The sequence below is a fragment of the Chiloscyllium punctatum genome, chromosome 6 (genome assembly GCF_047496795.1).
Source record: "Chiloscyllium punctatum isolate Juve2018m chromosome 6, sChiPun1.3, whole genome shotgun sequence".
Lineage (NCBI taxonomy): Eukaryota > Metazoa > Chordata > Chondrichthyes > Orectolobiformes > Hemiscylliidae > Chiloscyllium > Chiloscyllium punctatum.
In genome coordinates, this window is record NC_092744.1 from 110,484,794 (window position 1) to 110,556,882 (window position 72,089).

Sequence of the window (72,089 nt, forward strand, 5' to 3'; positions counted from 1 at the left end):
ACAGGCTGTGAGAACAAGGCCTGGTGTGTGGGGTAGGGGGCCAGGGCATGGGGTTGCTAAACTATGGTTAGCCACTATCTGCCTCTGTTGTAAGCTGTTCTCTACAGACATCACTCCATGACTGGAGCTGCAGAGGACACAGCGGCAGAAGGACGGCACGGTGGCATAGTGGTTAGCACTGCCGTCTCTCAGCGCCAGAGACCCGGGTTCTATTCCCACCTCAGGCAACTGTCTGTGTGGAGTTTGCATATTCTCCCAGTGTCTGCGTGGGTTTCCTCCCACAGTCCAAAAATGTGCCGGTTAGGTGAATTGGCCATGCTAAATTGCCCGTAGTGTTAGATGTAGGGGAATGGGTCTGGGTGGTTTGCATCTTTAGATGGTTTGTCTGATGTAAAAACCTCTTCAATATCCTTCCCAACCCCCTCTGTCCTCCTCAAAGATGTATCTTAAAGTTGTTCTCCTTTAATCAATGTTTCCAGCATTCGTGAAGCACTTTAGGAGATTTGTCAGTGTGAAAGGCTCCATACAATGCAGGTCGTTGTTGTTAATGTCTGACATTAAGAGAAACAGGAATGAACACTCTCTCTTATACCTGATGAACAGCAGCAAAAGCAGGAAGCACTGAGCATGCTCCAGCCCACAAAGGGCCTCTGGTGATTGATCTCAGAGCAGGACCAATAAGAGGATGGGGACGGGGCTGGAAGACAAGGTAGTCGGGGTCGTTAGGGCCGACTGCCTGCCCCTCTTCCGGGGTTACGTTAGAGCCCGGGTGTCCTTGGAGAAGGAGCACGCGGTGTCCACCTACACCCTGGAGTCGTTCAGGGAGAGGTGGGCGCCGCAGGGAGTGGAGTGCATCATTTCTCCCTCCAACTCTATTTTGATTTAGTCCCTACCCTCCCCTTCACTGTTTTGATCACACAGCATTGCCCTGTGGTTTGAAGGGCAGTGCTTGTCACTGGCCACTCGGGTGTCTTTCCTATCTTCCTGGTGGTGGAAATTGAATAAGATTCGTGCTCTTTGTGTCTTTTCACTGTGTCTCACACCTGCACACACACACACACCATGGGTGCTGGGGAATAAAAATAAGCACTACCGCACTTAGGCGGCAGTGTGGGGGTTTTAAAAAAAAAGTAACAGGGGAATAGTGGAGTGTATTATTTCCCTCTCCAACTCTATTTTGATTTAGTCTCTACCCTCCGCTTCACTGTTTTGCTCACACAGCATTGCCCTGTGGTTGGAAGGGCAGTGCTTGTCACTGGCCACGCGGGTATTTTTCATATCTTCCTGGTGGTGGAAATTGAATAAAGATTCGTGCACCTTGTGTCTCTCACAGTGTCTCACACCTGCACACACACACCATGAGTACTGGGGGAAATAATAAGTACTACCGCAGTTAAGCGGGAGTGTGGGGGTAAAAAAGAGAAAAAAAAAGAAGAAAAAAAAAGAAAAAAAAAGACAAGGTAGTCGGGGTCGTTAGGGCCGACTGCCTGCCCCTCTTCCGGGGTTACGTTAGAACCCGGGTGTCCTTGGAGAAGGAGCACGCGGTGTCCACCTACACCCTGGAGTCGTTCAGGGAGAGGTGGGCGCCGCAGGGAGTGGAGTGCATCATTTCTCCCTCCAACTCTATTTTGATTTAGTCCCTACCCTCCCCTTCACTGTTTTGCTCACACAGCATTGCCCTGTGGTTTGAAGGGCAGTGCTTGTCACTGGCCACTTGGGTGTTTTTCCTATCTTCCTGGTGGTGGAAATTGAATAAAGATTTGTGCACTTTGTGTCTTTTCACTGTGTCTCACACCTGCGCACACACACCATGGGTGCTGGGGGAAAAAATAAGCACTACCGCACTTAGGCGGTAGTGTGGGGGTTAAATATAAAAAGAAAAAAAAAGAAAAAAGAAAAAAAAAGAAAAGAATATAAAAAAGAAAAAAAAAGACAAGGTAGTCGGGGTCGTTAGGGCCGACTGCCTGCCCCTCTTCCGGGGTTACGTTAGAGCCCGGGTGTCCTTGGAGAAGGAGCACACGGTGTCCACCAACACCCTGGAGTCGTTCAGGGAGAGGTGGGCGCCGCAGGGAGTGGAGTGCATCATTTCTCCCTCCAACTCTATTTTGATTTAGTCCCTACCCTCCCCTTCACAGCATTGCCCTGTGGTTTGAAGGGCAGTGCTCGTCACTGGCCACCCGGGTGTTATTCCTATCTTCCTGGTGGTGGAAATTGAATAAAGATTCGTGCACTTTGTGTCCTTCACTGTGTTTTACACCTGCGCACACACACCATGGGTGCTGGGGAAAAAATAAGCACTACCGCACTTAGGCGGTAGTGTGGGGGTTAAGAAAAAAAAAGAAAAATTAAAAATAAACAGGAAGTTTCTCCCCATAAATAAAAAGACAAGGTAGTCGGCGTCTTCCGCCAGGATCAACTGGGCCAAATGTTCCGGACTACTGGTCGGTCCGTGGAGGGTGGACGCTCTGCCGGAGGAGTTACGGGGTTCAGCTGGAGTACCACCCATCTCCTCTACCTGGGGGTCTACCTCAGCCCGGCTGAGGAATCCTGGCCGGCCAACTGGCAGGAGCTGGAGGCCAAAGTCTCGGCTCGCCTAGGCCGCTGGACAGGACTGCTCCGAGTGCTATCTTACAGGAGCCGAGTGCTGGTCATAAACCAGCTGGTGGCCGCCATGCTGTGGTACCGGCTGGTCACTTTGGTCCCTCCTCCTGGCTTTGTCGCTGACATCCAGAGAACGTTGGTCGACTTCTTCTGGGACAAAAAGATGCACTGGGTAGCCGCGCAGGTTCTGAGTCTCCCTATTGAGGAGGGCGGTCAGTCGCTGGTGTGCGTCCGCACCCAGGTCGCGACGTTCCGCCTTCAGACCTTGCGGCGATACCTTTACGTCGAGCCTCCTCCTAGGTGGTGCGCCCTGGCGACGTATTTTTTCCGCCAGGTGCGTAACCTCAACTACGACACGCAGCTCCTGTTCGTCGACCGTGACGGTTTGGAGGTCTCCCTCAAGGTGCTGCCTGTCTTTTACCAGGACCTGATCACTGTCTGGAACATGGTCGAATCGCGTCGCGCCTACCTCCGGCTGGAGTAGCGGCTGTCGTCAGGGAGCCGTTGCTCAGGAATCCGCACCTCCGTACTCGCGGGTTCGAGTGGCTGTCGGAGGGGAGGGCCGTGGCGGCGAGGGCGACCAGGGTCGAGGACGTGCTGGGTGCCGGGGGCCTGGGCTGGACGCTGCCGCAGAACATAGCGAGCAGGGCAGCGGTAGACGTCCGGTACGTGGCCACCGCCATCTGACACCTTAAAACGGCGGTGCTCGGACCCGACGTAGTGCACCAGTTGGAGGACGCTCAGGTGTGCGGTGGGATCCCGTCCGCGCTCACCCCGGCCCGGACGGAATTTCACATTGGCCCCAAGGTCCCGTACTTCCCGCGAGAGCCTGTGCCCCACAACCTGAGCCGCCTCCGGAATTTTAATTTTGTCCCCTTAAGGGATATAAAAAGGAAGACCGTATATCGACTGCTGCTGCACACCGTCCACCTCTTCTCCCTCATCCACCGTCCGGACACGCCTTGGCGTGCCCATTTGCCACCGGGCGGTGGGGATCCCCAGTGGAGGGCTCTCTACGTGGGAGTCCTCCCTCTCTCTCTCGGGGATCTGGGGAAAAGGGTGCTGCACGCAGCAGTCCCCTGCAACCGCAGATTGCGGTGGTTCACGGACTCCCAGCCCAACTGCTTGTTCTGTGGCGCTGTGGAGTCCGTGGACCATGTATATATTGGGGGTGGGCGTTTGCACTCCCTTTTTAATTTTCTTAAGAACCTTCTCCTCTGTTTCTGGCTGCACATCAGTCCCACGCTCCTGATCTTCGGGCACCCGGTACGGAGGAGGGAGGGCAGGTCCGAGGACCTCCTCGTGGGTCTGCTCCTGGGCCTGGCCAAACTGGCCATCAACAGGTCGAGGCAGCGGGCCGTGGAGGGGGTCGTTAGGGCCGACTGCCTGCCCCTCTTCCGGGGTTGCGTTAGAGCCCGGGGGGCCTTGGAGAAGGAGCACGCGTGTCCACCAACACCCTGGAGTCGTTCAGGGAGAGGTGGGCGCCGCAGGGAGTGGAGTGCATCATTTCTCCCTCCAACTCTATTTTGATTTAGTCCCTACCCTCCCCTTCACTGTTTTTTGATCACACAGCATTGCCCTTTTGATGTGGAGGGCAGTGCTTGTCACTGGCCACTCGGGTGTTTTTCCTATCTTCCTGTTGGTGGAAATTGAATAAAGATTCGTGCACTTTGTGAGCTTCACTGTGTCTCACACCTACACACACACACACCACAAAACACAAAGAATAAAAAAAAAGGATCAACTGGGCCAGATGTTCTGGACTACTGATCGGTCCGTGGCGGGTGGACTCTCTGCCGGAGGAGTTACGGGGTTCAGCTGGAGTACCACCCATCTCCTCTACCTGGGGGTCTACCTCAGCCCGGCTGAGGAATCCTGGCTGACCAACTGGCAGGAGCTGGAGGCCAAAGTCTCGGCTCGCCTAGGCCGCTGGACAGGACTGCTCCGAGTGCTATCTTACAGGAGTCGAGTGCTGGTCATAAACCAGCTGGTGGCCGCCATGCTGTGGTACCGGCTGGTCACTTTGGTCCCTCCTCCTGGCTTTGTCGCTGACATCCAGAGAACGTTGGTCGACTTCTTCTGGGACAAAAAGATGCACTGGGTCGCCGCGCAGGTTCTGAGTCTCCCTGTTGAGGAGGGCGGTCAGTCGCTGGTGTGTGTCCGCACCCAGGTCGCGACGCTCCGCCTTCAGACCTTGCGGCGATACCTTTACGTCGAGCCTCCTCCTAGGTGGTGCGCCCTGGCAATGTATTTTTTTCACCAGGTGCGTAACCTCAACTACGACACGCAGCTCTTGTTCGTCGACCGTGACGGTTTGGAGGTCTCCCTCAAGGTGCTGCCTGTCTTTTACCAGGACCTGATCACTGTCTGGAACATGGTCGAATCGCGTTGCGCCTACCCTCCAGCTGGAGTAGCGGCTGTCGTCAGGGAGCCGTTGCTCAGGAATCCGCACCTCTGTACTCGCGCGTTCGAGTGGCTGTCGGAGGGGAGGGCCGTGGCGGCGAGGGCGACCAGGGTCGGGGACGTGCTGCGTGCCGGGGGCATGGGCTGGACGTTGCCGCAGGACATAGCGAGCAGGGCAGCGGTAGACGTCCGGTACGTGGCCACCGCCATCTGACACCTTAAAACGGCGGTGCTCGGACCCGACGTAGTGCACCAGTTGGAGGACGCTCAGGTGTGCGGTGGGATCCCGTCCGCGCTCACCCCGGCCCGGACGGAATTTCACATTGGCCCCAAGGTCCCGTACTTCCCGCGGGAGCCTGTGCCCCACAACCTGAGCCGCCTCTGGAATTTTAATTTTGTTGCTTTCAGGGACGTAAAAAGAAATGCCCTGTATCGACTGCTGCTGCACACCGTCCACCTCTTCTCCCTCATCCACCGTCCGGACACGCCTTGGCGTGCCCATTTGCCACCGGGCGGTGGAGATCCCCAGTGGAGGGCTCTCTACGCGGGAGTCCTCCCCCTTTCTCTCGGGGATCTGTGGTGGAGGGTGCTGCACGCAGCAGTCCCCTGCAGTAGTTCACGGACTCCCAGCCCAACTGCTTGTTCTGTGGCGCTGTAGAGTCCGTGAACCATGTATATATTGGGTGTGGACGTTTGCACTCCCTTTTTGATTTTCTCAAAAACCTTCTCCTCTGCTTTTGGCTGCACTTCAGTCCCACACTCCTGATCTTCGGGCACCCGATACGGAGGATGGAGGGCAGGTCCGTAGACCTCCTCATGGGTCTGCTCCTGGGCCTGGCCAAACTGGCCATCAACCGGTCGAGGCAGCGGGCCATGGAGGGGGTCGTTAGGGCCGACTGCCTGCCCCTCTTCCGGGGTTACGTTAGAGCCCGGGTGTCCTTGGAGAAGGAGCACACGGTGTCCACCAACACCCTGGAGTTGTTCATGGAGAGGTGGGCGCCGCAGGGAGTGGAGTGCATTATTTCTCCCTCCAACTCTATTTTGATTTAGTCCCTACCCTCCCCTTCACTGTTTTGATCACACAGCATTGCCCTGTGGTTTGAAGGGCAGTGCTTGTCACTGGCCACTCGGGTGTTTTTTCGTATCTTCCAGGTGGTGGCAATTAAATAAAGATTCGTGCACTTTGTGTCTTTCACTGTGTTTCACAGCTGCACACACACACACCATGTGTGCTGGGGAAAAAATAAGCACTACCGCACTTAGGCGGTAGTGTGTGGGTGTAACAAAAAAAAGAAGAAAAGAAAAAAATATATAAACAAAAAAAAAGAAAAGAAAAAATAGAAAAAGAAGGAAAAAAAGGAAAAAAAAAGAAGACAATGTAGTGCCAGTTGGTCTGAGTGAATGAGAGCGTGGCTACACTCAACCACGTGATAAGCTTCTCGATTAGTGGTGCTGGAAGAGCACAGCAGTTTAGGCAGCATCCAAGGAGCAGCGAAATCGACGTTTCGGGCAAAAGCCCTTCATTAGGAATAAAGTGATACCACGTGATAAGCTTCACTGGCAGCACTGTGATGTTGTGACCAAGCCATTGGAAATGTGTGAAGGTGCAGGGCATGGTTAAGGAAAGACATATTGACCAGGAAGAGAAGGAAATTTTAATGGAACAGGCTGAAACGTTTTACAGAACTTAGTGCACATTGGAAAACACAAATTAGAAAATCCCACGCCTGTATTGTGGCAAACGGGAAAATGCTTCAAATGGTGAAAGGTGTGAGTGATCACCGCCATCTTTATTGGGGGCAGTGATCCACGGGACACGTGTGTGGCCGCCAACTTTGAGAGGGGCAAGCTGCAGGGGGACGCATGCACAGCCTTCCTTGGCAGGGAGTCATAGGGCAGGATTTACACAGTGACAGAGTCAGGATGTTTTCAATGTCAAAGAGTGTGATGCTGGAAAAGCACAGCAGGTCAGGCAGCAGCTGATTGGTGGGAAGGAAGATGGAAACGTAGGACAGGTCAAAAGGGCAGTGCCGAGTTGGAAGGCTGGATCTGGGATAAGGTGGGGGAGTGGAAATGAGAAAACTGGTGAAATCCACATTGATCCCATGTGGTTGGAGGATCTGAACACAGATGATGAGGCGTTCTTCGTCCAGGCATCAGATGCCTGGGATTTGGCGGTGGAGATGGCCCAGGACCTGCATATCTTTGATGGAGCGGGAAGGGGAGTTCAAGTCTTTGGGAACAGGCTGTTTGACTTGTTTAGTGTTTTTTACTGTTACTTTCACAGACCTTTTGTAAGTTAATTTTCCTCTGCTGCCCAACCCCTGGCAATGTGCTGCTCTCTAAATGGACTAAATTTTCCACAGTATAATTCCCAGTGAATAATTCTTTTTTTCAACAAAAGAGTGCATTTTCCTTCCATTTCTGACCAGCAAATTCTGCAACATTCTCACTTCCTGTAATGCATTTAGCACTCCCTGAAATATCAACTATGTGTTTCTCTCTCCACAGACACTAGTGATTAATGCCAGAGTCCCATTGCCTGTGGAGAGGGTGATGTTTGACGTCCTTGTTCAGCTGCAGTTCGTGTGGTGAAGGTGCTCCCACAATTAACTTGGGTAAGAAATGTTGCATATTATTCACTCAGCAACAGTGAAGAGTTGACAATGTGTGTGCAAATCAACAACGGTTTGTATTTTTATCATTTTTATAATTTCACAGAAATTGAGAATTTCTGACATATCCCCATTCTGATGGGGATATTGGGTCAGGTGATCAAAAGTATTGCCAAATAAGCAGGTTTTCAGGAATACCTTAAAGGAGGAAAGCAAGTCTGAGACGGTCAGGGTGCGAATTCCAGACAGTGTTCCCTTGACCGTGTCGAAACAGCCAGACTGGTGAAGCAATGAGTAAATGCATCTTTGGGAGTCTGAAAGAAAATGAGTTATCGAGGTCTCTCAGGCTGTGTGGTGCAGGGAGACAGGGATGTTCACAGCCAGGAATTACATCAAGGGAGAGAATTTTAAATTGTTGCTTGTAAATAGGAGCCTTTTGATGAATCAACAAGTTTTGGTCCAAGTGAGCACTTGGGCAGTAGGGTTTTAGATACTCTTGAGATTACATGTAAGTTGAATGTGGGAGGCTGGCCAGGAGTGTGTTTGGGTAATGAAATCTGGAGATAACACAGGGATGGACGAGTATTTCAGTAAATGAGCTGAGACTAGGGTGGAGTTGGGTGATGTCACTGATGTAGAAACAGCAGTTTTGGAGTCGGGCTCCTCCTCATCACTCCCCCTCCCCAATTCACAAATATTGTTCGTTGTTCTGTCTGTCTTTTCTGGTTATGTCCTTCTCTCCAATTCTGCTAAGAACTAATATTTGACCTCACAGTTGTTGGAAAATCCTGCTCCATCTCCACTCTCCCTTTCCTTTCTGAATTCCTCATATGTGGTGTCCATCCAGGATCTATCTTTGTCCCCTCCTGTATCTCACCTACACACTGCCAGGAGGTGACATCGTATTGGTTTCCCATGTACACTGACAATGCCCAGCTCTCTCTCCCTATCATCCCTCTCCATTGCTCCACTGTTACTCATTCATCAAACTGGTTACCACACGCCTACAACTCGATTGGCTGCAATTTCCTCCAATGAAACACTGCAATGGTTAAACCCATTGCCTTCCGTTACTATTACAAATTCCTTTCCCTTACTGCTGAGCCCCTCCCTCTCACTGGGAAATGCCTGAGGCAGAACTTCACAATATTGCTCTCATATTCTGACCTTCTGATCAGACATCTACACAATCACAAACACCAGGAATTCCAATCTCTAAAATGTTGTTTTTCTCCACCTCACCCCAGCTCCATTGCTACTGAAACCCCTTACCCATGTCTGTGTTGCATTAAAGTTGACAAATCTAAAACAGAACCCTTGATTCTGCAGGTAAAAACGCTTTTGCCCGAAACGTCGATTTCGCTGCTCGTTGGATGCTGCCTGAACTGCTGTGCTCTTCCAGCACCACTAATCCAGTCCTTGATTCTGCAACTGACCCAGAATCTGGTTCTAGGTTCCCTCATGATGGGACACATCCTCTCAGTATTTACCCTGTAATACCCCTTAATAAGCCTATATGTTTCAATAGGATCCCCTCTCATTCTCCCCCAAATCCAATGAGTCAAGTCCCAATTTCTTCAGCCTTTTCTTAAAAGATAGTCCCTGCAAACCAGGTATCATCCCAGTCAATCTTCTCTGAATGCTTCCGATGAAGTGATGTATTTCCTTAAATAAAGGGACCAAAACTTCTCTCATTACTCCATATGTGGTCTCACTCGCACTATATGAAGTGGCTCTCAGGTATATACTCCAAACTCTTCTACTGCAAATCCCCTGAAATCAGGAATAATATTCCATTCCCCTTCCTGATGACCTGTTGTAACTGTGTGCTAGCTTTCTGTGTTTCCTGCACAGTTACCCCCGGTCCCTTTTGTTTTGCAGGTTTCTACAGTTTCCACCATTTAAATAGTCCTCTGTTCTTTTATTACCTCCTCCAAAATGAACAACCTCACAGTATCCCAAGTTATGCTCCATTTACCAACTTGTCCACTTCTCTGAATCCCTCTCTTTAAATTGTTTATAATCCTTTTGGAAGTTTACTGTTCGACATTTTCTAGGAGATTCCCCCCTAATTCGTCTGAATCTTTCCAGGGAGCACCGGACAGTGGGAAGCATGCTGAGTTGCTGTGTTTTCAGAGAGACTCTGTGGGATGACTGGGAGGATCTTGTTGCCCATTGGTCAGAATGGAGACAACTTGCCCATCAAGCTGCATGGGACTTTCACCCCCCATGTCTTATTGATGAGGCACAGTGGCAGCACGGAAGGATAGAAAAGGAAGAAAATCCTGCTGTCCGCATCTCACTGACTCTTGGAACATTCTGTCCCATGTGTCAAAGATCTGTCCTGTTCAGTCACATGAAGTCCCAAGGTGGAAACTCATAGAAACCCACATAGATTTCCCCCTGAACTGACTGCTGACCTCCACAAGGGGTAATGTGTTCAGTCATCCTGGGCCAGGAGGAGGGGATGGTGCGAGTTTCTAACCTGACCTGACAGTGACAGATTTTATAAACTTGTATTACAGGATACTACAGGTGGATATTCAGATGGCAATCTCAGTAATTGTAACACAAAACTCTGATTGAATTACTCCATTCATCAGGACCTGGATATTTGCACTGTGTGTGAGTATTTTGTTCCAGCTCAATTCCATTTTCTGCATAAAAATTCTCCTTTGAATCAAACCGTCCTGTCAATAAATTTCCCCGAAATATTCAATATGTGTCCAGTAATCCTTTTATGATGAGTTGACGAGTGTAAGGTTTAACATCCTGATGTATATATTTTGTAAGCACTTGTCTCTCAGCTCCCCTCAATTTCCTTTGCTACAAGGAGAACAATCTCAGTTTTCCCAAACCCCTGATTCCCCAATGTCTGTTTGCTCTCTATAAGGCACACATCAGGATCGTGTTGGAACATTCTCCACTTGCCTGCATCAGTGCAGCCCTCAGCAGTATTAAAGAAAGCGAACATCCTCCAGGACAAAGCACTGTGCCTGAGTGGTGTTCCATCCACCACCTTCAGCATTCCCTCTCTCCACCCCCGGTGCACAGTGGCATCACTGTGTAAAAGGTAAAGTCAGTATTGTCCTACCAGACCAGAGGGCTGCTCTCTTATTAGGGAGAGATGTTTGGTGGTGGTTTAACTGAAGGTTACCACAGCCCAGGCAAGGGGAGAGGTTGAGAATGAGAGGCCATCTATTATAGATGGATATTCTTGATATGTATTAACAACACCCATGTCCCTGCAACTAAAATCCCCCATTCCTTGAACCATCCTGGTAACTCTCCTGTGCCCCCTCTCAAGTACCCTGCCAACCTTCCCAATGTGTGGGCGACCTCTGGTTTGCACAGACCCAGCTGCTCTGTGTTCCTGTGGGTGATGTCATCATCGAGCACCAGTTGCACTAAACCTCACTGTCTGTGAGGGTGGGAGACACAAATCCCCAAAACATTTGAGATGTATTTAGTGTGCACTTGCTATGCCATGATAGATGACACTTTTCCACAAGTACTGGAAAATAGATGAAGATAGTTCGGTGGTAGTTTTCTTTCTCACAGACTCGATGGACCACCAGTGCCTTTTTCTGTTCTGTTTCCCGCTGAGATGTTTATTATCGGAATATGACAGGCTCCATTGGGCATCAGGTCAGAAAAGGTGATACTGGAATAGATGACACGTGATTGGTCGATATTTTTTGAAGGAAAGTGAGACACAGAGGTTTAAGAGGAAATTCAGAAGCTCAGCGCAGGAATTGTAAAGGGCCATTATCAAGTGAGAAATAAACATTGGGCATCCTGAAAGCTGGAAATAAAGAAAGACACATATAGAAGAGCTTTGAGAGACTGGAGGGGATTAGACATGGGGAGGATAATGAAGCTGGAGGAGATGCAAGTTGGAAAGGATTGTGAGGATGGAGGATGTTACAGAGATAGAGATATTTGTGATAGAGGTTTTTGGATTTTGAGGCTGGAGAGGAATTATAGAAATGAGGAAGATTTGTAAGGCTGGATGAGGTGGCACTGATAGGGAGAGTTCCAAGCATAGAGGAATTTATAGAGATAACGAGTCATAAAGTTACACAGCATCGACACAGACCCTGTGGTCCAACCAGTTCGTGTCGACCATAAATTTGAACTGAACTAATCTCATCTGCCTCCACTTGGTCCAAGTCCATCCGAGCATTCTCTATGGCTCCAAATATACAGGTCCAAATGTATTTTTCCTATTAGAATCCCATTCCCCTACCCTTTTGCTCTACAATTACCCCTGACTAATTCACTCAACCCAATCATTCCTGAACACTATGGGCAATTGAGCACGGCCAGTTCACCTCCCCGTACATCTGTGGATTGTGGGAGGAAACGGCAGCACCTGGAGGAACCCACGCTGTCATGGGGAAGAATATGCAAACTCCACATGGACAGTCACCCAATACAGGAATTGAGCCTGTGTCCCTGGCGCTGAGAGATAGCAGTGCTAACCGTTGAGCCACTGTGCCACCCTGAAATTGTAATTGTATTCACAGCTACCATGTCCTCTGCAAGTTTATTCCACGTGTAAACCACTCTCTGTGCAGAAACAAAAAATAAAATCCAGAACTTCTTTTTAAAACCTTCCTTTTCTCACTTTAAAAAGTATGTCCCCAATCTTGAATCGCGCCCCCTCCTGGAAAGCGCACCTGCTGTTGACATTACCAACACTCTTCAGGATTTTATAAACCTCTAATAAGGTCACCCCTCAGCCTCCTGTGCTTTTGTGAAAAAGGACCCAGCCTATCCAGACTGCTTATAATTCAATACCTCCGTTCCCATTACCATCCTGGTAAATCTCTTCTGAACCTGCTCCGATTTAATAATATCCTTCCTATAACAGCACAACCAGAACTGGGCACAGTATTCCAGAAGAGGCCTCCCCAACATCTTGTACAACCTCATCATAACGTCCCAACTCCGATATTCAAAGATCTGAGCAATGAAGGCAAATGTGCTAAAGCCCTTCTGAACCACCCTGTCTGCATGTGACACATAGTTAAAAGATCTGAACCCCTCGGTCTCTTTGTTTCAAATCACGATCCGAGGCCAAACTTTTAATCAGTGTAATTCCTGCCCTCGTTAGTTTTACCAAGATGTAATATTTTGCATTTATTCCAGTCCAAAAATCACAAACATCCTTCGAGTATAAAGGCAAGAGGAGCATACTTCAGAATAAAATCAGTAAGGCAAAAAGGGGACAGGACACGGCTTTGGTGAATAGGGCGGTTTGGACAAACCTGGGAACTACAGATGCTGTGCTAGACGAGGTGTTGGAGGGAGCCCTGAGCGACAGGATTTGCGTGTATTTGGAAACGCACAGACTGATTAGGGATAGTCAGCATAACTTTCTGCATGGGAAATCATGTGTCACATATTCGATCTGGTTTTTAAGAAGTAACAAAGAGGAGTGATGAGAGCAGAGCAGTAGATGTGATCTATATGGACTTCAGTAAGGCGTTGACAAGGTTCCCCATGGGAGTCTGGTTAGCAAGGTTAGAGCTCACGGAAGTAGCCATTTGGATACAGAACTGTCTCAAAGGCAGAAGACAGAGGGTGGTGGTGATGGATGATTATTTTTCAGACAGGAGACCTGTGACTAGTGGAATGCCACAAGGATTGGTGCTGGGTCCACTACCTCTCATCATTTATATAAATGAATTGGATGTGAACATGGGAGGTATAGTTAGTAAGTTTGTAGATGGCACCAAAATTGGAGGTGTAGTGGACAGTGAAGAAGGTTACCTCAGATTTCAATGGGATTTTGATCAGATGGGCAAATGGGCTGAGGAGTGGCAGATGGAGTTCAATTCAGATAAGTGCGAGGTGCTGCATTTTGGAAAGGCAAAGCTTAGCAGGACTGATACACATCATGGTCAGGTCCTGGGGAGTGTTGCTGAACAAAGAGACCTTGTTGTGCAGGTTCACAGCTCCTTGAAAGTAGAGGCGCAAGTAGATAGGATAGTGAAGGTGTTTGGTATGATTTCCTTTATTGGTCAGAGTATTGAGTAAGAAAGTTGGGAAGTCATGTTGCAGCTGTTCAGGACATTGGTTTGGCCACTCTTACAATATTGTGCACAATTCTGTTCTCCACCTATCACACGGATGTTGTGTAACTTGAAAGGTTCACGAAAGATTTATCAGGATTTTGCCAGGGTTGGAGGGTTTGAGATATAGGGAGAGGCTGTATAGTCTGGGGCTGTTTTCCCTGGAGCGTCAGAGGCTAAGGAGTGATCTCAGAGGTTTCTAAAATCATGACCATGGATCAGATAGATAGACAAGGTATTTTCACTGGAGTGGGGGAGTCTAGAACTAGAGGGCGTAGATTTAGCGTGAGAGGGGAAAGATATAAAAGGGACCTAAGGGACAACTTTTTCATGCGACGGTGTTGCGTTTATGGAATGAGCTGCCAGAGGGAGTTATGAAGGCTGGTACAATTGCAACATTTTTATAGGCATCTGGATGGGTATATGAATAGGAAGGGTTTAGAGGGATATCGACCAAGTGCTGGCAAATGGGACGAGATTAGGTTCGGATATCTGGTCGGTATGGACGAGTTTGACTGAAGGGTCTGTTTCCGTGCTGTATGTCTGTGACTCACATCCGGGGATCAGCTCAGTGGGTTTCAGTCACTTCAAAGGTAAATCTTACTCTGCTTTACTTCTTAAAATCCGCAACATTCAGTAGGGTGAGTGTTTACTAGTTTAAGTGCCTCTGTTATGATCTTTTGGTTGAATGTTTTAAATATAAAATACAGGTTCTAATCTATTCGAGAGTAATCTTTTGTAAAGCTGTAAGACTCTACCTTTTTCTGGGTCTACAGATTAAGGTGCAGAGATGGCCATTCGTACAGTGATGTGCACTTCCTGGAGGAGAGTAGGGGGAGTTTGAATGATCCTGATGATAGCCTGCAGGAAGTGATGCAAATCCTCTTGGATCACATGGATCAGGTGGAGCGGTGCTCAATGGTAATGAAGAATTTACAAGAGTCAGGATGTGTGATAGGTAGCGGTTTCAGGCCGGAAACCTGCAGATACAGTCAGGTAGATGGGTTACCTCTCGGAAAGGTAGGAGAGGGAGGAAGGTAGAGCATGAGTCTCCTGTGGAGAAAGTGAAGACTGCAGATTCTGGAGAACAGAGCTGAAAGATGTTTTGCTAGAAAAGGGCTTATGCCCAAAACGTCGATTCTCCTGCTCCTTTAGTGCTGCCTGACCTGCTGCGCTTTTCCAGCAACACAATTTTTCAGCCATGAGTCTCCTGTGGACATCCCCATCTCAAACAAGTTTACTGTTTTGGATAATGTAGGTTGTCATAGACTTTCAGGGAATTTTGCACTGACAGCCAAGTTACTGGTACTGAGATTGGCTCCACTATAATGAGAGGTCTATCAGATTCTAAACGCTCAATGATGATAAGGGACTCTCTAGTTGGGCACAGACTGCTGTTTCTGCAGCTGACAGTGAGACATCAGATTGGGGTGGTACCTCCCTGGTGCCAGGGTCAAGGATGTTTCAGACAGGAAGCAGAATATTGTCAAAGGAAAGAATGACCAGTGGGAGGTCATTGTACATTGGTACCAATGACATAAGAAGGGGAAAAGATAAAGTCCTGATGAGAGAATATAGCAAATTAGCCTGGAATATAATAAAGCAGGTCCTCGGTCATAATATGTGGATTACTCCAGGTGCTACATGCTCGTGAGACTGGGAGTAGCAGGATGGAGGAGATGAATGATTGGCTAAGGAGCTGGTGTAGGGCAGAAGGATTCACCTCTTTTTATCATTGTAATCTCCTCTTGAGTAGAGTTGATGTGCATGAGAAGGATGGATTGTACCTGAATTGGAAGGTGTCTGATATCCAGGCCGGGAGATTTGCTCGTGATACTCAGGAGTCATTAAACCAGTGAGGGAGTGTGGGTAAACTCAAGGAGATAGTGAGAAAAGAGGTAGGTCTGATGCTGGTACAGTTCAGAAGTCAGACAGTCAAGGGCAAGGCACAGAACCAGGTAGAACTGACAAGTTACACTGCATTTACTTCAATGCAAGACGCCTGACAGGGAAGGCAGATGGGCTCAGGGTATGGTTTTGAATGTGGCACTGGGATATCATGGGTATTACAGAAACGTTGCTCAGAGATGGGTAGGACTGGCAGCGTAATGTTCCAGGGTATCGATGGAAGAGGAAGGATAGAAAGGGAGACATGAGAGGGGGCAGAGTGGCCTTTTTGATTAGGGGTAACATTACAGTTGTGCTGAGGGAGGATGTTCTGAGATTACGTCCAGCAAAGTTATTTAGGTTGACCTGGGAAATAAGAAAGGGATGATCACCTTGTTGTTATTACCTGCGTGGGTTTCGTCTGTTTGCTGTGGTTTCCTCCCACTCTCTAAAGTTATGCAGGTGGGTGGGTATTCCATGCTGAATTGGCCGTATTGTTCAGGGATGTGCAGGCTAGGTGGATTAGCCATGGGAAATGCAGCGTTACAGGTTTAAGGTAGGAGGCTTTGAGGGTCAGTGTGGATGTGATGGGCCGAATGGCCTGCTTCCACACTCTCAGGATTCTCTGATAATTCTACGAGTTTTAAAATAGTTACAGAAAATACTAAACCAGATCTAAACGGTGTTCTAAATTGGACAAAGGCGAATTTTGATGGTATAAGGCAAGAACTTTCAATATTTCTTTGCTATTCCCAGGTAAAGGGACAGCTGGAAAGTGGGAACATAAGAACAGAAGGAATAGGAGCAGGAGTAGGCTCCCTGGCCCCTCAAGCCTGCTCTGCCATTCAATAAGATCAGGGCTGATCTTTTCATGGCCTCAGCTCCACTTTCCTGTTCTCTCACCATAACCCTTAATTCCTTTCCTGTTCATAAATCTACCTTTTGACCTAACAATAGTCAAGTTGATAACGTCAACTGCTGCACTCAGCAGCAAATTCCACAGATTCACAGATTTATCTGAAGAAGTCCATCCTGAACTCAGTCCTAAATCTGATATCCCCTTATTTTGACTCTCTGCTCCCTAGTTTGCTCCGTCCCCAGTGGAATTCACATCCCTTCATAATTTCAACTTTTATCCTATCCAACCCCCCATACTTCGAAATTCCAATGAGTATAGAACTAGTTTTCTCAATCTCTCCGCATACGTCAACCCTCTGAAATCCTGACTCAAACTAGTGATCCTCCACTGCACCCTCTCCAGTGCCAGTACATCCTTCCTGAAGTAAGGAGACCAAACCTGTACACAGTACTCCAGGTGTGGCCTCTCCACCACCCTGTACAGCTGCAGCATAACCATTCCTCTAGCAATGAAGGACAATATTCCCTTCACTGTCTTATTTACATGCTGCACCTGCAAACCAACTTCCTGTGATTCATGCACAAGCTCCCTCTGTACAGCAGCCTGCTGCAAGTTTTCACCATTTCATCAGTTAGCTGTTAGTCCGACCAAAATGGATGACCTCACATTTCCCAACATTGTCCTCCATCTGTTCGACCCTTACCCACTCACTTAACCTATCCGTATCCCTCTGCAGACTTACATTGGCCTCTACACACATTGCTCTACCACTCAGCTTAGTGTTGTCTACCTTTCATGAATCGATGCTGTGTCTGCTCTGAGACAATTTCTATCCAGATAGCTCACTATTTCTTCCTTGAGAGATCGAGCATTTCCCCCACTACAGAAGTTATGCTAACAGGTCCATTTTAAAATATTGGCATCACATTTGCAGCTATCTAATCTGTCAGAACCGTCCCAGGGTCCAGCACATATTAGTGAATTATCACGAGTGCGTTTGCTATTTAGCCGCTGCCATGTGCTATAGTCCCCTGGGATGCACTCCATCACGGCCAGACGACCCATCTACCTTTCGGCTGTTATCTTTCCCAACACCACCTCTTTACTGAGAATGATTGCTTCTCTGTCCTCATCTGCCATTGCATCCATAGGCCTGCAACAACGAGAGTACACAGACAGTATGATCCTGTTAAGGCCAAGGCTGGTAGGTGTAAGGAATGCTGCCTGTCGAGAGAAATTGAGGGCCTGGTCAAGAAAATGAAGGAGGGATATGGCAGGTACAGACAGCTGGGTTTGCGTGAATCCCTCCAGGAGTAAAAGGGCAGTAGGAGTATAGTCGGGGGAAACCATGAAGGCAAAAAGGGGGCATGAGATAGCTTTGGGAAATAGGTTTAAGGAGAACCCAAAGAAATTAGACAAATACACCTAGGACAAAAGAGTAACCAGGCAGAGATCAGGGACCCTCAAAGATCAGCAAGGCTGTCTGTGGAACCAACAGAGGTGGGAGGGTTTCATGTCAGCTTTTACTTAGAGAGGATGTGGAAGTGAGACCGTTTGGAAAAATAAATAATGATAACTTGACAAGTGTCCATATTACAGAGAATGAGGTACTGGATATCTTATAATACATAAAGCTGAATAAATCCCTGGGACCTGATCAGGTGTGTCCCAGAACTTTGTGGGAAGTTAGGGAAGTCATTGCCGGGCCCCTCGCTGAGATATTTGTATCACCAATAGCCACAGGTGAGGTGCTGTAAGACGGGCGCCATTATTTGAGAAAGGTGGTGAGGAAAGTCCAGGGAACAATACACCGGTGAGCCTGAAGTCAGGCAAGTTGTTGGAAGGGCTTCTCAGGGACAGGATTTGGATGGAATTGGAAAGGCAAGAAATAATTCGGGATAGTCAGCATGGCTTTGTGCATGGAAATCACTAACTTGGTCTTCAGAAAGATGTTCAACAGGTTCAACATAACAGACTGGTTAACAAATTATACAAAATTGGCTGGAAAATTGGAGACAGAGGATAGTGGTGGAGGGTTGCTTTTCGGACTGGAGGCCTGTGATGAGCAATATGGTGTAAGGATTGGTGTTGGGTCCACTGCTTTTCATCATTTATATAAATGATTTCTATGTGAATAAAGGAGCTATGATTAGTGACTTTACATAGACACCCAAATTGGAGATGCAGTGGACAGGGAAGAAAGTTACCTCCGAGTACAATGAGACTTCAATCAACTGGGCGGAGGAGTGGCAGATGGAGTGTAATTCAGATAAATGGGAGGTGCTGCATTTTGGAAAAACAAATCAGGGCAGGTCTTATACATTTAATGGGAAGGGCCTGGGGAGTGTTGCTGAACAAAGAGACGTTGAGGTGCAGGTTCATAGTTCTTTGAAAGTGGAAGAGGCAGGGTGGTGAAGAAGGCGTTTGGTTTACTTGCCTTTATTGGTCTGTGCATTGAGTATAGGAGTTGCGACATTATTTTGCAGCTGTACAGGACATTGATTCAGCCATTTCTTGAATTCTGCTTTCAGTCCTGGACTCCCTGCTATGGGAATGATATTATAAAACTTGAAAGGTTTCAGAAAAGATGTGCAAAGATGTTTCCAGGGTTGAGGGTTTGACCCATACAGAGGGGCTGAATAGGCTCGGGCTGTTTTCACTGGAGCATCGGATGCTGAGAGGTGACCTTCGAGATTGATAAATCGTGAAGGACATGGTTAGGGTGAACAGCCAGGGTCTTATTCCCAGGTTAGGGGAGTCCAAAACCAGAGAGCACAGACGTGAGTTGTGAGGGAAAAGATTTAAATGCAATCTAAAGAGCAATGTTTTCAAGCTGAATATGGTACGTGTATGGAATGAGCTGCCAGAGGAAGTGTGGAGGCTGGTACGATTACATTTAAAAGGCATCTGATTGTGTACGTGTTTAGGAAACTTTTAGAAGGATATGGGCCAAGTGTTGGCAAATGGGACAAGATTAATTTAGGATATCTGGGCGACATTGACGAGTAGGACCGAAGTGTCTGTTTCTGTGCTGTGCATCTCTATGACACTAATAAATTAAAAATAAGATAGATTTCTCTTTTATGGAGAGTTAGCAAAAGACCTGACAATTCTCCTTGGAGCTGAGAAGGTTAAGCAGTGATTTCAACCAGAAACAGATTTGTTTCCAGGATATTTAATTTACAGAGACACTGAGAGAAATTATTGTCACAATTTTTAGTAACTACTTTCAGGTAATTGGCAAATAATGCAGGTTAAAAATGTGAAGGTTATTTTACTCAGTAGCTTCTGAGCATCTGGAACAGTTTGAATCACAGCTGGATGCAGCTTTTGTTATTGTCAAAACAGATTTGGAATTTAACAATTTGAGGGTAAATGGGAGTGGAGAAAGGGCAGATTGGCAGCATCTCCAGAGGAAGAAAGTACAGCCCCAATGGGCTGAATAGCCCCCCAGCCCCTGTGCTCTGTGATACTGCACCATTCACTGAATGATGAAGCTCATCCCAGGGCAGAGCCAGAGTCATGTACAGCAAGGAAACAGACCCTTTAGTCAAACTCGTCCACACCGACCAGATATCCCAACCTAATCTAGTCCTCCATGACAGCAGTTGGCCCATATCACTCTACGCCCTTCCCATTCATATACCCATCCAGCTGCCTTTCAAATGGTGACAGCTTGTAAAATTACACCACTTCCCTGACAGTAGATTCCATACACGCACATGACAAAAGTTGCCCCTTGGGTCTCTTTTATATCATTCTCCTCTCACCTTAAGCCTATGTCCTCTCGTTCTGGACTTCCTAACCCCAGGGAAAAGGCCCTGTCTCTGTGTCCCATCCACGCCTCTCATGATTTTATAAACCTCTCAGGTGACCCCTAAGCCTCCTACCACTCAAGTCACAATGGGACCTGGCTGATTGATGGCAGCTTCAGACCAATAGGGAAGTTGGTGTAATCCTCCCGCCAATGGGACTGAATGAGGGGTGTGGCCAGCAGGCCAACACGTGACCATGAGCTGTGCAGGTGCAATGTCACTGTGAGGGGGGACCCAGTGAGTGTGAAGGGAGTGGGAGAGACAGCAGAGACTGGGAGAGAAATTGAGTTTGTGGACTGGGTGGGTTGATAAACACACGATGTAGGCTGCTAGACCTGAATTACAAACTCCCAGTAAATGAAAACCAAAGGAATTGCGGATGCTGTAAATCACAAACAACAACCAGAAGATCCTGAAAATGCTCAGCAGGTCTGGCAGCATCTGTGAAGAGAAGTCAAAGTTAACATTTCTGATCCAATGACCCTTCGTCAGAACTGATGTTCCTGAGAAACAATGTCGGTTTATATGTAGAAGATAGGGGTTAAGGAGTAAATGATAGGTGGTGATAGATTCCAAAGAACGTAATGGGAGCAGTTGGACAAAGGAGTGGATAACGATCTGGCTGGGGGAGGGTGAATAGCTGTTTATGGAGACTGTTAGTGACTAACCATAGGTAATGTGTAATTGCAGGCGATGTAATAACAGGGCCTGGTCTATGGGATCGGGGCTAGGACACTAGTAAGTAGGAGACTTAGGACGTAAAATTATGGAATCCAATATTGAGACCAGAGGGCTGAAGGATCCCCAGGTACAAGATGAGGTGATGTTCTTCCAGCTTGTGTTAAAGTGTGGCGCTGGATGTGCACAGCAGGTCAGGCAGTATGCAAGGAGCAGGCGAATTGACATATTGGGCCTAAGCACTTCTTCAGGAATGTGAGGGTGGGGAAGAGGACAGATAATAGGATGGGTGTGTAGGGCTGGTGGGAAGGTAGTTGGGAAGGCGATAGGAAAATGCAGGTGGGGGTAATGGTGAGAGGGTGGAGTGGATAATTGGGAAGGAAGATGGAAAGATGGGACAGTTTGAGGGCGGTGCTGCGTTGGAGGGTTGGATCTGAGATAAGGTCGAGGAGAGGAGATGAGTAAATGTTGCCATGTTGTTGAAGGGTCGCTCCATCCCACCTATTATTTACTCTTTTACCCCTTTCTCCTGCAGTCCAAAGATGTGTAGGTTAGGTGAATTGGCCAAGCTAAATTTCCCGTCGTGTTCGGGGATGTGTAAGTGAGGTGCGTTGTTCAGGAGAAATTTAGAATAATAGAGGAGCGGAATGGGTCTGGGTCGGATACTCTTCAGAGGGTCAGTGTGGATTTGTTGGACCGAATGGCCTGTTTCCACATTGTAGGGAGTCTAATTTTCCCAGCTGCCATCGGTTCTGAGGAAGGGTCACTGGACCCGGAATGGCCCTTGGTGTGTGCAGGAGCCGGAAACTGGGAAGGGGGAGCGGCAGCGGAAACCGGGAGAAAATGATTCAGTTTAGACTGGGGAGGTTTTATTTACATGTCTGTACAGGGTGTTAGTCCTGAATTAGAACTCTTGGTCCCATGTTTACAGCAAATGGGAAAACGGCTGTGGGCCTCAGTCAGTGATAGGTCCTGGGTTATGGACGTCCTTTTTACTGGGGGCACGGTACAAAAGACAATAGACAATAGATACAGGAGTAGGCCATTCAGCCCTTCGAGCCTGCACCGCCATTCAATATGATCATGGCTGATCATTCCCAATCAGTATCCTGTTCCAGCCTTATCTCCATAACCCTTGTCTCCACTATCTTTAAGAGCTCTATCCAATTCTTTCTTAAATGAATCCAAAGACTGGGCCTCCACTGCCCTCTGGGACCGAGCATTCCACACAGCCACCACTCTCTGGGTGAAGTAGTTTCTCCTCATCTCTGTCCTAAATGGTCTACCCCGTATTTTTAAGTTGTGTCCTCTGGTTCGGCACTCCCCCATCAGCGGAAATATGTTTCCTCCTGCCAGAGTGTCCAATCCTTTCATAATCCTATACGTTTCAATCAGATCCCCTCTCAGTCTTCTAAACTCAAGGATATACAAGTCCAGTCGCTTCAGTCTTTCTGTGTAAGGCAATCCTGCCATTCCAGGAATTGACCTCGTGAACCTATGCTGCACTCCCTCAATAGCCAGAATGTCTTTCCTCAAATTTGGAGAGCAGAACTGTACACAGTACTCCAGGTGTGGTCTCACCAGGGCCCTGTACAGCTGCAGAAGCACCTCTTTGCTTCTATACTCAATTCCTCTTGTTATGAAGGCCAGCATGCTATTAACCTTCTTCACGACCTGCTGTACCTGCATGCTTGTCTTCATTGACTGGTGGACAAGAACACCCAGATCTCTCTGAACAGCCCCTTTACCTAATTTGATACCATTGAGGTAGTAATCTGCCTTCCTGTTCTTGCCACCAAAGTGGATAACCAGACATTTATCCACATTAAACTGCATCTGCCATGCATCTGCCCACTCACCTAACTTGTCCAGGACACCCTGTAATCTCCTAACATCCTCAAGACATTTCACCCTACCACCCAGCTTTGTATCATCAGCAAATTTGCTAATGTTATTGCTGATACCATCTTCTATATCATTTACATATATTGTAAAAAGCTGCGGTCCCAGCACGGATCACTGCGATACCCCACTGGTCACTGCCTGCCATTTCGAAATGGAGCCGTTAATCACTACCCTTTGTTTCCTATTAGCCAACCAATTCTCTATCCAATCTAGTACTTTGCCCCCAATACCGTGCGCCCTAATTTTACTCACTAACCTCTTGTGTGGGACTTTATCAAAAGCTTTCTGAAAGTCCAGGTACACTACATTCACTGGATCTCCCTCGTCCATCTTCCGAGTTACATCCTCAAAAAATTCAAGAAGATTAGTCAAGCATGATTTCCCCTTCATAAATCCATGCTGATTCTGTCCTATCCTGTTACTATTATCCAGATGTGCCATAATTTCATCCTTTATAATAGACTCCAGCATCTTTCCCACCACTGAGGTCAGACTAACTGGTCGATAATTTCCTGCTTTCTCCCGCCCACCCTTCTTAAAAAGTGGCACAACATTAGCCACCCTCCAATCCTCAGGAACCGACCCCGATTCTATTGAACTCTGGAAAATAATCACCAGCGCATCCACGATTTCCCGAGCCACCTCCTTCAGTACCCTGGGATACAGGCCATCAGGTCCCGGAGACTTATCAACCTTCAGACCTAACAGTCTCTCCAACACCAAATCCTGGCAAATATAAATTCCCTTAAGTTCAGGTCCTTCAGCCACTGTTACCTCAGGGAGATTGCTTGTGTCTTCCCCAGTGAACACAGATCTGAAGTACCCATTTAATTCCTCTGCCTTTCTTTGTTCCCAGTAATATATTCCCCTGTTTCTGTCTTCAAGGGCCCAATTTTTGTCCTAACCATTTTTTTGCCTTGGACATACCTAAAAAAGCTTTTACTATCCTCCTTTATATTCTTGGCCAGTTTACCTTCGTACCTCATTTTTTCTCTGCGTACTTCCTTCTTACTAATCCTCTGTTGTTCTTTAAAAGCTTCCCAGTCCTCAGTTTTCCCACTTATCTTCGCGAAGTTATACTTTTTCTCTTTTAACTTTATATGTTTCTTTACTTCCCTCGTCAGCCACGGCCGCCCATGTCTCCTCCTGTCACAACGGTACAGCAAGGTGCATGGACATGTCCTCTTCCTGGGTGGGGGAGGGGTGATTTGAAAGAGGAGCATTTACACATCAGACACATACCAGAGAAACATTTGTCTTTCAAATTCATCCTGCACTGGCTGAGATTTGTTTTGTGAATTCTCTTTATGGGATATTAAAGGAGAATAATTGAGGACGGGATCTCAAAAAAGCAGATTTCTGCACTCAGCGGAGTCATCAGGATCTGGATATCATTAGCATTTTACTGTGGAAGGAGAAGGGGTTGTCTGTTCTGTCTCTGGGAAAATATCTCCAATACTTTTGTGAAGCAACTTGCAGAAAGATGTTCAAATTTGTGGTTGAATCCCCCATGGGCGATTTGGCCTGAGTGGGAACACAGATTTGTCCAGATTATACCTAGTCTCTTTGCAGGAACTGTCAGATTTAGTCCCAATCACTCACTTCATGATGTTAACCTGTGAACTCCGAATTTTCAACACCCTGCAAAATTCTCATTAAAATTCTTTGTGAACTCAAATTCCAGCACATTTTCAGGTGGAATGTTCCAGGTTCTGACAACTGTCTGTTCATCCAGAAAGTGCTGAGGTCCATGTTGACTCTGGGGTTACAAAGGGCTGAGCTGAAAAATGAGATGCAGTTCCTGAGCCCCCATTGTGATGCATTGGAACAGGACAGGAGGCTGGGGGCAGTGTAGGTGTGAACAGACGATGAAAATGACAGGGCTGCACTGAGTGTTGCTTGACTCAATGAGTGTGTTTTGGAGTTGGGTGAAAACAGAGGGAGGTGAGATAGGGAGAAGGTGAAGCTGAAACTCTGGTTTAGTTCAGGCCATTGAGAAATTCACGTGGTCCCAATGGGAACAGCCAATTTGTAAGTGATACCTGCAGAGTATTTATTAAGTTTTTAAAATATAATGTATCAGCTTAAGTAAAGATTGGGGCTTTTGATATATAATGGTAATGTTTGAAGTGAAGGAAGGTTGAAAGCTCTTTTAAATTCTCTTAATGGGAGTAATTAGCTGAATCTAGAGAGACGTTGTGACAGGAGCCCTCAGACCCGTGGGGTGCTCCTCTTGTACAATGTGGGAAATAAGGGATACTTTCAGTGTCCCTGACGGCTCTGTGTGCAGGAAGTGGGCCCACCTGCAGCTACTGGGAAACTGCTTTTCAGACCTGGAGTTATGAGTGGACTCACTGTGGAGCATCTGTGAATGTTATTGACAGCACGTTTACTGAGTTCGTCACACTGCAGGTGAGGGTTATACAGGCAGAAAGGGAATGGGTGACCATCAAACCAAATAAAAGGCTCAGGAAGGCAGTGCAGGAATCCCCAGTGATCATCCACTTCTCAAAAAGATACTGAATTCTGCTTGGGATTCTGTTGGGGGTGAATGCGTGGAGTGGCTTCTCGGGAAATCAGCAACAGCCAGGTTCATGATACCACAGATAGCTCTGCTGTACAGAACCGGAGGAAAGACAGTGGCAGGGCTATAGTGACAGGGGAGTCAATGGTCAGGGGTACAGGCAGGCACTTCTGTGGCCACAGACATGAATCCAGGAGAGTATGTTACCTCCTTGGTGCCAGGATCCGCGATTATCATGGAGCAGCTGCAGGACATTCTGGAGCTGGAGGGTAAAGCCAGTGGTTGTGGAACACACCGATACCAATGACATCACTAAACAAAGGGATGAGGTCCTGAAAGCTGGATATAGGGAGATCAAGGATACAGGAAAATGTAGCTCCTGAAATAAAATAATGTCAGACTTACTCACAGTGCCATGTGCTCGTGAGAGCAGGACTAAGAGGATAGATCAGCTGGACGTGTGACTGGCGAACCAGAGAAGGGTTTAGATTCTTCAGGCACTGGGACCGTTTCTGGGTGGGTCCTGTACCAGCCTGACCGGTTACCCCTGGGCAGAGCTGGGAGAAATCTCCTGGTGGAGGCTTTTGCCAGTCCCATTGGTGCGGTTTTAACGAGTCTAACAGGGGGATGGGAACTAAATTGTAGGGTTAGATGGGTCAGATTCAGGACAGGGAATGGGAGGTAGAATATTAATGATGTAGTCAGCGGCTCAGAAAGTCAAAGGGAAGGAGGATGAAATGAGGATTGAGTCCCTCTTCATCCATCAGTCCTGCCATCCCAGGAATTATAGTCAGCAAAATATGGAGCTGTACTGCTCTCTGTCTCTAAGTGCTTCAGCAAAATGGGGGAAATCCACAATAAAAACAGAAAGTGCTGGAGATCCTCAGCCGGTCGGGCAGCATCTGAAATAGTGACAGATGCAGGAAACATTGCAGCCTTGAAGAAGTTTTGAGATGATCACACCAGGTATGATCACACCAGGTACTACAATATCGGTTACATGCTGAGTGCCAGAACGTGGGACGAGAATTAATAGGTGCTTGATGACCAGCATGAATACGATGGGGCTGGAAAGGTGACGTTTCGGGTCAGGACTATTCATCAGGGCTGACAAAGGGTTCCAACCCAAAACATCAACCTTCCTGCTCCTGTGATGCAGCCTGACTTGCTGCACTTCCTCAGATCCACATTGTATGGACTCTTGACTTCCAGCATCTGCAGCCCATAACTATCTCCACATCCCAGGACTCAGGCTGGTGACCCTCCTTTACTGTCTCAATAACCAGGAGAGCCTTCCTTGGGAAAGGGGAACAAAGGTATACACAGTACTCCAGGTGTGGTCTCACCAAGGCCCTTCCAGAAAGGGATCCCTGCTACTGTACACGAATCCTCTCACTAGGAAGGTCACCCATCATTTACATTCTTCACTGCTTCCCACTCCTGCCTGATTCTGAAAAGAGGGAATCACAGAGAAACATGGAATCAAATGAAGTCAGAGTCTCTGGTATAAAACTGTTGAACACAATGCCCCCATCTTCTACATACTGGCCATCAAGCACACGTGCCTGGTGTGATAATCTAACCACTTCTTCAAGGCTGCAATGTTTCCTGCATCTGTCAGTGTTTCAGATGCTGCCAGACCTGCTGAGGATCTCCAGCACTTTCTGTTTTCTCTGTTGTGCAGTACTGAAAGGGGGGATTTGCAGTTGAGAAATTCAAATGGAACTTCATGTTCAGTTTTGATAGTTACTTGATCCATGCCGATCTGAATATCATTTACCTTATCTGGATGGAAAGGTGGTGCATTCTGTCCGTGGACGAATATTTCAAATGTCAGTGTGATTGGGAAAAAAGTACTGAGACAGTGAAGTCCATGTTAGCGTGGGGACTGTGGAGAGAGATTTCATTGGTTTTTGAAAGTCTAAAAAATCATGGCACATTTCCCAGGAACAGTTAAGCCACTGGGTTTTGTATGAGGACAATTAACCATGAAACAAGAAAGACAAAAGGATTCCTGCATCATGGAAAAAGCTATGAAAATGGGATTGTTGTAACGGGGTAAATTATCGATCATTAATTGTAATCCATTGGCGTTGTCATGTCTGTTCCAATGCCGTGGGGAAACACTGGAAATGTGATGAATGCAATGTAGGTTTCAGTTATTAAACTGGAAAAGGTGCAGAAGAAATTTACAAGGATGATCCCAGTGCTCAGGGATCTGAGGTACAGGGAGAGGTTGGACAAGCGAGGGCTTTTTTGTTTAGAGCAGAGGAAACCGAGGGGGAATATTTTATAGAAGTGTATATGATCATGAGAGGCGTGGGTAAGATGAATGCACTCCGTCTTTGTCTCAGGGAACCAAGGACTGGAGGGCATCAGTTTAAGGTTAGAGGAGAAAGAATAAAAGGGAAGCTGAGGGGCAACTGTTTTACACATAGGGTGGTATGTATATGGACTGAGCTGCCAGTGGAAGTGGTTGAGGTGGGTACACTAACAACATGTAAAGGCATTTGGACAAATACATGGATAGCAAAGTTTCAGAAGCAGATGGGCCAAGTGCAGGGAAATGGGGTTAGCATGGATGGACATTCTGATCGGCATGGGCCATTTTGGGCCAAAGGGCCTGTAGGATGCTGTAACTAAGTGCATTTGCGATTTCTCCCACGAACTCTGTTGGTATCCTGGGATGTATTCCATCAGGGGAAGGAGACTTGTCTACCTTTAGCGCCATTAGCTTGCCCAGCTCTAACTCTTTCATGATAATAGTCGTTTCTAGATCCTCACCTTCCTCAGTCTTCTTATCAATTACTGGCATGTTCTTCGTGTTCTCCACTGTGAAGACTGACTGCTGTGTCCTCATCTTCCTGAACCCTGCTGGATAGGAATTACGAGGCACAGAACTCCGAGAGGTCGTCTTTGAGTATTTATTGATGAGACATGGTAGTTACCTGTGTATTCTACGTGCAAAACGCCTTTAGGCAGCATCAGGTCCGATGCACGGCTCCCATTCTTCTACCTTTGTGATTTGTGACTTTGCATCGAGACTGTCTGTCTCTCAGGATTATCTCCATGGCAACAACAGTTTAAAAAAGTCTTGTTCAGTTCAACTCTGTGGTTAAACCACACACCCCTCCCCCCACCCTCCCCCCACACCCCCGTGGCTCCCTCAAGTATCTGACAGGCACTTCAGTTTCCGTGGGGCTGTCTATCAGGATTCTGATGTGGAGGAGCCGGGGTTGGGGTGGGATGGACAAAGTTAAAAACCACACAACACCAGGTTATAGTCCAACAAGATTATTTGGAAGTACAAGCTTTTGGAGTGTGCTGTGATTTTTAACTTGATCAGGATTATCTCTCTGGTAACTGTTAAATGCTTCAACAATTACAGAGGCCATATGTTCCCCAAACAATAGGTTTCCCTCTAGCAGGGTAAACTGCTATTCTGGCCCTGGGCATTGCTACTCCTCACTATTTATACCCATTCCCATCAAGCTTTCAGTTGACCTTTGAAGTTTTTCTAATCTCCTAATTTCTCCTTGGTCATTGCCAATTTGTATGCCTTCTATTTCAATTTGATAGACTCCCTTATTTCCTTAGACACCCACGGCAGATTACTCCTTTTCCGACAGTCCTTCCTTTTCACTGATATATAAACCTTTGCTGAGCATTTCAAAAAATTGCTTTGATATTCCTCCACTGTCTGTCAACTGTCCCACCGTAAAGTCTTTGCTCCCAGTCTACATTACCAACTCCTGCCTCATCCTATTGTAGTCTTCTTTGTTTTAGCACAGGAACTTGGGATTGGATTTAATCTTCCCGCTTTCCATGTGTGTTCTAAATTCAACCAGATTTATCACGCGTCTTTTGTCAGATTACGAGGTGAGGCGATGTTTCGTGGGTGTTTTGGTTTTCATTATCAGTGACCTTGGCTTTGTAATAAATTACAGAGTAGATATTCACAACAGAGTATTCTGGACAGTGTGAATGTACCACACAGTCTATAACCATAAATCACTGTTACCCCTCAGTTTAAAATTGCAAAATCATTATCTTCTTCACACTTCCTCACTATCTCAGTTTTGAATACTATTCCACTTGACTATCCTACATTTTCCGAAAATCTCCTTTGGTGAAGATGGTGAGTTTTGGATTCATCTTTCTGGTTATTACCGTAAGAAGATAAGCCCTGGGCACAGGAGAGGCAATGCAGCCCTTCGAATCAACTCCACCATTTAATACCATGATGATTGAGCTCACCTCGGTCTCAGCTGGATTTTCCCGCCTGCTCTCTCTCTCTCTCTCACCCTTCAGCTCATTGCAAATTAAAAATCTGTATCTGTCCATTAAATTTGCTCATTGTCTTGGCATCCACTGCGTTTTGAATAGGGAATTCCACAGATTCATAACACATTGAGATTGGTACATTCTTCTTCATGAGAATAGAATAGAATCCCTACAGTGCAGAAGCAGGGTATTCATCCATCGAGTCCACACCAATCCTATAATTCAGATTCACCCATTCCCAGTATTTCCCATGGTTAATGGCTTAACCTGCACATGCATGGACACTGTGGTTTAGCATGGCGAATCCACCTAACCTGCACATCTTTGGACTATGGGAAGAAACTGGAACACCGAACAAAACCATGCAGCCACTGGGAGAACGTGTAAACTCCACACAATCACCTAAGGCTTGAATCAAACCAGGGTCTCTGAAGCTGTGAGGCAGAGGTGCTAGCCACTGAGCCACCTCTGCCTAAAACTGCTTCCCCTTATTGACCCCTCCACCCCGCAATTGACTGAATCTATATTCCTTACGTCAGAAACTGGGTTGTCTAACCAGATGTCTCAGTAAAACCTAGTGACAAGCCATATGTCCTGCCTGTCTGAATGGGGATCCTATACACAACACCCTTCCACCCCACACGTTCCATTCACTTTCCAGAGACAGGGCTCCAGTGACTTCATGGGGACTGTAACTCCCATAATTCCTGAGGCAGGAACCACAGGTGTATTGGGAAAGCCGGCACTGTATATGTACAGAATGTGGGTGGGTTTTGGACAACGTGTTTTGGGATAATTGGGGGAAAGTATTTCACACTGTGATTGGCTAGAGGAGGAAAGTATCTGCTTGTAGTATTGATCAGTTGGGGGTCAAAGTGTCACTACACCCTCGTGGAACCACTCTCCATCCCCAGTTCATTGTAATGCTGGGAATAAACTAATGGGAAACAAGGAAGAATCTGACCCATTCTCCCAGCCTGAAGGTTCCTCTTCTGTCCAGGATCTGCCACCTCCCTTTCTGTTTCCTTTTGTTTCATTCTGCTCTTACATTATTGACTTGCAGCAACTGAAGGGAAAGGAAGTGAACGCAGAAAGGGTGCAGAGTCTAACCAGGGACGGGAAGTGGTGGCATGGATCTGTTTATCAGTAACTCCATGAGAATGTAGAGGGTGTACATTAGGGGCAGCAGATTCAGAACGGTGGGAGAGAGTAAGTGGGCTGGTGGGTTACAGCTTTGGGGGAAGAAAAGGGTAAACGATATTCCAGAGAAACTAGAATTGTCTGTTCTGAATTTCTAATCTGTGCATATTCCTTTACACAGGGTGCTAGATGATGAAGATTTGCAGACTGAAATCTCAAAATCACGTGCAGATTGTGATTATGTTAACCAGCATTTGAAGAACCAAAGATGGAGAATCACTTGTCCAAAATCCTGCAACACTCCCTCCCAGCATTGTCTTTCTATCTGCGCCAAATGGACTGTGAATGGTACAAGACAGCAGTTCACAACCATCTTCTCAATGGTACCTAGTGATGGGGTATAAATGCTGGCTGAGCCAGTGATGCCCATATCCTGGAAATGGGTTCTATCTCTCGTTGCTGAAACCCAGTTGATGTTACTGCAGGATGATGAGGGACGCTGAGTGTGTCCTCCAGGTAGAGCACCATCACATTCCCCCTGCCTACACCCAGCAATAACACAGCAACATCACTGGTATAAAAGACAGTGAAGCCCAAGGAGGACTGAAATATCGTTCTTCAAGGTGAAGTCATGAAAGGGGATTGGAACAGAGCAGGAACAGGAGACTGAGCTGGATGGTCAGCTGTTTCCCATTGAATGGTGGAGCCAGATTCAAAGGTTGAATGGCCTTCTCCTGCTGCTATCTCCCAGGTATGTATATAGCCATGGAGCCCGGTTAGGAAGAAGTAGTCAGGGCAGGGATTCTGCAGGAGATTGCACTTCCACCTCCGTTTTCAGTGAGGGATGGTTTGATGGATTTTATTTAACATTTGTCTTTAACGCAAGGTTTGTGAATTTGTTATTTTTTTGAAAAGTACAAGTTTATTCCACAATAAATAAAACTTAAAGAATCGAAACTATCTGCATATGACAGTTTTTAAAATTTCAAATGCCCTTTTAAAAAAAATCCTGTCTACTCCCAGACCCCATCGATTTTCAGTTACTCAAACTCCAGGGAAATATTCCTTCCCTCTTTGATTTAACTACTTTCAGTTCTTGTTCTGTGAGCTGTGAAGCATTTTTCTCCCATTTCTCCGACCCAGAAGTGTTATCTCTCACAGCTGAGCAACCTTCCCACCATCAACATCATTATTCCATTATTTTGTTTTTTGTTAACGTATAATCGCCAGCAGTAGCACACCAGTGTCATCAGTTGAATATTTACAAACAAAGCCCATTATGGGCAAAGCAAACCATTACAAGTGACAGAGTGGGAAGGGACTAAATCAAAGTAGAGTTGGGGTTGAGGGGGTGGCGGTGGCGCTAGAGATAATGCACTGTATCCCCTGCGGTGCCCACCTCTATCTAATGGCATAGAGAGCATTGATATACCCCACATGCTCCTCCTCCAAGGAGACGCTGAGAATATTCTTTATCCTCAATCATAGAATATAATCCCTACAGTGTGGAAGGAGAGCATTGGTCCATCAAATCCCACCAACCATCTGAAGAACATCCCGCCCAGAGCACTCCATCCCTGTAACACTGCATTTCCCATGGCTGATTCACTTAGTCTGTAAATTCTGAACACTGTGGACAATTTATGACGACTGATCCACCTAACCTGCATATCTTTGAATTGTGGGAGAAAGCGAGCGCACATGGAGGGGACCCCCACTATTATGGGCAGAATGTGGATACCCCAAATAGGCCGTTGACCAAGGCTGGACTCTAACCTTTTACCTGGTGCTGTGAGACAGCAGTGCTATGATCACAATTTAAATGAATACAGATGAACCCTGTTCCTTGTCACATTGCTGTGTGTGGTGACCTACTGCCCAGAGAGGCATCCTGAGGTTCAGAAAGTGGCAATATAAATTCAGTCAACTCCAGCCCAGTTAATGTGGTTAACAACAGCAACATCAATACTCCAACAGTGTCATCATGTACAAGGTCCACTCCTGACTCTGATGGACAGTAACTGCAGAATCAGAGTCCTGCAGTGATGTGTGAACTCTACACCACACAGAGCAGGGGGATGACTACTTCCCTGTGTGCACTCACTGGGCTCTCAGTCGTGTTGAGTCTCTGCAAATCCCTTGTCACAGAGAGGGAAACATCTCCTACCCAGTGTAAACCCGCTGGGGTCTCAGGGAGTCAGGATGACTCACTGAATCCCCTCTCACACACTGACCATCTGAATGGCCTCTCCCCTGTGTGGGCTCACTGGGGTCTCAGCAGGTGGTGCATTTGAGTGAATCTCTCCCCACATTGGGAGCAAGTGAATGGTCATTCTCCAGAGTGAGCTCGCTGGTGTATCAGCAGATCAGAGGACTGAGTGAATCCTTTCCCACACATGGAGCAGGTGAAGGATCTAAATCCATTGTGACCCCTCTGGTGCCTCAGCAGATTGTAAGATCGAGTAAATCCCTTCCCATACGTGAGGCAGGTGAACAGCCTCTCCCCAGTGTGACTGTGTCAGTGAGTGTCCCACTGGGAGGGGTAAGTAAATTTCTTCCCACAGTCCCCACATTTACACAGCTTCGCCCTGGTCCCGTTACATTGGTGTCTTCCCAGATCACATGACCGGTTAAATATTCGAAACTAGCCTAACATGGGAATGATTTCTCTGAGCTAGGAATGCTGCTTTCCCCTTTTATATTACTGATAAGGATCAGGACCTGCCGAATTGGACGACTCTGCAGTTGATGTGATGTTAACACTGAGTTTTCCATCTGTGAACTCTCTCTCTCTGTGAAACAAGTTTTTCCCTATCATTACTGCAAATCCCAACACCAGCTCTCCCTTCAGCTCTCCTGAATGTCTAAATTTGGACTAATGCAATGACCTCAGGAATGTGCTTTTCTCTCACTTGTAAATTGGAGCCATTTTGAATAAATTTATACACTTTCCCAGCAGAACTCATGCCTACTCTGTCATTTACGATTTGTAACCTCTGGGAAATTTGTTACCATCTTCGATGACCGTTATAATGCTCTGCCCACTTCTCTGGAGCCAGGATAAGTCAATTCTAACAATAACCAAGAGATTGGATCTAAACAGAATGTCCCCACAACAGTAGGCACTCTGACACTCAGTGCCCATCATTTAAGTTCTTTTTCTTAAAGCCCCTCATGTGTCTGGCAATCTGGCAATGCAGTTGAAGATATTTTATACAGTAACCTTTCAGTCTCAATTGCCGGTTCCAGTCCATGAAGCAGCCAGTAACACGCCATAGTGACTTGAATTCTAACAGCAGCATTGCCTTGGCAGAAGAGATTGAGGAGAATGAAGCTGTCTTCTCTGGACTATCTAAACATGAAACACTTCAAATGAACAAAAATCTTAAAGAGATCAATAGGGTAGACACAGCATGGATGTGTGCCCTGGCTGGTGTGTCTGGAATGAAATCAGCACTAACTGTGGTATCTTTACCCAGCATCCCCTTTAGCTCCATAAATGTTTAACATTTATTTGCTGCTCTAATTCCACTCTCTTGATCACTCCCCTTTGTACCTTCTGTAATCTTGGCAGCCGTGCAAATTGATAACATTTGATTCAATCCATCCCAAAACCTCTCTGTATCTGTGTCTCACTTTTGTTCACTGAGACCCTCATTCAATCTGACCTCTTTACAAACCCTGCCCTGATATTTCCTGAGAGGGCTCAGAATAAAATGTTCACAGAATTGTTAATGCGGAAAGGAGGCTGCTTAACTCATCAGCTCTCCAAAGGTAAGAGGGCTGAGAGGTAAATAAGAGGGGTGTGTGGGGTTGGTGGGATGGGAACTCTGAAGGAAATAGGTAGATGTCGATGGGAGGTTATGATGAGAGGTTGGAGTGGATAATTGGGAAGGAAGATGGACAGGTGGGACAGTTGAAGAGGCCAGTGTCGAGTTGGAGGGTTGGATCTGAGATAAGGTGGGGGGAGGGGTGATGAGCAAACCTTGATGCCGTGTGGTTGAGGGGTCCCAAGATGGAAGATAAGGTGTTATTCTTCCAGGCGTCGGATGGCTGGGATTTGGCGATGGAGGCAGCCCAGAACCTGCATGTCCTTGGTGGAGTGGGAGAGGGTGTTGAAGTGGTCGGCCACAGGGTGGTGGGGTTGTTTGGTGCATGTGTTCCAGAAATGTTCTCTGAATCAAGGTGGCGTCCTGACTCCCCAATGTAGAGGAGACCACATCGAGAGCAAAGGATAAAATAGGTGAGGTGTCTGGACGTGCAGGGAAATCTCTGCTGGATGTGGGAGGATCCTTTGGTGCCGTGATTGACGTGAGGTGAAGGTGTGGGCACAGGTTTTACACCTCTTGAACTGGCAAGCAAAGGTGCTGGGAGTGGAGGGTGGGTTGGTGGGGAGCATGGATCTAATGAGGGAGTCGCAGAGGAAATGGTCTTTGTGGAATGCTGAAAGGGGTGGGAAGGGAAATATATCTCTGGTGCGGTCTGATCGAAGGTGGTGGAACTGGCAGAGGATGATGTGTTGTATCTGGGTGGAAGGTGAGGACTGGGGGGTTCTGTCCTTGTTGCGGTTGGAGTTGTGGGGTTCAAGAGTAGAGGTACAGGAAGTGGAGGAGATACACTGGAGGGCATTGTTGACCACATGGGAGGGGAAATTGTGAATCCTTGAAAGAGGAGGCAAATTGATATGTTCTGGAGTCTTCTTCCAGCTTGCATCAAGTTTCACTGGAACACTGCAGTAAGCTTGAGACAGAGATGTTGGTCAGGGAACAGGCTCGTGTGTTAAAGTGGCAGGCAACTGGAAGCTCAGGGTCTTTTTTGCAGCAGAACGTAGATCATCAGCCACCATTTCCACCACCTCCACTGAGATGCTGCCAGACACAGGTTCCTGTCCCCTCCATTAACAGCGATGCACCCTCCCAGCAAGATCATTATACACTCCTTTGTCTTTCCAAATGTTCCTGTCTCTCAACCTATTATTTACTCTTTATCCCCTATCTGCTGCAGTCCAAAGATACGCAGTTTCGGTAAATTGGCCAAGCGACATTTCCCGTAGTGTTCTGGGATGCACAGTTTAGGAGCATTAGTCAGGGGAAATGTAGAGTAATAGGGTCGGGGAATGGGTTTGGGTGGGATAATCATCGGAGGGTGGGTGTGAACTTGTTGGGCCGATGGCCCTGTTCCCACACGGTTGCTGGGAAAATTTAGAATTCCTACAATCGGATCTAAGGAAGGGTCACAGGTACCGGAATGACGCTTGGTGTGTGAAGGAGATGGAAACGGGAAAGGGGAAGTGGCAGCGGAAACAGAATGAAATGTATCAGTTTAGACTGGGAGGGGTTTAATTACACTCTGTTCAGGTCGCTCGTCCTGAATTAGAAACTCCTGCTCCCACGTTTGCAGCAAATGGGAAAATGTCTCTGGCCCTCAGGCAATGATAGGTCCTGGGTTATAGCCGCCATCTTTATTGGGGGCAAGGTACAGCGAGGCGCATGGACATGTCCTCTTCCTGGGTGGGGGCGGGGCGATTTGAAGAGGAACATTTACACATCAGACACATACCAAGGAAATATATGTTTTTAATATTCATCTTGCACTGACTGTGAGCTTTGTCTTGTGAATTTTTTTTTTATCAGATATTAATTGAGAATAATTGAGACCGGGATCTCAAAAGCATGTTTCTACAGTCAGCGGAGTCATCAGGATCTGTATATCATTGGCATTTAACTGTGGAACGAGAAAGGTTTGTCTGTTCCGTCTGTCGAAAAGTAGCTCATATTTTTAGGTAAAAACAATGTCCTGTGGCCCAACATTTCAACTCCCTTCCCACTCAGCAAGGACATGGAGGTCCTTGGCCTCCTTCACCGCCGCTCCCTCACCACCCGACACCTGGAGGAAGAACGCCTCATCTTCAGCCTTTGGACACTTCAACCCCAGGGCATCAATGTAGACTTCACCAGTTTCCTCATTTCCCCTTCCCCCCACCTCACCCCAGTTCCAAACTTCCAGCTCAGCACTGTCCCATGACTTGTCCTACCTGCCTATCTTCCTTTCCACCTATCCACTCCACCCTCCTCTCTGACCCATCACCTTCAGCATCACCCCACTCACCTATTGTACTCTTTCCTACGTTCTCCCCACCCCCACCCTCCTCTCATTTATCTCTGCACCCTGCAGGCACCCTGTCTCTATTCCTGATGAAGGGCTTTTGCCCAAAACGTCGATTTTACTGCTTCTCGGATGCTGCCTGAACTGCTGTGCTTTTCCAGAACCACCCTATTCCAGACTCTCATATTTTTGTCAAACAAATAGAAAGATGTACAAATTCATGGTTGGATCACCTTTGGGGTATGTGCTCTGTTCTGGGCCGTGCAGCCCGGGAAGGAGATATTGGTCTGAGAGGGAACATAGATTTATCCAAACTACACCTCGACTCTTTGCAGGAACTGTCATGTCTCGACCCAGTTAAACCACTTCATGACTTTCACCTGTTAACTCCTTATTTTCAATTCCCTGTAAATTTCCCATTAAAATTTCTTATGGACTCAAATTCCAGTAACTTTTCAGGTGGAATTTTCCAGATTCTGTTCATCCAGAAATTGCTGAAGGCCATGTTGACGCTGAGTGCTGCTTGGCTCAATGAGAATGTTTTGGAATAGGGTGAAAACAGAGGGAGATGAGACAGGGAGAAGGTGACGCTGAAACTCAGTTTTAGTTCAGGCCATTCAGAATTTCACATGGTCCTAATGGGAACAGCCAATTTGTAAGCGATACTGCGGAGTATTTATTAACAGTTTTTAAAGTATAATATATCAGCTTAAGTAAAGATTGGGGCTATTAATTATAATGGACATGTTTGAAGTGAAGGAAGGTTGAAAGCTCTTTAAAATTCTCTTAATGGGACTAACTACCTGAATCTAGAGAGACATTGAGACAGGAACCCTCAGAACCGTGGCGGGCTCCTCTTGTACAATGTGGGAAATAAGGGACGCTTCCAGTGTCCCTGAAGGCTATGTGTGTCGGATTTGTGTCCATCTGCGCTACTGGGAAACTGCTTTTCAGACCTGGAGCTGTGAGTGGGACTCACTGTGGACCATCTATGATACTGAGAATATTATGGACAGCACGCTTCGTGAGTTTGTCACACTGCAGGTGAGGGTTACACAGGCACAAAGGGAATGGGTGACCATCACATCAAGTTAAAGGCTCAGCAAGGGAGTGCAGGAGTCCCCAGTGATCATCCCCTTCTCAAACAGATACTGTATACCGGTTGGAATTCTGTTGGGGGTGAATGAGTGGGGTGGCCTCTCGGGGAAATCCGCAACAGCCAGGGTCATGACACCACAGATAGCTCTGCTGCACCGAACAGGAGGAAAGACAGTTGCAGGGCTATAGTGACATGGGATCAATAGTCAGAGTAAGGGCAGGTACTTCTGTGGCCACAGACATGAATCAAGGATGGCATGTTACCTCCCTGGTGTAGGATCCGTAATAGCATGGAGTGGATACAGTGAGTTGTGTAGCTGGAGGGTAAATAACCAATGGTTGTGGAACACACAGATATCAACGACATCGCGAAACAGAGGGATTAGGGCCTGAAATATATATAAAGGAAAATCAGAGATATATTAAAGTGAAAAGTAATAATGTCAGACTTACACCCAGTGCCATGTGCTAGTGAGAGCAGGAACAAGAGGATAGATCAGCTGGATGTGTGGCTGGATAAATGATGTACCAGAGAAGGGTTGAGATTTTCCAGGCACTACGACCGTTTCTGGGCTTGGTGAGACTTGTACCAGCCTGACTGGTTACCCCTGGGCAGGGCTGGGAGAAATCTCCTGGTGGGGTGATTGCCAGTTCCATTGGTGAGATTGTAACTAGTCTGGCAGAGGGTTGGGAGCTAAAGAGTGGCTTAGATGGGCCAGATTCAGGTCAAGGAACGGGAGATAGAGTATTCGTGATGCAGGCAACAGCTCAGAAAGACAAAGGAAGGGAGAATTAAACGAGGATTGAGTCCTTTCATCCATCAGTCCTGCCATCCCAGGGGTGAGAGTCAACAGAATATGAGGCCTTTTAAATGTCTATGACTCTAAGTGCCTCAGCAAAATCGTGGAAATCTGAAATAAAAACAAACAAAAATAATTGCTGGAGATCCTCAGCAGGTCTGGCAGCATCTGAAATGGTGACAGTTGCAGGAAACATTACAGTTTTGAAGACGTTGTATAATGCCATCCCACATCGTCCACTACTCCAGGCAAAATGTCCTCAGCCCATCCTTATGGGTCACATGTTTCAATAATGGCAGCACCCTTATAAATCTTTTCTGGACTTTTTCAGGTTTCCCAACATCTTTCCTATAGCAGGGAGACTAGAATGTAAAGCAGTCTGGGCATTCCAAAAGTGGCTGAGCCGATAAACTGTACAACCAAACCATGATCTCCCAACTCCTAAACTCAATGCACTGCCCAATAACAGCTAGCATAGCAAACACCACCTTCACCGACCTGTCTACCTTCAGCCCCATTTTCAAGGCACTATCAAACGACTCTGCACAGTGTATTTGTTCGTCAACACTTCCCAGGAACTTGTTATTATGGCGCTGTTTCCTATCTTCCTGAAATCAGGGAGACTAGAATTGAATGTAGTATTCGAAAACCGCCCTCACCAATGCCCTGTACAGCCACAACGTGACCTCCTAACTCTTATACTCAGTGACAGAATCCATACAGTGTGGAAGCAGCCCATTCAGCCCATGAGACCTTACCAACCATCGGAATACCATCCCACCTGAACCATGTGACCCAGCATTACCCACAGTTAATCCACCTAACCTGCACGTCTTTGGATTTTTTGAGGAAACCAGAGCGCCCAGAGGATGCCCGTGCAAACACACAGAGGGAGAATGTGCAAACACGACACAGAGTGGAATCGAACCCAGGTCCCTTTATTGATGAGTGCACAGACCAATAAAGGTCAGCGTCCCAAATGCAGTCTTCAGCACCCAGTCTCCCTGAAACTCGACTTTCCAGGAACTATGCAGTTCTGAGCTCTTCAGAGGAATTGAAAGTGAGGAGGAGAAAACAGGAACAGGGTTGAGTTGTAGATCCATAAAATAACTCTCTGTTCCCCCCTCTCTGTTTTCCTCCCTCTCTGTTCCACTCCACGTTCTCTGATTCTCCCCTGCCTCTGCCTGTCCTCCCCTGCCCCCATCTCTGTCCTCACCTGTGCGACCACTCTCAATCCCCACATTCTCGCTTTCCCCCCACACTCTCTGCTTACTCTCCCCTCCCTCTCACCTAGTTCTGTATACCCCAACTACAGGGAAAGAATCTTGTCTATTTGCCCTACCCATGACCGGCTGATTTTATAAATCTCTATAAGTTCACCCCTCAGCCTCCGACGCTGCAGGGAAAACACCCTATCCAACGGTGGCAACATCCTTGTAATTCTTTTCTGATCCCTTTCAAGTTTGAGAACATCCTTCCGATAAGAAGGAGACCAGAATTTCTGGAATATTTCAAAAGTTGCCTAATCAATGTCCGATACAGCCACAATATGACATCCCAATACCTATACTACATTCTCTGACCAATAAAAGAAAGCAAACCAAGTGCCTTCTTCACTATCCTATCCACCTGTGACTCGACTTTCAAGGAACTATGAACCTGCACTCCAAGGTCTCTGTTTCGCAACACTCCCCAGGAACTTGCTATTAACTGCAAAAGTCCTGCTAAGGTTTGCTTTCCTAAAATGCAGCATCTCACATTTTTGTAAATTGAATGCCTCAGCCCATTCGCCCATTGATCGAGATCCCATTGTACTCTGAGGTAATCTTTTTCACTGTCCACTATACTGCCAATTTTGGTGTCATCTGCAAACATGCTAACAAAACCTCTTATGTTCACATTGATCTAAATGGCAAACAGTAGTGAATTCAGCAACGATCTTTGTGACATTCCATTGGTCACAGGCCTCCAGCCTGAAAAGCATCACTCCACCACCACTCTCTGTCTTCGACCTTTGAACCAGTTCTATATTCAAATGGCTTGTTCTCCCAGTATTCCATGAGATCTAACCTTGCGAACCAATCTCCCATGAGGAGCCTTGTCGAACGCCCTACTGAAGTCCATGAAGATCATGTTCACCGCTCTGCCCTCATCAATCCGCTTTGTTACTTCTTCAGTAAACTCAGTCCAGTTCATGAGACATGATTTCCCACGCACAAGGTTGTTATTGATATTCAGGACTTAACTCTGTACATTGGGGTCTGCGTTGCCCAGTTATAGGAGTTAATATTCTGGATAACTTTCACGTACAACAGCTTTGTGTTAGTGACTGCGTATTGAGTCTTGTTAATAACACCAACACAGGTGAGTTCCTTTTGAAAGGCAGTCCCTATATCCCTACCCCCTCCCACCTGCTCTGTCTCCTCCATCCCCACCGTAGACAGTAAGTACGAGGAGCTCATGGAGTTTCCATGTGAGTGAGGTTGAGCAAATCTTACTTTCTTTCGACCACCCCACTATGAAATGGTGGTAGTGTCCTTTTCTCTGGACCAAGAGGATCGGGTTCAGAGTTTGGTAACAGCAGCTTTGAAGAGGATGATTAGAAAACATGCCCAAGCCACCAGGCCATACTGTCTCCCAGCTGTCCCTGCCTGAGTCTCCAAACAGAACCTTCCTGTAGTTTCTCTCCTGTCAGACTCTCCCATTGCTCAGTTTGTCCAGTATTCCCTCCTGCTGCTGCACTGCTCCTGTCCCTCACTGATCTATCCATCCCCCAGTGTCCTCCACATTCATTCATTGTTTATAATCCCATTATTTCCCGTCCTCCAGCCCCGCCCCCTCCACTCTATTGGGCAGCAGATGATATCAATCATCCAGGCTCCTGTGTGATCGAGATCATGTTCCGTAGGAAGGGAGATCAGTGCACGGGCGCAGTGCTGGCCAGTTGTTGGCGTATGTGCAGGGCGGGTCAGTGCCAGGGAGGGAGGCTGTGGATGTGTGGGATTAATGTGTCATTAGCAGCTCCCTTCCTTCTTTCTTCTGAGGACACGACCCAGGGAATAGCCCTTTGCCTGGTGTCCTGACGATTGGTCAAAGTATCAATGGGGGAGCATTTTGCAGCAAGTTGTCAGAATTCTTATGAATAGTCAGGATTGTTATGGAAAATGACAAGGATGGGCCTCCAATTAGAGTTCTAATTTGGTTAATTTTAGTTCAACCAGATATGATTTGGCCTATGTGTGCAGAATGGTTCTCATCAGAGAATGGGGGTTCTGGGAGATGGGGGGAGGATTCAACAACACCCTGGAGGCTCCAAGTCAAACTCATTGATTTGGTTCTTAGTCTACAGACAGCAGCTCGGAAACTGAATTGAAGGCGAGGAGAGAGATTGTGAGAACTGGGTGTGGAGGAAAGGAGGAATGAGATTGGTTTGGATTTCAGTTAACAAGAGAGAGAAATTGTGAGACTGAGATTTAAAGCTTTGGAGGAACAAACAAACTACAATTTAATACTATCATTGTCTTATAAAGTTCCATCCTGTATTAACAATGGTGACTTATTTTTTTCTGTTGTCGGGTACGGAAAGGGTGGATTTGCAGATGAGAAATTCAAATTGAACTTCATGTTCAGATCTGATGGTTACTTGATCTGTGCCGATCTGAATATCATTGGCCTTTTCATCTGGAAGGAAAGGTGTACATTCTGCCCGTGGGTGAATATTTCAAATCTCAGTGTGACTGGAAAAAGTACTGAGACACAGCCAAGTCCATGTTACAGTGCTTTGTGGCTTTGAATGGAGGCTAGTTGTCAGGATTATCCCCGTGGCAACGGCAGTTTAAAAAGTCCAGTTCAATTCAGCACTTTGTGTTTAAACAACACACCCCTCCCCAACACCTCCGTGGCTCAGTCAAGTACTTGACAGGTGCTTCAGTTTCGGTGGGGTTGTCTGTAAGGATTCTCATGTGGAGGAGCCGGTGTTGGAATGGGGTGGACAAAGTTAAATATCACACGACACTAGGTTATAGTCCAACAGGTTTATTAGGAAGCACTAGCTTTCCAAGCACGATGTAATCTTTAACTTTATCAGGTTCATCTCTTTGCTGACAGACTTCTTCAGATAAGTACTTCAACAATTAAATAGGCCATATGTTCCCCACACAATAGGTTTCCTCGAGCAGTGTAAACTGCTATTCTTGCCCTGGGGATAGCTACTCATTTGTAGACCCAGTCAAAATCCCAGCAAGCTTTTTGTTGATCTTTAAACTTTTTCTAATCTCCTAGTTTCTCCTTGGTCTTTGCCAATTTGTATGCCTTCTATTTCAATTTGATAGACTCCCTTATTTCCTTAGACACAAATAGCAGATTACTCCTTTTCCTACAGTCCTTCCTTTTCACTAATATACATAATTTTGATGTGCACTTTCAAACATTACTGCCTCATCCTGTTGTAGTCTACTTTGTTTAAACACAGGATCTTGGGATTGGACTTAATCTTCCAGCTTGCCGTCTGTGTTATAAATTCAACCAGACTTCACACATATTCTTAAAGTGCCTCTTTGGATTCATCCTAATCTTCTCAGCCAAGGTTCTTTCATGTCCACTTTGTCGCCCTCCTGATTTCCATCAAAAGTAAACTCCTATATCCCTTATTGTGCGCCAGGGACTCCCTTGATCCTAGTTGCCTGTGCCTGAGCCACGCATCCCTCATTTTTTCCAGTCAATGCCTAAATATCTCTTGTCATCCTGGGTTCCCCATTCCTGCCAACCTTGCCCTTCACCGTCACAGGAACATATAGACCTTGAACTCTAGCTATCCCAAGTTTAAAGGCTTCCCACTAGCCAGCGGGCCATTTACCTGCAAACAAATTAATCCAGTCGACCCCTGCAAGATCCTGTCCAATCCCATCAACATTCCCCTTGTCCCAATTTAGAACTTGAACCTGTGGACCAGCTTTGTCCCTCTCGAAAGCTATTTGTAAATTAATAGGACGATTGTCACTGGTCCTAAAGTGCTCCCCCACTGTCACCTCAGTCACCTGTCCTGCTGTTTCCCAAGAGATCTTCGAGTTTTGCCCCTTCCCAAGTAGGACCCTCTACATACTGCTGGAGGAAACTTTCCTGAATTCACTTATCGGATTCCACTCCATCAAATCCCTTCACGCTCTGGCAGTCTCAGTCTGTTACAAAACTTAAAATCCACTCGTATGACAACCATATTGCTCCTGCATGTCTCCCTTCTCCCTGCATATTTGTTACTCAAATTCACGTTGACTATTTGGAGGCCGATAGTACAACCCCGGTGACATCATCATCCACTTCCTACTTCTTAGCTCCACCCGCGAAGCCTCACTGGATGATTGGTCAGTTATTTTATCTCTGATTACTGCTGTGATAATCCCCTTAATCAGAATTTCAACTCCTCCTCCCCTCCTTCCACCATCCCTATCCCGCCTAAAGCTCCTGTACCTGATGCGTGAAGCTGCCAGTCCTGACCCTCGCTTAGCCATGTTTCTATAAAGGCTATATTATCCCAATCCCATGTTCCTGTCCACGCCATTAGTTTATTGGTCTTACCTGCCAGCCCTCTTGCACAGAAATAAAAGTAGTTTAATCCAACAGGCATTCCTTACTCCTTATCATGTTCCAGCCTGACCTGTCTCTTCACTTTATTGTTTCTGATTACTGTATCTCCTAACAGCCTCGTTGTTGCCTCCCTGATCATGACGGTATTGCTCCTCGCCAATATAGTTTAAATCCTCCCTTGTAGCATGAACAAAATTCGCCAACAAGATACTGGTCCCCTTCCCAGTGCATGCACTACCTGTCCCTCCTGATCAGGTCAACTCTGTCACAGAAAAGACAACAATGTAAAAATCTGAATCTCCCTGCCCCCCACCCCCGCACCAATTCTTTAGTTACTTATTTATCTGCCATATCCTCCTGTTCTTACTTTCATTTGCTCATTACAATGGAAGTAATCAGGAGATTACCACCGTCAAGGTCCTGGTTTTGAACTTTTCTCCCAGCTCTCACGAATCACTCTGTACGACCTCATTCCTACATCTATCTGTGTCATTTGTGCCAACGTGCATAATGATTTCTGGCTGCTCCCCCTCCCCCTTGAGAATGTTCTGCAGCCGCTCGGAGACATCCTGGACCCTGGCGCCTGGGCGGTAACTCAACATTCTGGATTCCCATTTGAGGCCACAGAATCTCCGATCTGTCCCTCTAACAATCGACTCTCCTATCTCTAAGGTCCTATTAACTGTTACCCTTTCCCACTGTGCCCCAGAGTCAATGGTAGTGCCACCAACCTGGCTACTGCTGCTTTCTCCTGGAATGTATTTTCCCTGAACAGTATCCAAAACGGTGTACTTGTTTTCACGGAGAATTGCCACAGGGGATTCTTGCATTCTCTGCCTACTCCGTTCGCCATTCCAGGTGGTCGCCAACTTCCTCTCTGTCTTGAACACAACAGGGAGCAAGGACTCCTGTTGGATTAAATCGCCTTTATTTAAATGCAACAGGACAGATAGGTAAGCCTGATGTACTCATAGCATGGATCTTAACGCGGGACTGGGATATTATAGTCATTACAGAAATATGATTGGGGCAATTTCTTGGGTGTGATCACAACACGAAAGCTCTTATCTATGAAGTTCTCAATATCTCAGATGATCCTGAGGGCATCCAGCTCCAGCTCCCGAACACAGTATCCCAGGAGTTGCAGCTGGGTACATTTTCCACACGTGTAGTAACCAGGGACTGTGGAAATTTCCCTGAGCTCCCCACATCCCGTAGGAGTAACGTTCAACAGTCCTAACTGCCATCTCCATTGCTGCAAGACTAAAGTTGAAAGGACTTTATTTGAGCTTGCCTGTAGTTTTCGCTGAGCTGCTGCTGTCCAAAACCTCTTGAGCCAAACATTACGACTGACTCTGCTACCAACCGCATGTCTCTCTACCCCTTCACATTTAGTTTTGGTTAGGGAAGGAGGGAGACACTGCAGTGATGTAGCACTTGGGCATTAAGTACTCCTTGACACCTGGCTGCTGATTACCTGCTCTCCATCCAAGATCACTGATTGGCCTTGGAAGATGTCTTACTGAGATTTTCCTTCTGGTAGTGCTAACTGCGCTGATGCTAATCTTCACCCCGACAGCCAATCTGCGTTGTCACAGTCCCTTGGTCCTTTCTGTTTAAGAGTACTGCATTTATTTATTCCTTGAATCCGTTGACTGCATTCCAGACTGTGTCTCACTCCACAGCGAGAGAGGTTGATGTTGCAGTGAATACAACGCTATTGTAAAAATGATACAATTCGACATAGGGACAACAGTATGTCTATCCGCTCACTGAGTCTGCTTTTCCACTCAATTAGGTGAGATCGATTTGATAATCCCCATTCCACTTGTCTGCATTTTCCCCATCAACCTTGTATGAAAATCAATCTGCCTCAATCCAAAAGATATTTAATGAGCCAGCCTCAACAGCCCAAAGAATTTTCGAAAATGATTTCCCTCTCACTCATGTGAGACTTGGTGGTCTTTAACCCCATGCGGTATTTCTAGCACTCTGTTTGAAAGTTGTATCAATATTAGATGTTATCCTGTCCTATCACACCTTCTCTGTGGCCAAAGGCAAAACAAAAATGAAAAGTTAAGAGACTGTAATCTCCTCACTTCAGCCTAAGATACAGCTCATCCTGGTCTGTGTATTTTCCTACTCTCTATCCCGCAAAAACTTCCAATTCTTTGTCGGCTTCTGTATGAATTCACTCGAGGATCACACGGTCACTCTCCTTGAATCCAGGAACTCCTTCTTCAAACTGAAGACCGAAAGAAAGTCAGTGTTTAACATATTCTCCAGCTCCGTGTGCAGGCTGCCCCCTTGGTCCCTAATACTGCCCATTCTCTCCCGCGTTATCCTCTTCCAATTAATAACCCGTAAGAATGTATTTGAATTCTTGCTAATCTCTACCCTCGAATGTTTTAACTCCCCGCCGCCACTTCTGCTCTTCTACTGACTTTTTAAGTTTAGCCCTACACTTTCTATATTCTTTTCGGACCTCCGTTGACCTGCTTTCTTTGTAACTGCTTTCAGCTTCTTTTTCCTTATTAATTCTGTTCGGAATTTGTGTCGACACCCAAGGTTCTCTGGGCTTGTATTCCTAAAATTCATCTTTGGTGTAACATGCTGGGCCGAGACTGTCATCAATTACATTTTGCTCAAGTGACCCCCTAACTCGCGCCCCACGCTGTTCTGCTACAGTTGCACCCAGAAGCATCTGCACTTTGGCCAGATCCTGTCATATTTTTTCATAAAATCGATCTCCCAAATGCAAAAAGCTTTTATTTTTCAAACATTATTGGGTCTTTTCCTTAGCAAACTCAAGACATAGGAGTCACGGTCACTGGTCCTTTCATGCTCAACCCAAACCTACCTGCAACATCTGACTGGCTTCGTTCCCCACGGTGAGGCCCAGCACAGTCCCGCCCATTGTTGTATCTGCTACACGTTGACATAACAAGCTTCCAGGAATAAATTTCAAGGCATCTGTCCCATCTTAAAAATGTTATCACTGCCCGAATGAATGTTTGGAATCGAAATGCCTGAATATAATGATCCTATTGTTGTATTAGCACACCTCAGTAAATTGGTTCTATATCAGCTCCTGTACTTTCTTTTGTTTGGGAGTTTATAATATATCCCCAGCGGTGTGTCTTCATGGTTTTGATCCTGAGCTCTAACCATCAAGCCTCATTAGATCATTCTTACTGCAGTAACTAACTCCACAATTAGTAATGCAACCCCACTTCCTCTTTTACCACCTCTCCTATCGTGCCTCTCGATCTTGTACCATAGGATATTGAGTTGTCAGCTCTGACCTCCCTCAAACACATCTCTGTGATGGCAAAAATGTCACACTTCCCCATTTCACCTCATTCCGTTATCACATCTGTTTATCCGATAATATTCCCAGCATTAAGGTAAACGACATCCAGCCTGAAATATAACACCTGGAATACTCTATAACGCGGAGTTCTTTAGTCATTCATTGTATGTTCTCAAGCTGCCCAATTCATGAAGCAAAACTGTAACTCTGGAAATGACTGAATATTTGTTGAATTGTAATTTCTCTTTCAATAACTGTATTCATCAAATGCAACTTTCCAGAACTAAACAGTCAGCTTCACATGCAATGGGTTTCTACTGATTAATTCCCTGTTCAGTGTGCAGAGGGGAGAGCTCTTAGTAATGGAGAAAGTGAGAACTGCAGGTACTGGGGATCAGAGTCGAAATGTGTGGTGCTGGCAAAGCACAGCCAGTGGGGCAGCATCTGAGGAACAGGAGAGTCAAAGCTTCTGCAGTTCTCACTTTCTCCATTACTTAGTTCTGGAAAGTTGCATTTGATTAATACAAAGGAGGATAAGAGATGACTTGATAGAGGTGTATAAGATAACGAGAGGCAAATATAGAGTGGATAGCCAGATACTTTTTCCCATGGTGCAAAGATCTATCATGAGGGAGAAAAACCTGAAGGTAAGTGGAGGAAGGTTGAATGGAGATGTCAGAGGTAGGTTCCTTTCACAGAGAATGGTGGATGGTTGGAATGTACTGCTGGCAACTGTAGTAGAGTCAGCTGCATTGGGGATATATTTAGAGACTATTGGATAGGCAATTGAATGATAGCATAATGAAGGGTATGTTGGTTAGTCTGATGTTAGAGTAGGATAAAGAGTCGGCAGGACGTCAAGGCCAAAGAGTCTGCACTGTACTGTTTTATGTTTCACTCAGAATGTGGATTCTTTTCAATTGTTGAATGTGTGAGGGAGTGATGTGTGTGAGATCAGGACGCTATGTAGGGGCGTTAGGCCAAGACGTCCAGTTCTGGGGTGCATTCTTACAGTCACCTGAGTACCAGTACAATATGTGTGTGATGACCTTCACCAGACATATTCCGTCAAGTTCTGTTATTAAGGTGATTCTGGACTTGTCATTTGCTGCTGTGTTCTTCAGATAGATTTTGTTGGTTGACCCATGTATTAATTTTTGTCCATCAACAGAGATGTACAATTTTATTTGTACAGTTGTGAATGTGAAGGTGACATTTATTGGACACGGTTTTGGAGCTTTCTTTGCGAGACACAATGTGCTGCACAATACTGTCAACTTGTTTACGTCTTTACCCAGTGTCTGGTCCAGATAGCAGATGCTTGGAGTCTGGGAGGCAGGCCAGATATCATCACCATAATTAACTAGTGCGATGTGATTCTGACACTCCATGTCCATTCATCTGCCCCCAGTCAAGGCTCAGACCGAAGATGGAGTTGAAATAATTTGTTGTGAAATAATGCTTGAATGACTGCCGTGACCCAGGTGGAAGCTCTCTGGATTCATTTAAGAGCAGACAAATGTCTTACCCAGTATCACAGGCAGCTGTGACTGAATTCAAATCTTTTAAAGTCTTTTTTCAATGTAAGTTATGATTGCAATCTGATCTGAAAAAATCATATTTGCTATGTTCGTGAATTGTGATTCACAAAAGTGTGAAATATCATTATTCAACCAAACAATAATTGCATCACCTCTGAAAACAATTAGGTTGATGTTATATTTATGGAACTAAAATATACTTTCCTGCCAACATTTTATGATACAAAAATAAAGATTGTATGTTTTATTTAATACCGAACAAAGAACATGTTATCTGACGATAGTGCTGATCACAATTACATGCTTTTGCAAACGTGAACATCAAGTAACCACAAAAATACATCATCCTCTCTCGAGTATTCTCACATACGGATGAGGAAGGACACCACTTCAACTGGGAAAACACATCTATGCTCGGACAATCCAAATAGAGGCACGCACGAGAATTCCTAGAAGCATGGCATTTCAACCTGAACTCTATCAACAAAAACACCGGGTTAGACCTCAACAATCACGCCTGAGAAAAGGAGCAGGATGTGACTTCACCACAGGAAATGACATCACCACAGGAAATGACATCACCAACCTAAAGAAACTCAAACATATAAATAGAAAGCAGGAATTTTCAGCGTTGATTCCCCTGAGGCCCACTGAAGATGAAGATGTTAAAACATCTCGAAATGAACCGCCCAGCTCAACGAAGAAGCCTACATCCAAAACTTCAACCTGAGCTACAAATCTTCTCAAAACTCGCTACAATTACATACTCATTGTCAGTATTCAAATGAACACGTCGTTGCTCCAACATTTGGAAAGTCGTTGGCTTCTGAATGATTGCATTTTTCGAGTGAGAAAACGATTGAACAGTCATATAGAAATTGCGTTTTTACATATTTATACACAATCGATCAGTTTAATTTCTCACTAAATGTGCGAGCTTCAGTTCTTTACCAACAATTGAAAAATGACAATAATTCAATATGAACAGAGAATATTAGATTAAATAAATGATTTGTGTTATTAAATTGAAGTGAACAACAATTTGAATCCTTGAAATTTTCAGAATGAATGGTATTTAAAGTGAAATGTGAAAAAGAATGAACAACATACATCCGTGTGAGGGAACAGTCAGACATTTTCAAAAGAGTTTTGTGGCAAAGCAAAGGAAATATTTGTTTTATTTGTTAGGATACAAAATTTCAAAATATTCGTGTGCTGAGTACTAATTAGACTTCATCATCAAGCTGAACTTGCAATACTTGCATTATAAATCGTTATGCTGCAGCAAAATGATCAGATATTTGCCAACATTTACAGATGGAAATAATCTGATACTGGCTTTGACTTGCATCTGTACATGATAGAGTACAGGACTTTAATGTACACAAGGAGGCTATTTGGCCACTGTGTATGCATCAGCTTGTGAAGTGTCTCCCAAATCCTCCCATTTGCCACCTCTATCACTGTTGCCCTTTAATTTGCGAACTTTCAAATATATATCCAGTTCCCTCTTGAGTCTTCATTCACAAATCTCCCAGGTAGGGCATTCCAAATCCTAAAAACTCTCTCGATAAAGAGCTTGTGCCTTATCTCACTCCAAGGTCTTGTGCCGACGATCTTGAAACTTGGATGCTGTAATGCCAGCGAAGAGAAACGAAGTATTCTTATTTTACCCTGTTTTTTTTCATAATTTTGATTACTGCAATAAGTTCACATCTTCGTCTGTTCTGATCAATCAGGAGTAATTTCATTACTCTAATTTCTCGCATCCTACCTTTAACTAATTTCTGCATTCCACTTATCATTCTGATTATTTATAAGGGTCCAGGTATTCTTCTTCAAATTAATGAAGGGTGTGTGTGAGAGAGAGAGAGAGAAAAGAAAAAACAATTCTCTGTAATGTCTGAATTACACCCAGTGCCTCGTATAAAAGAGGTAAGGATTAGGTAACGATTAACGTATGGTAAAAGAGCTAGTTCAGCGGCGAGGGTTTCAGATTTCTGGATCATTGGGCCCTCTTCCAGGACAGGTGGGGGCTTTAAGAAATGGAGATATTGCATCTTAACTGGATGAGCACCAACGTCCTAGTGGGGAGGTTTTCTCGTTCAAATTGGGTGGATTTAAACTAATAAACCAGGAGGCTGGGAAAAAAAGCAGCAGGTCAGGAACGGAGTAGAATGGAGAGGTGACTAGGACATCAGGCACGGCCAGTCTCATGACCATGCTGCGAGAAGGAATCAAATCAGTCCAAAATGTGAGTTGGAGATTGGAATAAATGATAGAGATGTATGTCAGCCTTTAACAAATGAAGATGGAATGTGTGGGGTTCGTGAAGGAGTGAGGTGTTTGAGATCAGGAAGCTCGTACTCAAGAAACAATTAACGGGGAAAAATAAATCGAAAAAAACTTATTTAAAATCCTTAGGCCTAAAAGCACACAGTATTTGGAATACAATTGATGAGCTGACAGTAGATACTGAGATAAATGTGTATGACCTGGTAAGGATGATTGAAACATCGTCACAGGAAGATCAGGACTGGACAGTGAACTGTCCATGGGTACTCGGTATTCCGAAAGGATAGACATGAAGGTAAAGGAGTTGGAATTGGTGTATTGGTTAAGGATGATATCAAGGCTATATTAAGAAATGATATTGGCACGAGGGAACAAAATTAAAATCAGTCCAGGTGCAAATAAAAAGCAACGGAAGAAACCTCTTTGGAAGAGTAATTTTCAGTCACCGTCTCCCCAAAGTACTTCTGAGGTTGGAAATAATGAGGGTTCGTGACAAGTTAACAACGGTGGGATAAACGTGCATATTGAATCAATTAATCAACTTGGTAAAGGGTAGGCTCCGAGTACAAATCGTGGAGTATATGAAGGATTGTATCTAAGAACACATGTCATGGAGCCAACCAGAGAGCAGGGCACTTTAGATTTGATATAAGCAAGGAATGAAAAACGATCTTGCAGGAAAGAATCCTCTTGGAAAGAATGACCACAACATACTGTAGTTTCAAACTTAGATTGAAAGAGTGAGAACAGAGTCACATACGAGAGCCTTAGTGTTGGGTAATAATACTTACAGTGGCTTAAGGAAGGTGCTGGTGGGGGGTCGGGGAACAGTCAAAGGCCGGACAGATGAAGAAATTTGGCAAATACTTAAGGGGATACTAAATACGTCTCAATTAAAGTATATTTGTGAGAGAAGAGGAATTGCATGACAGAGAAAATTTAACCATGTCTAGATAAGGAATTCAATGACAGCATGAGTGCAAAAACGAGGGCAAATCATACTGCACAAGTTAGTCATGCTCCGGGGATTGGGTAAGGCGATGGCCTAGTGCAATACAGCTAAACTGCTCATCGAGAGACCCAGATAATGTTCTGGGGAGCTGGATTCGCATCCTGCCATGGCAGATGGTGAAATTTGAATTCAAATTTGGGATTAACAAACCGATGGTGAACATGAATAGATTGTCAGGAGAAGCTCACCTGTTTCACTAATGTCCTATGAGGAAGGAAACTGCCATCCTTACCTGGTCTTGCCGATATGTGACTCCAGACCCACATCAATGTAGATAACTCCTAACTGCCCTCTGGGAAATCAAGGATGGGCAATAAATGCCGGCCTATGCAGCAATGCCCTCTTCCTGTGAATTAATGAAAACAAACAAAAAAAAATAAGCAAAGGGTTAACAAACAACATTAAAAGAGGCTATGACAGGAAATGAACGGAAGCATAAATACTGATACGAGTAGCCTTCACTAGTACATAAAAAAGAATCGCAGAGTGAAATAAGTGATGGCTCTTTGCAGGATGAAACTGACAAGATAACGATGAAAAACTCAAAAATGGCAAAGGCACAAAAGCAATGTTTTCTGAAATCACAGACTACACTAAAAACTGTAGTTACTACAGAGGAACTTGTTGGAATTAATGCTGTTTGTCATTTTAATAAATTACCGAGATGAGGGCATAAAATGATGTGTTAGAAAATTTAATGATGATACTACGGTTGGTGAAGTGTGGAAAGTGCTGAAGGATGTTTCAGGTTATACAGGGGCATAGATAAGCTACAGAGCTGGGCTGAGAGGTGGCAACTTCAGTTTTATGTGCAAGAGTGTGAGCTGATTCATTTTGGAAGTAGCAAAATGAATATAGAGTACGGGGCCAATGGTAAGATTCTTGGCTGTGTCCATGAGCAGAGAGATCTCGGTGTCAATGTACGTAGATCACTGAATGTTGCCAATCTGTTTAATAGGCTTGTAAAGAAGGCGTAGAGTATGTTAACTTTTATTGGAAGAGGGATAGAATTTTGGAGCCACATGATCATACTGCAGGTGCACAAAACTCCGATGTGGCCGCACATGGAGTACTGTACATTTCTGCTTGCCATATTACAGTAAGGACGTAGAACGTTTGGAAAGGGTTCAAAAGAGATTTACAAGGATGTTGCCTGATTTTGAGAGAAGGTCTTATAAGGAAAGTCTGAGGTAGTTGTCGCTGTTTTCATTCGAGAGAAGAAGGATGAAAGCTGTCTGAATTGATCTATATAAGATAATCAGAGAGTTAGATAGGGTGGACAGTGTTATGAATTTTTAAGTGTACTATACCTTCAAGAGAGTTGAAAGGCTGGCCAGAGTACTGGAAAAATTAAAAATGTAATATTTGGTCAAACAGCTAGCAGTATCTGAGTTGCTGTGAGACAAATTCAAATTCAAATTCAGCCAATCAGGTTAAATAATATGCCAAGATGCCAAATGCTAATCAAGTTTGTATTTAGTGTTTTGACAATATTAGAACCAATGAAACAATCCAATCTTTTGGGGGATAAATATCAAACATTTTGAACAGTTGGCCAGAGCGGCAAAGAGCAGCAAACCGCCAACAAGTCCAGCCTGGCAGCAGAAAGATCTGCTCTCTGACAGGGACCCTTATCAACGAAAGAACTGGGAAGTAGAATCCCCAAGAATAAGGAAAGAAGACAGGAATATGGAGAAGAATCGACAGCTGCCTGGTTTTGAAATAAGAGTTTTTTAAAAATCTTCATCAGGATTCTTTGATTGGACTTCTATTATAGAGGTGGAGGTATCAGTGTGCATATCAGTCTATTCGTGCGTAAAAACGGCGAACTTGCAAAATTTTGGGCAATACCATGATGACCTTTGACAAGGTAAGGGGCTTTTCGGTGATTAAACGGAAGAACAAATGTCTGTGGGTAAGCAGTTTACAGGTGCCCAAATTGACAGAATGGATTAAACCCGTTCAGTTAGCAGGCCCAAGCAGCATTTTTATCCAGGCAACAGTTCAAATGGTGCCAATTAACTCAAAACGGCACTTGGAGATTAAGGATCCATTTTAGCGTTAACAATATGAAACCAATCATATACTAAGAATTTCTTGTGTCAAGGAGATATATATAACAGAGGGGGAGAGTCCACTGCTAGCTGAAAAAAACGATGACAGGGAAGTGTCATCTGTGAAAGAAATATTGAGTTCTCACAAAAAATCTCCATGCTCTGCCGAAAAATCTCTATCCATCAATAAAGGTACACAACACGCTGAGCAAATATTCTTGAAACCAGAAAACAACTGAGAAGGCATTTGTAACAGAGAAAGACGAGGGAATAAGATACAGAAATTTCAAGAGATTCCATTCTGGATGAACTTTGAGAAACTAAGTTTTAATTTTACTCTTAGTAATAATGGATTTATGAGTGGAATCTGCATTTGTGAAACCGCATATCAGGAAAATCTTGGGTTTTTTTCCGGAAAACGTAATTAGTTACAGAGAGATTGTTCAGTTTGTTAGTGATTTGTTCACTGTTAAAGTTAGAGTCCTAGAATACGTAGAGTAGGGAAACAGGCCCTAAAGACAAACAAGGATCATACTGACCCTCCAAAGAGTAAACCACTCAGATGCATTCCTCTACACTATTGACTATATTTACCCCTGACTAACGCACCTAACTTACACATCCGTGAACACTATGGGCAATTTAGCATGCCGAATTCAAGTAACCTGCACATCATTAGATTGTGAGAGGAAACAGGAGCACGTGTTTGAGCCCACGCAGACACGAGTATTATGTGATAACTCCACATAGACAGTTGCCCGTGGTTGGAATCAAGCCTGGGTCTTTGGCACTATAAGGCAGCAGTGCTAGCCCCTGAGCCACGGTGTCACCCCTAAACAAGCAAATAGTGCACGTTAATTACAGAATGCATGGAAGGCATTCCATTTCATTGAACCATTCCTTTATAACAAACTGGGTTGTCAACAAGGAGGTGGGTTACATCACTTGGCACACTCTCTTCGCTGGGTGCATTCCTTTTAATGATCAGATGGATGTTGACCTCCACTTCATTATATTATAGAGAGTTCGAAGTGGGTCAAGTGAACGATATATTGGTATATGGGGCATAGCAGGAAACATGTGTCTGTGTTTGAATAGATTGGTGGTTTGAAGGAAAAACAGTGCATTAATCCAATGGAGAGATTGCAAAGCTGAGGCACAGAGGAATCAGGTACCTGGATCACACAAAAAAAACACATTGCGTGCACATCATAGGGAGGCAATATAAATTTTCAAACCTTTTGAAAGAGAATACATTCAGAAGTAGGGAAGATATCCTACAGTTTTGTAGGGTACGGTGAGACCACATTAGGAGAGCTGAGGGCCCAATGACATGAAAAGCAGTCCAGAGAAGATTCACTCAACTGATTCCTATGAGGAGTATTTATCTCTGGAAGAACATTGTCAGATTGACCTTGGATCAGTTGGGGTTTAGGCAAATGACGCATGATCCCTTTTAAACCCATAATATTCTGAGCAGTCTATTCAGGTTGAATGCTGAAACAATATTTCAATTTGTGGAAGAGATTTCCAGAAATGGATGGACTCCTGGAAACTGGAGAATATCCCAGTGAAGGAGTTGGTGATTGTTTTAACCATCTCAAAGGGTTCTTCGTCTGTGGGAACTTCCCTCCCAGAGAGTGATGAAAGGTAAGACAATGAATATTCTAAGACACAGTCAGACTGTTTATCGGCTATGAATTATGAATTAAAATTAAAAGGCATAGCCACAATCAGATCATCCATGATCTTATCACATTGCAGACTTGTTTCAAGTTGTCCAATCACTGACTCCTGATCTTAGTTTCTACGTTGCTATTGCCTTTCGATACTGACAAATAATGAAAGCATTCTCAAGTGCACAAAGGCTCTCCCTTTCAGAATGATGAGCACACCTTGCAAATGTGATTTTTAATCAGCACTGCGAAAGCACTCGTGGAAGTTTCATGGAGTTACAGAAAGATCAGATGCTTAGGTCAAAGTAAAAGCCTCATTAAAACTGCGTTAGAAATCAGATAGGTTAGAATGGATGCCTTTAAGAGAGCAGATTCCTGTCAGTTGTTCTTGTAAGGTGAATTCCATTAGCAAGACCAGCATTTATTGCCTATGTCTAATTTCCACTCAGAATATGGTGGTGAACCCCAGTGATCCTCGTGGTGCAGGGACACTAACTGATATGTTTTAAAGGGAGCCACAGGACTCTGAACAACTGACAATGAAGGGACAATGATATTGATTCAATCCAGGATGTTGTGTAACCTCGGAGATCGTATTCCTCATCACATGATGCTCACAGCGATGGAAATAGTGGGACAATATCTTGCTGTTCTTATTTTGGGGAATTTACAGAGTGATGTAGTTAAGGTCATTTATGAGGGAGGCTGAAGTAGCATTTTGAACACAGAGCTGAATTCTCCTTTTACGTACACTCTGCCAGCTCTGCATGTTTTATTGATAAACCTTGTGAATAATTTAGGATGGAAATGTGTTGCTGAAAAAGCGCAGCAGGTCAGGCAGCATCCAAGGAACAGGAGGATCGACGTTTAGGGCATGAGCCCTTCTTTAGGAGTGAGGAACGTGTGCCAAACAGGCTCAGAGAAAAGGTAGGGAGGAGGGACTTGGGGGAGGGGCGTTGGAAATGCGATAGGTGGATGGAGGTTAAGGTGAGGGTGATAGGCCGGAGTGGGGTGGGGGTGGTGCGGTCAGGAAGAAGATTGCAGGTGAGGAAGGTGGTGCTGAGTTCGAGGGTTGGGACTGAAACAAGGTGGGGTGAGGGGAAATGAGGAAACTGGAGAAATCAGAGTTCATCCCTTGTGGTTGGAGGGTTCCTCGGCGGAAGATGAGGCGCTCTTCCTCCAGCTGTCGTATTGCTATAACCTGCCGATGGAGGACGCCAAGGACCTGCATGTCCTTGGTGGAGTGGGAGGGGTAGTTGAAGTGTTGAGCCACGGGGTGGTTGGGTTGGTTGGTCCGGGTGTCCCAGAGATGTTCTCTGAAACGTTCCTCAAGTAGGCGGCCTGTCTCCCCAATATCGAAGAGGCCACATCGGGTGCAGTGAATGCAGTAAATTATGTGTGTGGAGGTGCAGGTGAATTTGTGGCGGATATGGAAGGATCCCTTGGGGCCTAGCAATGAGAAAGTCTCATTGCTAGGACTAAATCTAAAGTTGCCCAATCTCTAATGGATTGTGGTATGTTAAATTTAAACTGAGGAGTTGTGGGTGGTATTAATTGCACATCTCTCATTAAACATTCCCAGTTTTGAACTTATGATGAAGGGAAGGAGATTGATGAAGCAGCTGGAGATGGCTTGGCCTGGGACATTCCGCTGCAGAACTGGGCCCTTGTCATGCAGTACTTGGAGGTGCATAGTAAAATAGGGCTGAGACAGCATGACTTCGTCAAGGAGAGGTCTCGCTGACAAGTCTGCCAGAATTCTTTCAGAAGATAATGTGCAAATTTGACAAGGGAGGATGTGATTTGATTGGCTAATTGGGACTCTACGAAATATGAATCTGCCTTAAATTGAATTTTATTCATCTATTGGTTACAAGTTGCGTAAGTAGAGATATAAAAACATTTAAAAATTAAAAAGAAACAAATTCAGCACTAACTAAATACAATAACGATGGTGGGTCGGGGAATGTGTTATTTCTGCATCATGGGGTAGCTGGAGACATTCACTGTCTCGCTCAGCAATCCTAACCTGCGGTGTTTCGAGTTCACTAAATGTGATATCCACTCCCTCCTCAGCATCGCGGATGCTCCACAGTGAGTCCATCCGCAGCTCCAGAGCCTACATGCGGTCAAACAACAGCTGCAGCTGGACACATTTCTTGCAAGTGTAACAGTCAGGAACGTCAGACACGGTCCTAAGCTCCCACATCAAGCAATAGTCACATGCGACGCGTCTGAGGTCCCCTGCCATTGTAAGCTTAACTTTATGTGAACTTTATGTGAACAAACAATGCAATTAAATAAATGATAAAGATGGATAAGATATAAAAGCCTTACCTTACAGGATCATTTTCTTCTAGTTAGTGGAGGGGGGCGTTGGGGGGATATAATTGTAGTATATCGGTATAACAACAGCCCAGATATAAATTAAGCCCTAACCTTCCCAGCAGCCCTCGCTTCACTCCTCCTCCTCTCCCCGCTGCTCTGGGAAAATGGAGGTCGTTGTCAAGCAGGTTTGGTGGAGGTGTTAGATATCAGATCCTGTCATCACTGGACTGATTCAGAGGACTCCTCTTGCCCACTTAATGAACTCACTCTTAAGTATTTATTGTCAAGTCTGTCCATTTTAAAGAAAATGTAATTGCCGGAGTTGTGCTGAAATGATATTTACATTTTCATGCGACAAGATTATTCAATGCGCCAATGAGGTTAGGAATAGAATGGTAGTAGAGTTAAATACATGGGCAAAGAACTGGTAGAGGAGGCAGCACTTCCGATATGTGTACCATTGGGATTCCCGAGTTCCTCTCTCAAACAAATCTCTATAATATTAACATTGCAGTGATATATACTCACCCAAGCTCCAAGTTCATCCGTCTTGCCTGTCATACTCCTCACATTATAATCAGTGTACTTCAGACTGCCAGGCTCATTGTGTTCAGTAACCTCTGTTTGCTGTTGGTCTTAGCTGTACTGGGATTAGTCACCAACCCCACCTCAGTCGTGTACTTGTGGACCTACTGCTCTGGTTCCCAATGTGCCACCCTCCCCCCAAACGACCACACTAGCTTAAACCCTCCTGTTTGACAACAGCTAACCTTCCTGCCAGGAGATTGCTGCCAGTTCAGGTCCATCCTGTCCTTCTTGCGAACATCCTACCCCCCCCCCCCCCCCGCAAATCCCAATGATCCACATCTCAGAGATTACTGCCAATTAAGGTCCATCCCGTCCTTCTTGTGTGTATCCTATCCACTCGGGATCTGATGGCATTGGGCTGAAGTGTGTTTATGTCAACGCAATGATTATTATGGGTAAGGCAGATGAGCTTACAGCCTGATTCAATACGTGGAACCATGATTTTGCAGCTATTACAAGCATTTAGTTTGGAGAGGGACAGGACTGGGCGTTCAACATTCCAGGGTATTGTTGTGTTAGATGAGATATAAAGGAAGGTAAAAGAGGTGGAGGAGTGGTATTACTAATAAGGGATCATGTTGCATTTGCACTCAGAGAGGTCGTACTGGAGGGCTCATTCACTGAGGCAATATGAATAGAGCACAAAAATAAGATTGATGCAATTACTGTGTTCGGATTATACTATAGTCCGTTCAACAGCCACCGAGACTTTGAGAAAAAATGTGTGGGCCAGTTACGGAAAGGTGTAATAAAAACAGAGTTGTCATAGTGAGTGACTTCAACATCCCCAATATTGACTGGGACTCCCTTAGAGCATGTGGCTTAGACGGGGCAGAATTTGTTTGGTGCATCCAAGCAGGTTACTTGAAACGGTATGTGTATCATCCACTACAGGAAGGGTAATACTGGACCTCGTATTGGCTAATGAGCCTGGACAGTTGACTGACATTTCAGCGGGAATGCATTGTGGAATCATTTTGGAAACTCCTTCAATTTAAAGATAGCTAAGAACATGGATAAGTCAGAACCTTTTGAGAAGCGATGGAATTGGAGTAAGGCAAGTTATGTCAGTATCAGGCAGGAGCTAGGGAGTGTTAATTGGGAGGAGTAGCTATCAGGAAAATCCACATTTTGTATGTGGCAACAGTTTATTAAATCCTGATTGCAATATCATCTGGCAAACGTCCTCTCGACTGTTCGAATTTCAATCTATTTTATTTGAACTGATATTTCGAAGTCGCTGATTACCAGAGAACAGAAAGAGATAATGGATGATTGTGACCTGTATCCTTCACTGAATCAGATTGTCTCCACAGGCAACTAATATTTTTATTGTGGGTCAGAGCACCACAGAATTAATAGAGCACAGACAGAAGCCATTCAGTCCTTCGTACATCCACGAGCTCTCCAACTACGCAATCAGAAGGCAGAGAGAGTCATTGGAGATAGACAGAGAGAGAAAGAGAGAGAAAGAGAGAGAGAGAATGAAATAGAAAGAAAGAATGTGAAGGGAGATGAACAGAGAGTGACAGAGTGAGTGAGAAATGAAGGGGTGTGAAATGGGGATGAAATTAGGTAGATCAGGAGACAGCATGAGTAGACACAGACGCAACATGGAAGTTTTATTTAAACATTTCCCCTGAACCAAAAGCTCTTTGTTTGGGAGCCATCCCCTGTGAGCACCATGGTGATACTGGTTGTGATCCCAGATCATTTACCTTCTATAATATCACAGTTTTGAGTTGCTGACAGCTAAACAGAATCCAATAGACCGATTGACTGGCTCCAGAGAGAAGGTGGATGAATTTAAATAGACTGTGCCAATGGTAGCAGGAACTGATAACCCCCTGAGATACTGTGCGAGTGACTGAGCCAGAGAATCTCAGTGAGGGGGATCACTGTCAGAGGGGAAATCAGCATCTCAGCTGTGGGTCAAGTAATGACTGAAAAGGTTTGCACCCCACTTCCATGGTTTAGTAATCCACATTTCACTTCATACAGCTCGATATCATGAGGGTATTTTAACAATCTTATCTCTTTGTACATTTCATATTTTGGTTTGTCGAGAAAATAATTTTGTCGCTGTATTTTGTGTTGAATAAACGCATATAATTTCAGGGGAAGAAAGGACCTGTTCTGATGGGACAGCCTTTATCAGATCCATGTTGGGACCAGAGTCCGAATGAATCGCTGAACTAGGGTGATAGACAGGGATGTAAATGGAATAGGAGTGGGGGAACGGGAATCAGTTATAGGAGTAATTAGAAACCTGAATTAAAAGAGGAGGTAAGAGTGCAGAATTCAGGATAGATTATTAAAATCTCCATTACAGACATAAATAGGATAGAGTATCTAGAAATGATTAACAAACAAACTTCAAGCACACTGGAATACGAATGACAATGAGAGGAGAGATGGTTAATACAGGACTGACAGCGTTATATCTGAATGCATGCAGTCTAAGAATAGGGTAAATGAATTTGTGACCCAGATCGAAATTGGCAGGTATGGCGTGATGGGCATCACGGAGATATAGCTGCAAAGGGATCAGGATTGGGAGCTAAATATTCCAAGATATGCACCCTATCCAAAAGATACGCTGGTGGGCCGGTGAGGTGGGGTTGCCTTATCAGTAAGAAATGAAATTAAATCAATAGCAAGAAATAACATAGGGTCAGATGGTGTAGCATCTGCATGGGTAAAATTGAGGAAGCACAATGTTAAAACAATGACAGCTGGTGTCTTATACAGGCCTCCAAACAGTAGTGAGGAGCTGGGCCATCAGATATATCAGGAGATAGAAAAAATGTGTAGGAAAAGCAAGGTTACAGTGATCATGGGCGATGTCAATATTTCGTGGGGGAATGGGAAAATCAGATGGGTAGTGGATTGTAAGAAAAGAAATTCATGAAATGTCTGCAAGATTTTTTTTGAGTAGCTTGTGGTGCCATCCACGAGGGAACAGGCAATACTGGATTTAGTGTTGTGCGAAGAGGCAGACGAGGTAAGGGATCTTAAATTGAAGCAAGCCGTCGGAAGCAGCGATCGTAGCATGGTTGAATTTATACTACAATTTGAGAGGCAGAAGATAGAATCAGAGGCAACAGTAACAGCTGAATAAAGGCAACTGCAGAGGCATAAGGGAGAAGTTGGGTAGAATTGACTGTGAGAGTAGCCTTGCAGAAAAGACTGTAGAACAGCAATGGCAGGAGACTCTAAGAGTAATTTAGGAGATAAAGCAGAGATACATTGCAAGGACAAAGAGGCATGGTACAGGGAGGATGAGGCAATGATGACTGATGCGGGAAGTTAGGGATAGCATCAAAGCAAAGGAGAGAAGTATATAATGTGGTGAAGGGCAGTGTGAAACCAAAGTATTGGGAAGCTTATAAAGACCAACAAAGGGCAACAAAAATGTTTCAGGAGGGAGAAAATTAAATAAGGAGGCAAGCTAGCCACTTAGATATATAAAGTGCAAAAGAGAGGCAAAAGTAGATATTGGAAATGATGCCAGAGAGGTCGTGGTGGGGAACAAAGGAATGAATGAGGAACTTTGCGTCAGTCTTCACAGTGGAAGACACGATTACTTTCCCAAAAAAATCAACAGAGTGAGGGAAAGAACGGAGTATGGTGGTCATCAACAAAGAGAACGGGTTACAAAACTGAATAGCCAGAATGCAGATAAATAATCTGGACCAGATGGACGACACCCAAGCCTTGTAAGGGAGATAGCTGAGGGTGTAGTGCAAGCGTTAGTTGTGACCTTTCAGGAATGACTAGAATCAGGAAAGGGCAAAGTGGACTGGAAAATCTCTAATGTGACACCCCGTTTAACAAGGGAATAAGGCAGAAAACAGAAAATTACAGACTGATTAACCTAACCTCAGTTGTGGGTAAGATTCTGAAATCCATCATGAAGGATGGGATTTCTGAATACTTGGATGTAGATGGTAAAATAGGGCAGAGTTAGCATTGGTTTCATCAAGGGGCGGTCATGCCTGACAAACATACTAGAATGTTTTGAGGAAGTACTGAGCAGATTAGGAGAGCCAATGGATATTATTGCCTACACCTCAAGACGTCCTTTGACAAATTGCTACACTGGAGGTTATTGGGAAAGGGGACCCATGGTGTCAGAGGCAACGTGCTAGCATCGATTGAAGCTAGCAGAGAGTAAGCGTAAAATGTGCCATCTCACGATGGCAGTCAGTGACAAGCATTGCCACAACGCTCAGTGTTGGGAGCACCAAATTTCACCTTATAAAGCTTACGATTGAGATGAAGGAACAGAGGGCACTTTGGCTAATTTTTAGTATTATTATCACTAGAGTGTGGAAACAGTCCTTTTGGCAAAATAAACCCTACACCAACCCTCCGAAGAGTAATCCAATCAGACCCATTTTCTGCTGACTAATAATGTAATATCTGGGCAATTTAACATACCCATTTCACCTAATCTGCACATGTTTGGACTGCAGCAGGAAACCAGAACACCCGCAGGGAACCCATGCAGATATGGGGATTGACCCGAAGTGGGAAGCGAACCTGTGTCCCTGACACTGTACTAACCACTAAGCCACCGTGCCACTGACAACTTGATGTTCAGACAGTATAAAGATATGAAGAGGGTCAGATAGCATTGAAGATGTAGTGAGCTTGCGGAAAGTTGCTCAGCCGATTCTCCTCAGGTTCCCAAACTTCTGTACCTGAACCCCACCCTTCCTACCACAACAAGGATAGACCACCATGGTCCTTAACTTCCACCCCACCAACCTCCAGATAGAATCATCATCCTCAACTATTTCTGCCACCTCCAGTCAGACCCTACCACCAGAGATATATTTCTCTCCCCACCCCTGTCAGCATTCTGCGGAGACCATTCCCTCCACAACTCCCTCATTAGGTCCACGCCTCAACCCCCCAACCAAACCATCATCCATTCCCAGCACCTTCCCTTGCCATCCCAAGTTGTGTAAAACGCGCGCCGACATCTTCCCCCTCAACTCCATCAAAGGCCCCAAAGGATCCTTTCACATCCCGTAGACATTGTACTTTGTCCATTGTTCCCTGTCTCATGTACATTGAGGAGACAAGATGTCAACGTTTGGAACGTTTCAGGGAGCATCACTGGGACACACACACACACACTACCACCCTATGGCCGAAAACTTCACCTCTCCCCCCCAATCCGCCAAAGACATGCCAGTCTTGGGTCTGCTCCATTGCCAAACCCAAGTCACCGAACACCTGGAGGAACAACATCTCATCTTCCACCCTGGGACCGTCCAACCACACGGTATCAATGTCAATTTCACCAATTTCCTCATCTCACCTTCCCCACCTTATCTCACATCGAACACTCCAACTTCGCACTGTCCCTTTGAATTGTCCAATCTCTCCATCTTCCCTGTCCTTCATGATCACAATCCACCTTCGTCGAACTATCGCGTTTCACGCTACCATGCCCCCAGCCTCACCCTCTCCTATTTATCTTTCGCCAACCCTCCTCAATCCTGACAAAGAGCTTATGTCTGAAACGTCGCACCTCCTGCTCCTCGGATGTTGCCTGATCGGCTGTGCTTTTCTAGCACCACACTTTTGGGCTGTGATCTCTTGCATCTGCAGTCCTCACCTTCGCCTGCAGAAGGATGTGGGCAGTTTGGGAGATTGGGTAAAGAACTGGTCAATAGAGTACAGTGTGCAAAAGTGTGTGGTCGTGCTCTTTGCCATAAAGACAAGAGGCATGGACTATTTTCAATATTAAGAGTAAAATCAGAAGTCTGAAGTGCAGAGACTTGGGAGTTCTAGTCCAGGAGTCTCTCAAGGTAGACGTGCAGGTTGTCACTAGTAAGGAAAACAAATACAATGAAGCTATTCATTTCAAAAGGGTTTGAATATAAAAGCAGGGATATACTTCTGAGGCTGTATAAGGCTCTGGCCAGACTACATTTGGAGCATTGTGTGCAGTTTTGGGCCCCGTATCTCAGGAAGGATGTACTGACACTGCAGGATGTTCAGAGAAGATTAATAGGAATGGTTTTCGAATGAAAAGCTTAATATATGTGTAACATTTGAGGACTCTGGGTCAGTATCTGATGGAGTTTAGAATTATCTGGGGCATCTAATTGAAACTGACCAAATACTGAATGAAGTGGACAGACAGGATGTTGGAAAGATGTTTCTGTTGATAGGAGAGACTAGGACTCGAGATCCCAGCATAAAGGGAAGACTTTTTAGGACAGAGATAAGGACAAGCTTCTTCAGCCAGAGAGTCGGGGATCTATGGAATTCATGGGCACAGAAGCTGGAGAGACCAGGTCATTATGTATATTTAAGACTGAGCTCGATATGCTTGATTGTCAAGGAGACCAAGGGTTATGGGGAGAAAGCGGGAGAATGATGTTGAGAAGCTTAACAGATAAGATCAAATGGCGGAGCAGACTCAATGGGCAGAAAGGCCACATTGCTGCTCCTATGTCTTCTGGTCTTCTGGTTAATGTTGGCTGTCCTCATCCTTTACTATAGCTACATCATGATTCTGACCTAATGATTTATAAAGAGGCACGTTCCAATACTGATCACTGGCAATCTCATTATCTCTCCCTCCAGTCGCAGCAGCCATTTCCTCCAATTCTCTCTGATTTCTGTCTCCTCCCCAATGTCATAATCACACAGTAATTGAAGTATAATAAATGATACTTGATCAGAGTTCATTGACATCAATAACATCAACAGCATGACCCTTACTTGCCCCTTCTCATCCTCAAATAACAATCTGAATTGTATTTGTCATGTACAATTCTCTGTTAACATATCCATGCAGTTTGCCTGTTATAATCCATGTTTTCTTAAGCACATTTTCCCATCAGAATTTGGGCTATAAAAGTTAATTCATCAATATAATCACTGATCAATAATTTCAGGCTATAATTTCCATTGATAAATGGAGAAACTCGTTTATGTTCCAACAATTCTCTGTCATTGCTCTCATATCCAAGGCAGATTGAATGATGACACACAAACAATCTGCCATCTCCAACATCCCTTCCCTCAGTCACTCCAACATATCCCATGCGGACTGTGAAAATTTTAAACGTTATTTTGAATTTTAATAAAATTAATGTTGAATTGAAAGGGTTTAACTGGAGCTAATTGTTCACCGACTGTGATTATTGTAAATCTCTGCGGATTCTAATTATCCCAGTGGAGGGTTTCCATCGTTAAACGATAAATGGGCTCTGTCAATGTATTATCCCATAGTCTGAAAGGGAGTATCACCGACAGCACGAACAGGGATCAGCAGCTCCAAAGGAAAGGGAGGAGAGATTAGAATCTGAGAACATTACACTCGAATGTTCCAACAATGGATCAGAATCTGTGAACATCAGACTTGAATGTTCCAACAATGAAAAGGAGTTTATCCTTGGATCTTTACTTTCTTTCTCAGCCTTGGATATCATTAGCATGGCGGATCCAGGAAATCCTTTGGATTATTCAAGGTGGTTACTATCCTATCCTCACTATAGTTGGTTTTCCAAGTAAGTCGTTCTCTTTGAATGTGAAACTGGGTTCAACTGAATTTCTGCTCATGATATGTAAATATGAGGAAATGGCAATCAATGTCTTCAGTTCCAATCAAAAATTCCTTTCCTTATAAAATATATGAAGCAAATTACTAATTACAAATTACTCACTGATATGCGAGAAGGAACTCAAACTCCATAATCCTTTCTGTCCTGCACAAATTTTCATTTCCATATCCTCCCCACCCACCAATCCTGTCCAATACCACCATTATGATATCCCAGTCATCTCCTCAGCCTCAGTGCAATTCCTGAATGAACCATCGTTTGTGTTTTTGTTAAATCCGCTACAGCTGTTTCTTCAAATCTCTTCAAACCACGTGTCCACTACAAAATAATTGCATTTGAGATGTTTAACTTGTTCTCTGCACAGAATCTGTCAGATGTAAGACAGTGTATAGTGCTCAAGTCAATGACGCTTAACCTACTGCCATCGAATAATAATACATTGACATCTCATGAAAGAAATTGATATTATTAAAATGAAACCATTATCATTTGTGAGAAAAAGCCCACCCGCTTGCCTCATATACTTATGAGAAGACAATGGGTCATCCTTGCCTGGGCAGGTCTCCTTGTGTCTGCAATCCCACAGCAATATAGTTTACTCTTTACTGTCCTGTGGAACAGCTGAACCAGCCACTCAGTTTCAGATCGGTATAACATGCTGGTCTGACCAGGACTGCACACATCCCGTGAGGGAAGAACAATGGAAAGAGAGCTCCTCCCTCTCCGTGTTTACCATATTCCGACAGCGCATTTCCATTGGGGGAGGTGACCATTCCTTGGTTTAGGTGGATTCTATATCTTTGAAGTTCTCCACAAGAGTGATGTTCATCTCCATCTCTGGTGTTGGCTTTATTGGTGTTGATGTACAGACGTAAGGAACTTATAAATGTCACGTCAGTCTCAGGGCATAGAAAAGGAATGGCTTTTTCACACCAAAGGAAAGAAACAGAGACGGAAAAGTGAGGGAACGGAATTATTATGATCATCCCTGAGAGTGTTGTTGAGGCAGTATTTTGGGTATTATGGGCAGATTTTCTCTCCTTTATAAAGAATGATCTCCTCGTCACAGAGAGAGTGTGCAAGAGTGTCAACAGACTAATCACAGGGATCATGGTACCATGAGGAGTGAGTGAAGATCAATCTGTTGTTTGGTTTGTTTGGTTTGTTACGCGGGTTATAATTCTCGATAGTTTAAGTGCCTCTGAGACTGTTTCTCCTACTTCAGTCCCACTCTCCATTTCGATTGACAGAGACAGGTTCAGGGTTTGCATACAGTCTCCGACATTAATATAGTACATTCGGTATGTGTGATTCTGCACAGAACGGCATGTTATCCACAAGCCCGACAGCAGCCAAAATACCTTCACTCTAAAACAGTTAACTATTCCCAACAGCTTCTGTCCTGGATGGAGAACATGGGTCTGTCTTCTCGGAGGGGGAAGATGTCTCCTTGAGACTTTGCACAAAATATTTGGCTTCTCACCTCACTGCTGGGAAACTATGTTAAAATGGCACACATTCCACATGCAATGGGGCTACGAGGAACATCATGGAGCCGTCTCTGAGTGCAGTCTCTGCTCCTTTTGTTCGTCACGTTGGAGCATCAATGACATCCTCCTTTTTCTGCATAAGCCCTTGAGGGGATGAATGTTCTCGTCCAGGTCGCATGGAACACGCTCAAGGGTCTGATTGGACTTTTCACGTTCCTGTTTAGCAGTTAGATGCACTGATGAGACTGCTTCTTTTCTTGTGGAACAGGCAGAAGGATTGAATGGTTTGTCCCTCTTGTTCATTCGTTTCGATGGCCAGAATTACTTCCTCATATCCGGGTGCAACCACATTGAGATGTTGAATGAGCTCTTATTTTAACTGTGGAAATGTGCAGTATCTGGCCGTGCTGTATCATGAATGTTACCGACACTTTAACAGCACAAGCCTGAATGTTGTCCGGGTCTTGCTGCATATGGACGCAGACTGGTTCAGGAGCTGACAGTGTACAAAATGTTCTGAATAATGTCTGATCTTCAGTGACCATCACAACTTATGGTGGCGGAAAGGATTGATGCAGCAGCTGGAGCTGTTTGTGCAACGGAAGCTCCCCTGAGGATGTCTTGAAGTGATGTCCTGGGGCTGAAAGGATTGATGTCCACAATCCACGCATATCTTCCGTTGTGCTCTTGATGACCCCAACCAGAAGAGATATTGTGGCTGATGGCCACTAAATTTAATTTAGTCAGCGTTCCTTGATACCATACTGAGTCAACTCCGGCCTTGATATCAGGGTCTGCGACGCTTAGCTGGGCTCCTGTGTTCACCGCTTTTGAACTCATCAATAGGTCATTGTGTCTGTGTGGGGAGTGTTTTCTTCTCACAGAGGGTAATGCATGTCTGGAACTATCTGGATGAGAGAGTTCTAGATCACTGAAAGTAGTTACAGTGGAGGTAGATTGGATTTTGCCCACTATCATTTTGTTGAAGGGTGTGAAGAATTGGGAATTGAATGGAATTGCTACCAACAGTGGATCAGCCATCATGGTATACAATGGCACAGCAGGATTGACTGCCCGAATTACCTCATCCTGTTCCTTATGTTCTGATATCTTGAATCTGGAAAGTTAATGGTTGTAATTTTCCTGAATGTTGCAGTCAGAGAGCGCAAATTATTTTGTGTATCATCTCTGAGTGATGTCTGGGGGCTGTATTCACAGTGAATCTGTGTCCACTACATGACCAACAAATGAACCGCAGGTTGCAGAGCAGAAACACTCTGTAAAGAGACCAGAGGTGTCTTTCAAACCCAGCTTGTATTACCCAATAGCATTTTCCAACCCACACCATACTGTGTGTGTCAGTCTGGGGGAACTGAATGATATCCTATGTTATTGTGAACTAGGTATTTGGTGCAAGTGGCCTCCATCTGCTCCTGTGCGGGGCTGAATTGATCATTGGAACATTTGAGTGAGGAGCAGGAGTGGGTCATTAACCACTTTTTCACTGCTGAACCAGGTAATCAGTTCGTAGCTGATCTGTTTGTGGTCTTAAAAGCACTTTTCTCGATGCACCATTTCCATTCATTCATTTCTCTGTTCAATACAAACACCTAGACATCACATACTTCTGGGAAAGAGAATTCCCACTTTTACAGCTCTTTCAGAATTTCTCATTCGTGTTCCAACCAATGTTACAGGGTCACTGATTCTTTTTGCAGTCACACCCCTCCACTGGTTACAAGAAATTTCAAAGTTTAGTGATAAGGCCAATGATATAAGTGTCAGCCTGGCTCACATTCTAGAGAAATGTGACAAACACACAAACGTGCCGCTGCATGCACACATGAACACACACATTTTAAGACAAAACAAAAAAAGAAAGCTTTCCAGAGTTCTTTAATAGCTGAACTCTTAACAAATGGAAAGATGACAGAATGTCCCATGTTATTCGGTCCTCTTAAGTTCTTCCGCTCACACAAGCTGCTTGGAATGGGCTATCTCCCCGGAAAAGGTGGATTTGGTTCACTTTACATCAGATAGTGGAAAGATGACAAAGAATCTTTCATCAGGAAACCTACACGATTGGTAAAGATGACGCAGGATTTTTTTCTCTTGTCAGGTGAAAGAAAATGAGAGAGGGGGGCACAAGGCTTCTGCTTCTCTGGCAGGTAACTTTTTTTATCCCTCCCTGTGTTAAACGATGCAATAATGCCAACTGAACACCAAAAAGGACCACGTGTGATTTCCTTGAAAATTCTCTGCAATGGATGAAAAGATCCTATATACAAATGCATCATTACTGCTGTTATACACAGTGCCTTTTCTGAGCAAAAGAAAACATAATCCCAGCTGCATAGTTTCATGGCATGTTTACATGTTTCTGCATAATTTTATCAAATCGGTTGATGTCTTCATTATATCTGCGTTAAAATCAATGTTACCACAGAGTGCGAAGCCCTTCTGCTAATTTAAACCAGACACACAGAAAAAAGTCACCTCGCCTCATAGTCTGTAAAAGTATGAGTGACAAAGAACGACCAAATCCCTCTATCTATCGAAAGCAATAATAATTTATTCTTTAACTCCAAGAAAAAAAAAGAGAACATTAAACAACAACTTTCTACACTGTACTCATCCTGGTCTGATCAGTTTATCTACTTCCCACTCTACAGCAATAAACTGATCCAATAAATAAACCCAATTAAGATTTCCCAAAAAAATGAATTTCAAAACCCCCAGCGGGTGATGTCGATTTTCCTGTGAATCTTCATCTGTAGGTTTTCCCGGGTCTTTTCTTCGATCTTCATAGATTTCATAGAAACAGGTACTTTTCAAAGAGCGATTCTGCAGGCAGTCTGCATTTATTAGTGCTTTTTGCCGCCCTGGCTAACTGTTCAAAATGCCCGATTTTATACCACAAAACACCAGAATGTCTCATTGGTTTTATAGCATTAAAATTCAAATTCATTTGGATTTTGGTTTCTTGGGGCGTAAGTTAAACTGATTGGCCTAAATCGAATTTGTTGTATACTATAGCACTCAGCTCAACTGTTTCTTTCAATCAAATGTTACTTTTTAAATAAAATTCAGCACGCTCTGTGTTTGTTAAGTCCTTGCCAACTTTTACTCTCTTTAAAAGGTGCAGTACACGCCTAAGCATTTTTGTCCATCAACATATTTTATTCTTAACACTTATTCTGTAGTTTTAAAACCCTAACAAGATAAAATATGTATCCAGCTAATTTTTTCACAAAATCGTGTATGGTTCAAAAAGATTTCGCATCCAATACCTAAACTGGTAATGCTTCTTATCAAAATTCCTCCCAGGAACATGTGGACAGGGAGAAGGAGAGTCATGTTTCGGCCACATTCCTGATGAAGGGCTTATGCCTGAAACATTGACTTTCCTGCTCCTGGGATGCTGCCTGACCTACTCAGCTTTTCCAGGGCAACACTTTTCGACTCTGACCTCCAGCATCTGCAGTCTCGCAGTCCAGATGCAGTAAAACATTGCTACGATTAAACCCGATACCCTTTCCCAGATACAGCATCATTTCATACCACTTGCTACATCTTCAGACTAACTTAATGGATCGGAGCAGAAGTTGGCCATTCGGCTGCACCATTCAGAATGCTCATGGCTGATCCGAATGTTCTGACCATCTGTCTCTGTTCTGTTCCCAATAAACATTGACCCTCCTGTCCAGGAAAGATCATTCGAGATTAAAAAACCGCGTCTTTACTGCTTCCTGAGGAGAAGGGCATCACGGATAGCATAACACGAAAGGGAAAGGAACGTTCTTATTTCATTGCAGGACCCAAT

The 72,089-nt window shown here is 45.1% G+C and overlaps 1 long non-coding RNA gene across 1 annotated transcript; it reads left to right on the top strand.

Moving 5' to 3' along the window:
- The first annotated feature begins 7,518 nt into the window (after positions 1-7,518).
- On the top strand, positions 7,519-36,491 carry LOC140478542 (uncharacterized). The gene is made up of 4 exons (XR_011960800.1): positions 7,519-7,622; positions 10,145-10,244; positions 30,973-31,542; positions 36,425-36,491. It is a non-coding gene; the product is annotated as an uncharacterized lncRNA (long non-coding RNA).
- Positions 36,492-72,089: the final 35,598 nt, after the last annotated feature.